The 70,019-nt window shown below is 39.4% G+C and overlaps 7 protein-coding genes across 22 annotated transcripts in view; 3 read left to right on the top strand and 4 right to left on the bottom strand.

Annotated features, from left to right (window-relative positions):
* The window catches only part of LOC103709588 (Alkaline phytoceramidase (aPHC)), a 10,237-nt gene extending 6,109 nt beyond the window's left edge, over positions 1-4,128 (bottom strand). For 3 of the 6 annotated variants that reach the window (XR_015971644.2, XR_015971646.2, XR_015971645.2), the window contains exons 1-6: positions 3,826-3,954; positions 3,396-3,661; positions 3,173-3,272; positions 2,963-3,083; positions 1,859-1,980; positions 1,681-1,747 (exon numbers count right to left, since the gene is read on the bottom strand). Coding sequence is in view for 1 of the 6 variants with exons in the window: in XM_088707997.2 (XP_088564123.1) it covers positions 1,626-1,747; positions 1,859-1,980; positions 2,963-3,083; positions 3,173-3,272; positions 3,396-3,543 (613 nt within the window). In the remaining 5 variants the exon portion in view is untranslated. Of the gene's footprint in view, positions 1-1,625; positions 1,748-1,858; positions 1,981-2,962; positions 3,084-3,172; positions 3,273-3,395; positions 3,662-3,825 lie in introns of all 6 variants that reach the window. The other 3 variants (XR_003386165.4, XR_003386164.4, XM_088707997.2) reach the window with 3 other exon arrangements.
* Positions 4,129-8,843: 4,715 nt separating this feature from the next.
* Positions 8,844-10,635, bottom strand: TET2 (tetraspanin2). Its single transcript, XM_008795022.6, has 2 exons — positions 9,944-10,635; positions 8,844-9,458 (listed from the first exon to the last, which is right to left on the bottom strand). The coding sequence occupies exons 1-2, from the start codon at positions 10,445-10,447 to the stop codon at positions 9,147-9,149; spliced, it is 816 nt and encodes a 271-aa protein (XP_008793244.3). The 5' UTR covers positions 10,448-10,635; the 3' UTR covers positions 8,844-9,146.
* A 4,410-nt stretch (positions 10,636-15,045) lies between these two features.
* Positions 15,046-32,474, top strand: LOC103709585 (Peptidase C13 family). Of its 7 annotated transcripts, XR_016397984.1 has the most exons (13): positions 15,046-15,372; positions 17,748-17,789; positions 17,905-18,049; positions 20,880-21,109; positions 21,294-21,351; positions 24,500-24,577; positions 24,730-24,818; positions 26,460-26,541; positions 26,708-26,887; positions 26,956-27,196; positions 27,338-27,564; positions 31,434-31,514; positions 31,604-32,474. XR_016397984.1 is itself a non-coding variant. In XM_008795021.6 (10 exons), the coding sequence occupies exons 1-10, from the start codon at positions 15,188-15,190 to the stop codon at positions 27,091-27,093; spliced, it is 1,227 nt and encodes a 408-aa protein (XP_008793243.4). In that variant the 5' UTR covers positions 15,046-15,187; the 3' UTR covers positions 27,094-27,369. The 7 variants fall into 7 exon arrangements, 1 of the variants encoding a protein (XP_008793243.4); XR_016397983.1 differs by lacking the exon at positions 27,338-27,564; XR_016397982.1 differs by having other exon boundaries at positions 31,434-32,474.
* An 8,446-nt stretch (positions 32,475-40,920) lies between these two features.
* Positions 40,921-47,316, top strand: LOC103709584 (beta-galactosidase). The gene is made up of 19 exons (XM_008795020.6): positions 40,921-41,461; positions 41,607-41,702; positions 41,839-41,951; positions 42,082-42,148; positions 42,248-42,340; positions 42,467-42,610; positions 42,980-43,068; positions 43,240-43,345; positions 43,426-43,513; positions 44,047-44,165; positions 44,308-44,472; positions 44,741-44,910; positions 45,035-45,144; positions 45,262-45,371; positions 45,467-45,577; positions 45,648-45,749; positions 45,904-46,109; positions 46,204-46,522; positions 46,672-47,316. Exons 1-19 carry the CDS (start codon positions 41,258-41,260, stop codon positions 46,780-46,782), a joined length of 2,523 nt encoding a protein of 840 aa, XP_008793242.3. The 5' UTR covers positions 40,921-41,257; the 3' UTR covers positions 46,783-47,316.
* A 641-nt stretch (positions 47,317-47,957) lies between these two features.
* Positions 47,958-54,119, top strand: LOC103709583 (fanconi anemia group E protein FANCE protein). 2 transcript variants are annotated; one of them, XM_008795019.5, is made up of 2 exons: positions 47,958-49,967; positions 53,918-54,119. In XM_008795019.5, the coding sequence occupies exons 1-2, from the start codon at positions 48,419-48,421 to the stop codon at positions 53,995-53,997; spliced, it is 1,629 nt and encodes a 542-aa protein (XP_008793241.5). In that variant the 5' UTR covers positions 47,958-48,418; the 3' UTR covers positions 53,998-54,119. The 2 variants fall into 2 exon arrangements, with proteins under 2 accessions (XP_008793241.5, XP_088564121.2); XM_088707995.2 differs by having other exon boundaries at positions 52,968-54,119.
* Positions 51,997-53,474, bottom strand: LOC103709582 (1-aminocyclopropane-1-carboxylate oxidase 1). Its single transcript, XM_008795018.6, has 3 exons — positions 53,339-53,474; positions 53,034-53,248; positions 51,997-52,815 (listed from the first exon to the last, which is right to left on the bottom strand). The coding sequence occupies exons 1-3, from the start codon at positions 53,438-53,440 to the stop codon at positions 52,248-52,250; spliced, it is 885 nt and encodes a 294-aa protein (XP_008793240.4). The 5' UTR covers positions 53,441-53,474; the 3' UTR covers positions 51,997-52,247.
* Positions 54,002-60,444, bottom strand: LOC103709625 (nucleotide pyrophosphatase/phosphodiesterase 1-like). 4 transcript variants are annotated; one of them, XR_016398137.1, is made up of 3 exons: positions 55,722-55,860; positions 55,548-55,611; positions 54,002-54,124 (listed from the first exon to the last, which is right to left on the bottom strand). XR_016398137.1 is itself a non-coding variant. In XM_088707996.2 (2 exons), the coding sequence occupies exon 1, from the start codon at positions 60,309-60,311 to the stop codon at positions 58,806-58,808; it is 1,506 nt and encodes a 501-aa protein (XP_088564122.2). In that variant the 5' UTR covers positions 60,312-60,444; the 3' UTR covers positions 55,473-55,611; position 58,805. The 4 variants fall into 4 exon arrangements, 1 of the variants encoding a protein (XP_088564122.2); XR_015971642.2 differs by lacking the exon at positions 54,002-54,124 and adding an exon at positions 58,805-60,444 and having other exon boundaries at positions 55,231-55,611; positions 55,722-56,368; XR_015971643.2 differs by lacking the exon at positions 54,002-54,124 and adding an exon at positions 58,805-60,444 and having other exon boundaries at positions 55,231-55,611; positions 55,722-55,885.
* Positions 60,445-70,019: the final 9,575 nt, after the last annotated feature.

Here is a 70,019-nt window from a genome sequence, read left to right as displayed (position 1 = left end):
ACTTCATTTACTTTGACTCTTGTATGAACTAATAATAGCTGTTTGCCTATTTTATGGAGTGTTCAAGAATCTAATACCTCATATCTGCAAGTTACCAACATTCAAGCAACATATCATCAAAGGTAGATTGCTTTTCAAGTATAGTATTCCCTTCCCTCTCCTATACTGGAATCCAATTTCCTCCTCTTACTTAGCTTACCCAGGTTCAGTTGTCACATTGTTTGATGTTCACAAAATTTCATGACCAGTTGGCCTATTCCAACACAGTCATCAAAATCAAATCTAGAATTGGAGACTATCAATCAAGAGAAGTATTGTTAAGCCTCACAATGCATTGTTACATACAAGCTTCTTAGGTGTTCTCACTTTTCAAATTTCACAAGACCTCCCACCTTCAAACTGCTCTCCATTTCATGTATTAGTTGACTTATTCCAACATAACCATCAAAATTAAATCTAGAATGAGAAACAAACAATCAAGAGAGGTAATCATCAATATGCCTAACAATTCATTATGACTTACACACAGTCTTCTTAGGTGCTCTCACTTTCCAAATTTTGTAAGACCACACTATCCCATCTCACACACTGCTTTCCATAGCACTCCTTCACAGTAGAATGTATGCAGCACCTAGTACAGAGGATTCAGCATACTGCAGAAACAATAAAACCACATGGAGATTTTAATTTTGGTCCTTACAGTACAACAACATCCTTCTCTAGCGATACTAAACTATGTATAGTCTCGTCTTTCTTATTATGATCCCTTGAGAAGCATGGTAATCTCCTAAAAAAATTCATCAGATACCTACTATATGTTCTCTCAATCTTATCAGAGCTTTTCTCCAAAAATCATTTAAAAGATTCATTCTGAACTTTAACGTTAGTTTTCGGAGAAGTTAATTTGGTTGCTAGCTCCTGCACCGGGCAATAGCAACTCAACATGGTGAACAAGTAAAAAGGCACAGATACAAAATACGTTCTAATTTACCAAGCATGGGGAAATTTCCTAACGAAGCCAAGTCAATGAAAATAAAATAACCAATGCACATTTTTAGGTCTATAAAGCGCAGCACTGATTTACAGAGGCAAAACCATGTTCAGCATTAGAAGATGGCGAAGGAAATTGGCATTTCAAAATTTTCAATAAAATAAGAATATTTATTAATTTAATGAAACTAATATTGGACAGATTTACTTGATTGTGAAAACACAAACATATCTCGAGTTGATTGATAGGTTAATTTGTAAATCTTAGTTGTAAAAAATCCAAATATGACAATTTTGTACTGAGAGAGATCAGCAATTTCAAGCTTCACCCCCAAGCTCAGTAATTTCACCTCTTTTGGTGAACGACGAAACTAATGCTCTCTAACTAAATATGATTTTGTTACTAAATGATTCTTCCTTCTTTAGCATTAGAGTCTTGTGGGTGAAAATCATGGTGTCTTCAGTAAGGCTGGATTACCAGAGCACCACACTATTAAATGTAGAAGGAAAGCGAGGATTTTTTTTCTTTATTTTTTTATGCGGCAAACAAATTTCTTTTTTGATGTATATGATTTATACAAACTTTATGGAAGAAAAGATAAACCAGCAATGCAGTTAAAGATATAAAATTCAACCTGTTGCCCAGAACCAATATTTTGAATGGGTATACTTTGGTGGGAACAAGAATACCATTGCAGGAATTGCAACGCATGGAATAAAATGGAACATCATGCAGAGACGAAGATCATCAAAGGTCCTGCAACCAGCTAAGATAGCACATCCAATAGAAATCTTTGTTAGATATTCTTTGAGCATTTTTGAATTCACTCAAGAACTAGAATTCAAACTGAGAGTAAAATTTAATCACCTTTCGCATGCAATGCTAACCAGAACAAGCATTAGGAGGGAAAACAAACATGTTATCCCCGTCCGCTCATCATATCTCTCTATGAGTAAGTTAGATAGGATTGAAGAGGCTGAAATCATCACCTGCATCACATAAGTTCAAACAGGATAGCCAGTTAAAATGTCTTGAACTCATAATCATGAATTTATAAAATTTGTTAATTTTTACTTTTATTAATGAATTGTTTTTAACTTTAACAATCTTAATCTTGCTAGCATTGCATGGCATGCGTTACCAAAAAAATAAAAGCAAAGGCATAGAGAATAAGAGTTATCTTAACATGTTTTAAGAAAGAAATAATAGAAATAAAAATCTGTGTCTAAAGGGCATGAAGAGATGCAGGGTTTGGGACATATTGAAACATAGGAGGAATATAAGATAGGATACACGTACAGAAGGTGGGCTCTCAACAATAATCAGTATGATACATCTTTAAAGAGATTGAATCATTAAGAATTAAGGAACACAGCAATAGGTATGCAAACCCACATCACATGTATTCAAACTGAATGACCTGAGAGCCTAAAAGATCTAGATACTCAAGATGCAGATCACGAAGCCACCAAAATTTGAAATTTTCAGCACAAAATCTAATAAAGAAACGGGAAGTCAGCATATCATGAGATATGTACAAGAAAAGGTGGGATCTTTATGATGATAAATATGATACCCTGTTAAGAGGACGGAATGATTTAGAATGGAGCAAGTTGGTGAAAGCCGTCTACACCAAATCAGATGAAACTTAAACAGTTGGCGTTGGCACAATCCAAAAGCTAAAAAGATCCGGAGATGAAGACTTAAGATATACATAAGAAGTATGAGGGGTATGATTCCGCGACTTGTGTTCTTTTGCTTGACATTCCAAATGCATTAGGTCAAATTTCCCCGACCAATTGGCTAAAACACTGACAATCCCAAACACAAATTCGATTCCTTAAATCATCTCATAAACAGACACAAGATAAACAGCAATGAATCCAGGTTTCAATCCATAATCTCACAATCCAACTGAAGAAAAAGGAAACATATGATGCAGAGCAGAGAAAGCAATGAAAGAATAAATACCGGCAATCGGTCCCAAATAACCCGTTCGTCGTCCGGCTTCAGATGATAATAAGCAGATCCAAAAGCCGCCGCCGCTGCCCCGGCATAATATAACGCCCAGCCCCAGACCTCCCCTTTTAAACTACCAACTCAAAGCCCCCATCCATCAAAAAATGTGTGCGTGTATATATATAAATATAAATCTATGTAGGAAAGAAGAAAAGAACAAACCTGATTCCGAAACAGCTGCCGGAGAGGCAGAGGACGAGGCCGGGCACGCCGACCAGCAAGAAGGGGAAGCTCGTCAGCACGTTCAGAGTATTGGGAACTCCTGATTCAATAATAGAAACAAAAAGAGAGAGAGAGGGAGAGAAATTAAGAATCAAGAAATCACGAAAGAAAGAAAGAGACGTATAGAAGGGAGGTACGGGGAAGTGGGGGAAGGAGAGCAGACCCAAGAAGTTGCGCATATCGGCGAAGAGGTGGAAGGAGGGGGAGTGGGGGATTCTCGGGGTGGCGACCATGACGAAGACGAACAGCAAGAGGGCGCCGCCCCACACCCGGACCCGGTTCTCTCTCTTCACCAACTCGAACTGCACCATTGCCCTCCTCCGCCTTCCTCTCCGATCTTCCTTCCGTCCTCCTTGTTTCAGGGCTCGAGCGAAGACTAAAGGGCAAATCGGGACAGAGCTCTAGCTTCAGGTAAAGACGGCAAACAATCTGCCGTCATAACATGAAAGGAAATATATCATGTGGGTATGTGCGCACATCTTACCAAATAAATGAAGAATTTGCGTGCTCATATTTGGAAGCGCAACAAAACAAAATAAAGGAAGAAGGGTGAATAACTTTCTTCCTCCATATCCTTAGTCCGAGAATAATACCCAAAAAAATCTCCTCCATATAATTCTGAAGATGAGATTCCATATAGCCTCCCCATGATCTTGAAGTCAAAAAAGGGTACTAGAATGCTAAGAACTTGGCATTGTGCCATACATATGAGAAAACTAGGCAATTGGAACACCAATTCAAATCACCCAAAATTCAATGTGGAATATGCTTGAGGTGCATTAGTTCTAACACAAAATCGTCTATCTTGGCTAACCTAAATCACAAACATCAAGATTTTTTAAGGCCCAAATAACTACTTTTGGGGCTCCGAGTGGGCAATCATGGAATCTTTCTCCATGTTCCTTGTAATTGCAGTAATGAATATATATAGATATATAGCCTAATGGCAATGATGTGAAGGGTGGCCTAAGATGGGATGGAGATCTAAAAATGTTTTACCATGCCTGATATAAATTATTGCGCTTATCCATGTCCAAACAAAATCCTGTCATCATTTCTTTTATATTCAAAAATCCAAACCGTTCAACCTACAGCTCCTAGTGCCAGAAACAACATATTGAAATTTTAGCCAACTCTAAATAAAATCAATCATATGATCATCCGATAAAGTAGCACCCTTTGCTTTCTCTTTTTCTTCCCTGTTTCCTTTATATCCATTACTCCGTTTTCCATGATTACTATACCACCAGGCCAAGTTATTTTTGAAAACCAAAATACTGCCACGCTATCTTGCCCTTTTTTAAAAAAATTTAATGTGTGGGTCCCACATGAGGAGGGACTATACCAACAAATCCCCCCCTCGTGACTCATGTGAGGGGTTCCACCAAGCCCGTGTTCTCTCTATAAGCAATATTTTTTTTTATAGGCAAGGTTTTACTCATCATATCTGACCCGTTATCATTAATATAGATTTTTTCAAGACACCGTAACTTTATCTCCATAGCATTTCGAACCTAATGATATTTCGCATCAATGTGCTTGGATCTTGAATAAAATGTTGGATTCTTTGAAAGATGGATGGCACTTTGAATGTCACAATAAAATATATAGTTCTCTTATTCTTTGCCAACTCTTATAGAAAAATTTTTATCCATAAAAGTTCTTTACAAGCTTCTGTAACTGCAATATACTCAGTTTCCGTAGTAGATAAAGCAACACATTTTTGTAACTTAGATTGTCATGACACTACTCCTCCGAAAAAATCAAGTACAGTAATGTGAATTTTCTAAAATCTATATCACCATCCATGTTTGCATTTGTGTACTTATCTAACATAGGTTTACTATTACTAAAATATAAAGCGACTCTAGAAGTATCTCTGAGATACCTGAGCATCTATTTAACAATTGTTCAATGTTCCTTTTTTTTTTTTTTTTTTTTTTGCTGAAAACGGGTATTTCATACAATACGTGTACGAATACATCCAAGAAAATCAAAATAAAGCAACTCGCGGAGCGCTTGTGGCAGCTCCTCCTCCCCCGACCAAAGGGTATACCCTGAGTGATGAGCCGCATGGGCCGCCACCCAGTCGGCTGCCCCATTAGCTTCTCTAAATACATGTTGAGCGTGGAAGGCTCGCACATCTCCCATCATGCTCCCTATGTCGCGGATCAAAGGGTGGTCTGTACCATCACCCGTCGCCCCCCTCCGAATCCATCCGATGACCGTGGTGGAGTCGCCCTCCAAAATGATCGAGCTGGCTCGCAGGATCATCCTCGCATGGCGCACGCCCGCCCAGGCTGCTCGAAGCTCTGCCTCCGGAACCGACGTATCGAACAGCTGGCAGCCACCTGCTGTAACTACCCTGGAGTGCGGGCCTCGTATAACAAAGCCCGCACCACCCCGCGCACCGCCGTCCAACACCGACCCATCAAAATTGACCTTGAGGAAACTCGGGGGTGGGGGCTCCCAGGTGAAAAACACCATGTGGTGGGCTGCCGAAGCAGAGGGGGGGCCCCAGGTGTCCCGAGCTGTCAAAGGTCTGTCTGAAGAGGTGGTGGGTACAAACTCAAGGGCCTGAACACGAGCAAGCTCCGCAGCAAACCTCGGTGACACCCTGCGATCGCCAAGAGTACGAGCATTTCTTGCCAGCCAAATCTGGTGCGCTGTGCAAGTCGCTCTAATAGCCTCCTGACACGTCCCGGAACTGGGTAGCCCCTGTCGTATCATGTGGAGGAACTGTGGCCTGTCACTCCGGGCCTCCTGCGGGATCCCTGCCCACTGCCATGTCAATCTCGCCCATACACACTGAAAGAGCACATGGTCTACCGACTCCACAGCCCCACACGCTCCACACTCTGCAGGGATCCCCCAACCACGCCTACTCAGCGCAGCTCTCGTCGGAAGGCGATCCCAGAACACCTTCCATAAGAAGAGGGCTACCCGCGGGTGGAGACCGTGCCTCCAGATCCATGTGCAATCCGGCCCCCTCTCCCGCTCTGACTGGATGACACGGGAGAGGTCTCCTAGCCTGACACTGGCCTGGCTCGATGTGCCCCATACCCTGACATCCCGCCCCCCACATCCTGGTAACGGAAGAGACCGGATCCTCGCTGCGAGGTGTACCCCAAATAGCTGTCGAAGTCTAGTATCATCCCACCCTGCTCCACCTCCTGCCAAAAGGTCGCTAACCCGTAGTCCCTCTACTGCCTCTACATCGACTAAAAAGAAACCAATTTGTAACACCAACTGCATAAGCAATATCCGACCTTGTGTAAACGATGGCGTACATCAAACTACCAATTACAAATGCATAAAAAATCTTCTTCGTTTCTTCTTTATCTTTCTGACTTGTAAGACGCTGCTTGAAACTTAACTTGAAGTGACCTATAAGTGGAGAATAATTCTCATGCCAAGAATTTTTTTAACCATCCCCAAATCCTTCATGGCAAAGAACTTGCTTAATTCTCCTTTCAAGCTTTCAATCTTCTTAACATCATGGCTAACGGTCAATATGCCATCCATATAGATCAAGAGAATAATAAAATCTCCATTAGAAAATCTTTTCATAAATATACAATGATCAGAAGCGGTTTTACTATTCCCATAGTCCATCATAAATAAATCAAACCATTTATACTATTGCCTAGGTACCTGCTTGAGCCCATACGAGTTCTTTTTTAATTTGCACATGAGATGCTCTTTGCCTTTTTATTATGAACCCTTCTTGCTGCTCTATATAAATTTTCTCCTTTAAGTCACCATGAAGGAAGTCAGTTTTCACATCAAGTTGTTCAATCTCCAAATTCGTGCTTGTAGATAAATCAAGGATAACTCAGATTAAAGATATATTAACCACATATAAGAAATTTTTTTCAAAGTCAACACTCTTTCTCTGACCAAAACTTTTCACAACCAACTATTTCGTTTACCTTGGTTGTGAATTCTTCTCTTCAGTTTTCAACCTGAACGCCCACTTATTCTTGAGTCTTTCTCTTTAAGGCACCTCTAAATGTGATAATGATTATAAGCGCAAAGAATGAGAGAGAGTTATCATCAACAACCGGAGTAGAGATCGATCAAACTATAACTTATCCTACAGCCCCACGGTATACCTCTACAATGTCATTTATGGTGGAAGAGCCTCACCTTCCTCTCCAGTGCTCTCTCTCTCTTTTCCTCGTGCTGTAATTAAGTCATTAGCATATTGTTCGTATCAGACTATATATTAGCCTCGTATGACTGGTGAACCACTTCTATACATTTGTTCTTCCTTCAGGTAAAATTTGATGAGGAAGGACCGCAAAGAGTGATGAAAGCCTTCACGATACAATTCCTGCTGCAATTTATTTTTCGCTTCACAATTAGACATTTATATCAGGCAATCATAGCTCTGCAATAGGGATTGTTAAAAAAAAAATCCTTTTACCTTTTTGTTTGCCATGTAGCTCATTGCGGCATTGCAATACTTAACAAGCACAATAATAAGAACTCAATTTTATGTATCAGTAGATAGTTCATTTCTTAGGCTCTGATACTGCCTAAAGCAGTAGCAATACAAGTTTAGTAAAATGAGTCAGCATATTATCCTATCCACAATTATATGGTTTATGGCAAAGAAAGATCCAAATATGCAAATCTTTGGGTTAAGATAGTTCGGCTGACTTTGAATATTTTGGGTGCAAACTCCCTGAAACAAAATGCTTCTCGGATTTGGATATAACTTGCGAAACATTAGAAGCGAAATTAATGGATTGGGTATAAAAGTATAGTATTTCTTAGCCAGTAGGGGAGGGACTGAGGGAGGCCCACATGCAATTATGAATCTTCCATTCTGCAGTTTGCTAAAGTTAATATAGCTCTATTACTTGCAGCTGTTAGTCAGAAAAAACATTTGTGGCCCTTTGTGTCATTTAGTACGACATGACAGTAATAGATGTGACCGTAGTGAGCGGAAAACTGAAGATTTCCACGAAGAGAAGAAAAGTGCCTAGTGGTACTGGGAATTAATTCTAACCACAAGATTCCAAGTTCGAATTGCTGCGGCGACGATTAAATTGTGGACCGGAGGGATGGTGCCTGGTGTGACATACTCACACGTGGGACTCGAGCCAGAGCTCAGAGAAGTAGCTGAGCCGGACCTACGGATGGAGAGGGTATGAGTAAAACCGGTCGGAGTGCCCAACACACGGCCATTTCTGCCCGCATCGAACATTCTCCCGGCAGGGCGGAGGCCCAATGGGAGCTGCTACGCGGAGGTGGGCTTATCCCTTCCTCCCTCCTACCCCTTTTTTTTTTTTAGCAAAAAAAAGAAAAAAAAAAAGAAAAGTGCAAATGTTCACAAATCAATGAAAGTTTAATTTCTCGGACTTCCATCCTGGATTCGAAGATCTAAATTATTGTTCCCTTATTGCTGCTGGTTCCTCTCAATTCAGATCTCTTATTTTTTGACGAGAACAGTCATGCTATATGTAGAAAGGCATCTGGGACGTGGATGCAAGTGCAGCTGCGAATGATTCCAGGACATGTTCTTCTTTATCTTAGCACAAGTTCTCCTCTATCTTGGAACAGCACTATAAGAGCACCATGATTGAAGTCATGAATTCTTGAATTAAAAAGAAAAAAAATGGAATCCTTCCACTCAAATCGATTCTTATTAAGTTCTTAAATGAAAACCAGAAGGCCTTCATTCATGTTCATGCTGGCTTTCTATTCTCTGCGTCAATAATTTTTATTCCTTTTGCTACTGCAACTGAAAAAGTACGAAGGAAACAGAGAACCACAGGACATCTTTACAGACCACATAAGTAGATGCAGGGCAAGGCTATATAGTTCACAAACAGAGCAAGAGGAAATTCTAGTGCTAGAGATCGAAAAGAGCGATCGTGATGGCGCATGGAATCGGATGATCGGACTAGACGAAGCCCTCCTTGTAGCGGCGGAAGAGCTCCTCGGTCTGGGCGTTCTTGTAGGCGCTGCAGCCGATGATGTAGACCCAGATGAGAGCCACGGCGGCGACAATGAGGGCGATGTTGGCCTTCCTCCACTCCTGCCGGAGGTTGCCAAGCAAGCCGGCCTTGCAGGAGGTGCAGCCGTAGCACAGCTGGCTCTGGTCGTTGCTCCAGGCCGAGCAATCCGCGTCCGCCATGGGGTTGCTCGGGTTTATCCACATCGTCGGGTTCACATAGCCGTACCCGCACACCGTCGGCGGCTTACAGCACCCGGACTAACCAAAAAAATATATATAATCAGAAATACCCTCATAAATACCGAATTTTGCATGAACATCCTCTGTATCCCTTAAAAAAAAGGGAACAGTTTCAAAATAAATTAACTAATATATTTATAAAACAATCGTAATGAAAAAAATAATTTCAAAATTTTATTTTATTTCTTAATTAAAATAAATATAATTTTTATTAAAAATCGTTATATCAGAAGCATTTATTGAGAAACAGTAAAAAATAAATATAAATTTTTTAAAAAATATTTATATAAATTTAAATTTTTAGAAGAATATTTATGAAAAAACAATAAAAAATAAAAATAAAAAGGTGACGGCGAAAGCTATGCAAGAAGGAACCGAACAACTGCCAGCTAACGAGCACCAACCATGGCAATCCATGTAATTTACTCGAAGAGCGGGGGCGTTTTTGGTGGTGACGCTGCTTGGAAAGGGAAAGGGGGATCTAGGTCAGGATTGGTCCTTGCCTGGAGAGGGGAGAGATGGGTCTGGAAGTACTGATCGGCGGTGAGGTAGGGTTGGTCGCGGCCGAGCTTCTGGCAGACGTCGGAGGCGGTGAGGCAGGAGCGGATGTGGTCCCAGCGGTCGGAATCGGTGACGTAGTGGCGGAGCCAGGAGGAGAAGCCGTAGAGGCGGTACTCGCTGTAGGCGCGGCCGGGGATGGGGTAGGAGCCGTCGGGGCGGGTGACGACGAAGGCGAAGACGAGGAAGATGAGGAGGAGGACGATGAGGACGGCCATGCAGAAGAGGTAGGCGGCGAGGAGACCCTGGCGGTTCCAGTAGGCCCCCACGAACCCGGCGAGGGAGACGAGGAGGATGAGGACCCCCAGGATGATCACCGGCCACCGTGCCAGCTCGACGCACTCGTTGTCCTGCTTCGACGCCAGCCAGATCCCCGCCCCGATGATCGGCACCGAGCATAGCAGCCCCACGAAGTTGAGCACCGCCGTTATCTTGTTGCTCACCCCCATCTCCGCTACCTGTCGCAAGGCTGGTTTGGAGTTCTATGGTGAAGAACCGAATTCGCGATGCACTCGGTCACTCGCAGAGGAGCCTTGGGCGGGGGGGCTATATGTGGGAATCTGGGACTCGCTTGGAGGGGGTCATCTTTCTCCATTCTTCTATTCTTTTGTTCCGTCGAGGACTTGTTTAATTATTTATTTAATTTTATTTTTATTTTTTTGTTAAGTGGGGAGGGGGAGTGGTGGTTAAGAAAACCTGCATATCAACCTCAACCCCTACTAGACCCTTTTCTGCTGGAAAGTATTTAATACGGATAAAATATTTTTTATTCATATTCTTTTCATTCATGGTAAAGCTTTATCAGCATGGTAGTTATATTTCTGTGTGAATACATCACACCAGCACCATCTAAGTAACGGCGGATCAGATAGCGACTTCACTGGACAAACCAAGCGGGGGCATCCGGTTCCGCATTTAATCGACGCCCGTACGTTTAATTTTCAAATATATATATATAATATACAAAAAATTAAAAATATAGAATAATTTTGTTATTAAAAATATAATAAATATTTTATATTTTTTAAAAAAAATAGATGTTTTTTATAAATTTTTTATAGATTTTTAGATTTCATCAAATATTTTATAGATTTTTTTTTAAGTATGAACTAAATCAGTGCAGTGATTTCTGGTTTTCCACGGAGGCGGTTTTTTTTTTTTTTTGAGCTCGAAGATGGGGAAATACAAAAAGTGAGGACGTCGCGGATTTCCCTAGTTTTTTTTTCCGTTTACTTGTTGGCCTGGTGAAATTAGATGAGGTACTTCTTGTATGACACCTTCGTTGAGCCGCGGATCGGTTCTGTCAGATCTGGGTCCAGCCCGTTCAATTAAATCTCGATCAGATCTGGTCCAACTTGGACACGCTTCAGAAGACTGCCTAGAATTTAGAAGTACTGGGTTTAGTCCGAAGAAGGTGTTAGCTGCGGCGCTGACAGCATCATAATTGATAGTCCTCGTTCTGTCCTTCCTGACTCCAAACTACTACCTCCGGCGGCATTTCTCACGAAATCTGCTTCGTGGTCACTGATTTCTTATGCTTACGTGCAGTGGCGGGACCGGGTGGCTTTGTTTATATTTGATTGAACGGCGGTGGTTGAGATGCTCAAATACTTTGCCAATTGCACGGCCTCGTGGGGGGGGTCGCGATTCCAACCACCGCTGGTGGAAACTTGTGGAATGACGTTTTGGATTGCTTTGGTTGGGATATGTTTGGTTATCCTCTGACAATTCAAATTATTTATAGTTAAGAAAAAAATATCACCATATTTTTACCAATGTAATTAATTTTCCCTCAATTCATTTATTGCCCATTTATAACCTACTTAGAATATTAGCTATTTTGAATATTAAAATATATTTACATAACTTAATAAATATTTTTAAAATAATTATATAATAATATATATTTTATAATAGATAAATTTTAGTATATTTTGGTATACAAATAAATATATCAATTATTAATAAATAAATTAATATATTGAATATAGTACTATCTATAGTTTTTTATCAAAATATTAATATATTTATAATACACAGATAAAATATTAATATAATATATTTTAATTGTATAATATAATTTATATAATATTAATATAATATAAATGAAGGTATTTTCACTGAGAATTGATAATTTTAGATTACATCCACAAATACTTTTTTTTTTGCGACATTTGGTTTACCTTATTTCTTAAAAAATTAACTATAGGACCCGTCATTTATTTTACGGTCTATCTCGTCCATTTTTTGTTTCGAACATGATAATTTGATGTAGAATTTATTTTTTCATACCAAATTACCTCCAATACGAACTTTTTTTTGCCTTCGGCATCCGGCCGTGCAGCTTGCCCTGCCATGCTGAGGCAACTATTTGTCTACCAGAGATGCAACAATAACCAACTACTATTGAGCTCACATAACATCACGATTTTAACATGATGAAAATACTAGAGGCTGGATATTATATAACCCCTATAACCTATTGCAAGGCATTTGTACGGCTTTCCTATGTGGTTCATGTTGTTAAAGAGATCTCTAACTAGCATGTTAGGCCGTTTTTGTGTAGATATATGAAAGAGCAATGTGATGATTGTTTAGCTTTTTTCAAAGTGCAAGTGGGAGGAGGGAGGTACTTGGTAAAATCTAAGCCATGTTATGAGGTGCATTCACTTGTTACATGATGCTTCTATTGCATAAACTATAGTATTATAAAATTAAGTGTCATATAACTGTGATCTTAAGAATTTCTATCTCCTAAGGCACTTTTAAAATATACATAAAGAGAAAGAGATTAACTTGGCTATGCTCGAGTGAATCTTCATTCAAATTCAATCAAGTCTAGCTTGAACCATATCGACGATTTGAACCATTGATGTGATTTACTATTTATAAATTACTTACACATACAACAAAAAAAAATCATGCAAAAGACCGCTAATAAATGTATCAAATTGTCCAAAAATTTGTATTATTTTGAGTTATTTGAACTATCTAATTTTTTAACCACTTGATCCATAGTGTGAGGCTCCTTAATCTCACATCGGCTAGAGAGTTTTTTTAGCCTAAGCATATGAGGCAGGTGTCTCTAAATCCTGTAGACGTATTTTGGGTGAAAGCAAAACCGAAAAGGGGTTAAGCTCGGCACGTGCGGACTTTAGAACCGAACAATATCTAGTAGGGGAGCTCCGTGTTCTCCCCTCATGCCGTGCCACGTGGCGGCGCGCTTGATGGCCACGTGTTCTGCACAGGCAGGTCGTGACATTTAGTATCAGAGCCGAGGACGCCTCTGGTCCGATGGTGGGTGGAATGTGAGACTCCTTAATCCCAAATCGGCTAGAGAGTTCTTTGAGTCTGGGCATATGAGGTGGGCGTCTCCAAATCCTGTAGACACGTTTTGGGGGAAAGCAAAATCGGGGAGGAGTTAAGCTCGGCATGCATGTGTAGACCCCAGAATCGAACAATATCTAGCAGGGGAGCCCTGCGTTCTTCCTTCATGTGGCGCCACATGCGGCGTGTTCGATGGCCACGTGTCGTGCGCAGGTAGGTCGTGACACACAGACTAGGATATCCAAATTGCATAATTTTGGTGTGTAAGTAGTTTAAAAATAGTAGATTGCGTCTAATGGCTCAAATAATAGACCTATCTTCCGATCTATATTTGGTCGAATCTAAATGAAAACCACTCGTATATAGCCTGAGAGATTTTTTTTTTGAAAAAAAGGATCGACCGCTGATCCACGAGATTCATAGATTACTGGAAGAGTGCGCCTCCCACTAGGCCATGCAAGTCTACAGGAAGGCAAACTATGCTACTGACTGGGTTGTTTCTTTTGCGGTTCCCCCACTCTGGAGGCTTCGTCTAGGTGGACAGTGGATTTGTGCCAGGACCTTTATGTAGTTTTCTGTTTTCTAATTTTGTTGGCTGCATCCATACTCATTGTGTGTGAGCCGCCGTTGTACAAAAAAAAAAACATGAAACACTTTTCAATAATATATGGCTATCATGAATCTATATCTCTACAAGACCAAGAAAATGAGGCAAAATAAAGCATAGATGGAAAGGAAGATATCATTTCCAATTCTAATGGGGCGTGCAAAAATGAAAGAGATAGGAAGATATCAAGACGTTTTGGGATTTTAAAGGGATGCCATAAGGAGGAAAAAAGTGTGTGATAGAATTGGTGCTCTGAGTTTCTCTCGTATGCCGGGTTTCTCTCAACTCTCTTCTACTGCACACATGACCGTTGCATAAGATGGTTGACTGAACCAACAACGATTGTTTCTAGGGTTTAGGATATATATATGCGTCCATACGGAAGGGTTTGTTTCCATGGCAGGTTTAATCACAAAGCCACCTGCTCCGATGGCTTTTAGAGATCTATGCCGCTTGTTCATTTCTTTGAGCTACCCATTGCCTACGAGCTTGCGCTTGGCCTTGAGATCCCAAAATTGATACCCCGTGACTCAAAACCCAAATTAAAAGTTCACAGAAAACAAAACGTCCCTATGTCTTTATAATCTTAGTCATTAAAGTTTTTTTTAAACTAAAACAAATATTTCATACATTATAAGTACAGATATATTCAGTATAACTAGCAAACAATAAATCACACAATGCCCTAAAAAACTCTCCTTCTCCAACCCACACAAAATGGTTTCCGAGTGGCTCGCCACATACGTCGTCATCCAGTCCGCTGCTTCATCGGCCTTTCGGTACACATGCTTAGCCTAAAAGACTACTTGATCGCTCACTATCGTCCAGATGTCTCGAAGCAAGGAGTGTACTCCTCCACCTCCGCATGGGCTATTAAGGCTATTTTTGAAAATAAAATAAATTAGCATTTAGTAAAAGGGTTAATTACTTTTATTCTCTCCGGAATAAATTATTTAATGCTACATGGCAGGGTAATCTATTCTTAAATTAAGTTAAATAAAAAAATTTAAAAAATTAAAAAAATATGAACTTTGTTTGGGAATTATATTATCTATTTCATCTTTTTTTAAAAAATTAACTTAAATATCTTAAATAACTTTTTTCCGCCCTCTCGTACCCTTTTTAAGACGATGCCAAATTTAACCCCGATTGTCACGAAGGAGAGGTGTTCTTGGAATCACCGAGCCCCCGTACTCCGCATCTCATCTCTTATCACCCATCCAAGAGTCTCTTCTGGAGCAAGAAGAGAGAAACCATGATGGCGTTCGAGGTCCGCAGGCCGCCGTTCGGGCGGCGGAATCCGGCGGCATTCCATCGGATCCTCCTTCTGCTGCTATTCTTCTCGCTCTTGCTTTCGGCTCCGGATCCCGTCCGCTGCTCTTCTTCCTCCACGATGCACAACAACAACTGGGCCGTCTTGGTTTGCACCTCCCGTTTCTGGTAACCTACTTCCATCTCTATTGTGTTTCTTGATTCTTTTCTCTTTTTTCGCTTCTTTCCCCTTTTTTTCTTGATCGTTGTGTAGTTTTAGATGCGTGGTCTTTTAAATGCTGCCTTTGTACTAATGTAGAATTATTTGGCATGGGGCCGGTTACCAAGAAAGGGGCGAGTCTTGATTTCAATGGGTAGCCTTCTTAGATTTGGATTTCAATTCCGTCTTTCAAGTCTATACTAGTGAATTACAAGAGAGGGCACAGGTTGCATCTTGATTTCAGCGCCGTCTTTGGAGATGCTCCATACTTGGCAGCTGAGAAGAGGTGGAATCTTGATCTCCGTAACGGGCAATCTCATTAGGTATCGATTCCAGTGGAGGCGGTCTTTTCATCTCCCTTCTTCATCTAGACAACTGTCAGATGTAGGGAAGTTCTGGCAGATTACTCCTTCGTTCAATGAGTTCACTGTGGAAAGTAAGATATGTTTGCCTGTTGCCAGCCATTATACTAGATTTGTGGCAGGTCGGTTCTTGCTCGAAATTTCCTTGGCCATCAATGCGTTGCAAATTCTTAGAGGGTTGACGTTAGGTAGACAGCTGGTTGTTAAAATATGCTCAATCTATCCGTGGAACCTCTTTGATTTAGAGTTACGCTCCCTAATCACCCCATTTTAAATGAAAGAATCTGGAAAAATTGCAGTAACAAAGCTTTTTAGGGTTCAAAGGATATTAGCGGTTTTCACTTAACTGATAGGACATATATTTCGTCGATGTTGTTTAATCTTCATTGTAACAACAAAGAACAGGAGGAATTTGTGGAAAGAGATGTGAGACAGTAGAGGAGATGATGGCAAAAGATAAACTTGGGACCACTGCTTTCCTGAGGGAGATATAACCTATTTACGAAATTGCTGGCTGCTGCACATTAAGAAAGGATATAATATTCCTAAGGTGTTAATTTTTTATTAATCTTTTATCTGCAAACAATGCGTAATAAGGAGGCGAGGGAGGCTTGTGGGGCCAGAATCAATAAGGGATCACGTAGAACTCAGCAATTTATTCGAATGCAAAGGACAGCCATAATGTGAATGATTTAGGGTGGAATAATATGATTTCAGCAATCTAATTCTTTCTATTATTGGAATTTGAGTTCCACTCAAGCCTCACTCTGGGAGTTGATCTTTATTGCTGTTCTATTTGTTTTCTCAGTTTTTGTCTATATGTCACCATGTATTTATATATTTTTCTGCTAGTCTTCAAACATTTCAATCTTTAATTAATTCTCTGTTAGGTAATCTTGACTTGGAAGACAAAGGATCATGTATACAATGCTCCTACTCTATCTGTTCCTGCAAGTGGTTTGTCTATAATTGACATCCATCAGCCCCTGCCTATTGATTATTCACTGGCGAATTCATGACTTTACATCATGTCGTGCTGTAACATAATAAAGAAAATAAGAATAAAAATAAAAACCCTACTATCATTATTACTCTCTACCAGAGACTAAAGTCATATATAAACATTGCCTACTTTGAATTATCTGACTTTGTGGTTGGTGCCATTATTTGTGTTTTCCATTCTGTTCTTATTGCTTTATTATTTGGTATATGTTGCCTTCAATTTTGATGGTTACACCTGGTTTTCATGTATCGCCTCGTCAATTTTGCTCAAACATCCTGCCCCTGTCATGTAAGTTTAAAAGGTGTGCAGACAATAGAACAATATTTAGTTGTTTGAGTCAATGTTTCAGATAGTTGGACTGCATTCTCACATTGGATATCTGTGCTGCTCATGCTCCACTCCTTACCATGTCATGTTCATGGCACACTCTTTTTGCTTTTGCACTATCAGTTTTCTGTATAAATTTTTCTCATGAGGGGATGTGCAGTTATTACTGTTCTATCACACCTTTGCTACACAACCATGCCATCTGAACTACCAAATTGGGTATATTTAAAGTAGGCATGCATGGGCATCAGCCCTCATTTTTTCAATTGTAGATGTGTATAGAAAATTCATTTTATTTTTATATTCCTCATCAACTTTGTATTGTTGCCTTGATCAATATATTTGAACATTTTATGTTTTCAATCTAATCAGAATATGTATGCAGAATTTATTACAGCTTCACAGAAGTTATACAGGTTTCCTTGAAGTTTATCAAGTTTATTACTGATAGGCACCAGCTACTTGTTAAGAAATAAGATTATTTTTGGCATCAATATTTCAATTTCTCACATACATCACCTTACCTCAATTTCCACCGTTCAGTTTTTTTTTTTTTTGATATAAATTCTTCTTATTCAACAAATTTTGTTGTTTTTTCAGAATAATACCTTTTGCATGAGTTTGTTGATTAGTTTGTTGCATTCTTAACCAGGTTTAATTACAGACACATGGCCAATACTCTATCATTGTATAGGTAAAGGGGGAGGATATCTTCTCTTGAACTTCTCTTATCTTCTCTTTTCGACTTCTCTATTTCTTGATGTTTTATAGCTTCTACAATTGAAGAAATATTTTCCCCCTTCCTTCAGGACAGTGAAACGACTTGGAATCCCTGATGAGCGGATACTACTTATGTTGGCAGATGATATGGCCTGCAATGCGAGGAACAACTACCCTGCCCAAGTTTTCAACAATGAGAACCATCAACTTAATTTATATGGTGATAATGTTGAAGTAAGTTTCTTAAATATGTGGGTCATGTAGAAGGTCTTAGCTTTGTACTCAGAGGAATATATGTGAATAATGCTTTTGGAAAAACCTGTCAACACAAAATCTACTTGTATTATGACTAATTAACAATAAATTTCAAAAGCACTTGCTAACAATGAAACCATAAACAAGATTTAAATTCTTTTATGCTCTGTAAATTATATAAAGAACTCATTTGCCTGTCAAGACTAATAAAGGCAAGCATGTTCCCCTTGCTCACTACTTTAATACATGATTTTCTATGGCAATCAAGTTCTAAGTGACAGTGGGATGCTCTAAAATGCAGTTGGGGAATAGTCAAGATATTGTTCAGGGTGAATTCATAAGGCTTCAGTTGCAAATATTTATGATTAGATGATAGATATTGGATAGCACTCATGCTCAATGATATTATTATCAGATCATCTGTTAAGTTACATAATGAATGAATCTTTAATCTTTCCCATGGAAATATTTAGACCTAAAAATGCTCACTTTTGAATCTCCAGAGATGCACAAAAATTGAAAGCAATGGAATAGTAGAATTACTCTGACAAGTATGTCTGCAGACTAGTTAAAGAGGTAACTGACTGATATAATCAGGAAAACTTCCATTGGATGCTTCTGACAGAAATTGCTGTATACCATAGGCTATTTGCAAATGTCAAATTACTTAACTATATCCCTCTGTTCTTTGAGACAGGTGAAATACTGAATTCACTGTACTCAGTATATTTAGCCCAATTTCCAAGTATTTTTTCCTCATCCATATATGAAATATTCCATGTATAATGTAGCTGGCTGAAAAAATTCCCTAAAGATATCATGTACTTAAACTTCGTTATTTATAGATGAAATTCATCATCATCCTTTTCTAGAGGTAGAAAGACCTCTAGATTGTTGTACAAAGAAACTTACTTAGAGCATTATATAGTCTTGCAAGTTGCATTTAGTTGACAAGTTTTCTTGCTTTGTAAGAAAGGATTTGAATCACAAACTGATCTTGCCTGCTTGTACAACTAATGCTTTAATTTCCTCTACCTTGTATTTTTCGCACATGTATTATCATAGGATCATGGTTTCTAGTGTTGCTGTGTTTTAGCCAGTACCCGGCATTAGTCTGTACGACATTATTAATTCTTTTTTATGGAAAAGCTAGGCAGCCACAGTAGTTTCCCATGCTGCACTTACCAGCTACGTGAAGCCGGTGCATCCAGTTTTATTTGTAAAAACTCGACTTCCAAGAATTCTCTAATGCAGCTCCATGCTCTATCTTGCCTCCGGTCCTCTTTTTCTTATCTAGACTCCCTGTGGCTCCAGCTGGGCATGGCAAGAACCAAATCCTGTCCCTTAAAGTACTTATATCCCAACCCTCCTAGTCACCTGAATCACTTCTACCCACCTGTCTCTTCTCCTTTACCCAGATAGGCATGGAAAAACCACTCTTCTTTGCTCTATCTAATTTTGATGCTATTCTGTTTGGCTTCATGCTTATTTCGAATTGTCTTTTTCTTCAATTCATTTTAGTTTTGAAAATGATGCAAGGACCCATCCAGGCATGGGGCTTTGCTTCAATAAGGTAATGAAAGTGATAGAAGGACCCATCCAGATCCACTAAAACTTGAACTATACGTTGTCATCACCCGGGGGCATCACAATCGTGATGTTTCGGTAGTTAATTTTTGTGTTTCTGGGATCTCCAAAGAAGGCCAAGAAGCAAGTGATCACCTTTTCTTTTTTCCCTGTAAACTTCTTCTACTCTGTTTGATGAACTCATGACATTGGTTGCATCACCTCTTTTTTTTTTTTTCTAAGAATAGAATAGAAAAATGCTCATGATAGTGGCAGTCTTTTTTGCTATATGATATTCATCTATTAGCCTTGTGAAAGAGACAGAAAAGCAGGAAGAAGATGATAAGAAAAAGGGAAGAGGAGGGGTTGTGCTTTGATTGGTGCTGGTTGCAGGGAGGGTAATTGAGGGGTGGGGTGTTTGGGTTAGTAGAGGAAAAATGAGAAGGAAAGAATAGAATGTTGGTTTAAAAAGGCATTTTGGAATAGTATATCTTTTTACTCGACTCATTGGATAAACCTGATTTTCAGGGACTTAGCAACCAATCCTTGATTGTGGGAATCAGGCATGGAAAGCCTAGGCATGGGCTTTGATCTTCCCTCTCTCTCTTTTTTTAAATTATTTATTTATTTGGCTTAGAGTGGCACTTCTATTGGCAATGCACATGGCATGTACTGTGCCGGCCAGTCCTATGCAACTGTCTCTGGAATCCTGGCATACCATAACATTGCACATAGCACTAGTAAGATCTATTAGTTTTGCAACCATAGTTTGTCTGCTCTTGGGACGTTATGCAAGTTGTTACTTCCCTTTCATGCTATGATACTTTAATCAACAAGCATTATCTCATTTATTTTGAGTTTTGTTTTGTTGGTCCAGATATGATCTAGCAAAACCTATGGTGACATTTTATGACTGAATCTCCATCTGAAATCCATCTTTATGTTGGTTTCTAATTCTTAACTTTGAACAGAAGGTGCCTACCATTGGAACATAGAAGCCTAATTAACAAGAAGGGAGGACTATCTTTTTCATACTGTTTAAGCTCATGCACCAGCTTCACATGATTTGAAATAATGTGGGACTACATTATTCTTGATGAGTGTTGATATTAAAGATAAGACCGAATAATAGTGCAGCAATTATAATATGATTAGTAGAAAATAAAAAGAAAACACATGAGAAACTTTTTTTTCTTTTTTGAAAATTACTTAAGACTTTTCATTCTTTTCCCTGAACCTGCAGGTTGATTATCGAGGTTATGAAGTGACTGTTGAAAATTTTTTGCGAGTTTTGACTGGGAGACATGAGAGTGCTGTCCCAAGATCAAAGCGTCTTTTAAGTGATGAAGGAAGCCATGTTCTTTTGTACATGACTGGGCATGGGGGAGATGAATTTTTGAAATTTCAAGATTCAGAAGAACTTCAGAGCCATGATTTAGCTGATGCAGTGAAGCAAATGAAAGAGAAGCATAGGTGGGACATTTGACATGTGGTTTTACCTTTTTGTTTGTATTCATTTGTTCTCTCAACTCCAGTTGAGGTACTTGTAGCTATGGTAACTTCAGTTTCTTTTGAAAAATCAGAGGCCCATCTTAAGTATTTAAAGATGGTATAGTGTTCATTGTCATTAATTTATTTTTTTAAAATTTATTTCCAGATTCAAGGAGCTGCTGATAATGGTTGACACTTGCCAAGCTGCCACTCTCTTTTCCCAGGTCTGTGTTACATTTCTAATAATGTGTTCATTTATTATTGCATTACGTGATTTGTTGAAATAAATACTGAAGAGAACTCCATCTTTGTCAAATTGCAAGAACTTCATTTTTTGACCTTTGTGTAACATAAAGGAGAGGCTGACACAATTCGGTGACTCTCAGAGAATAGATATTTTCCTGTGAAAGGCCAAGGAGTAGTGTAGTCTAGGAACTTAAATAATCCATTCCTTGATAGCGAATGGAGAAATATGATAACAAAAAGATTATAAACACTTTTGTACACTATATACACAAGACATTGATATGGGAGAGCCGTTGCTTATGAAATAACAAAAATAAAAGGAGTCCGGCCTTTTTCTTTTAATCTTATTTAGAAAAAAAAGTTATAATGGCATTTCATATGTTTACTCCTAAACTTCATTTAATTATTTAATATCACTAATGATAGATGGGGCCAACAAAGTTACTGTAAAATATAGAAGATGTAGGGATGATATTTTTGACATGGTCTCAAAGATATGAATGACTTGAAAAGCCTTTCATCGATTAATGATGTGGAACCTACTTGATTTAGAAGTCTTTGGGATTCTCTATGCCATCTAAGGTCAATATATGATCCAAAGTGTGCATCAATATGAATTTGCATATAACATTTGTAGTTAGGTAGCAAGAGCAAAAGGTTTGGAGTTATAAAGAATATAAGAGAAGTGAATTTACACAAAGGCAACTGATACTACCATATACTTTTACAGGCTCAAATGGATTTTACTAGTAACCAAGGATTTAAATTTTAAACCAAGAATTTTAAGTGGAACCAATATGAGCTGGTATACCCTGGGCTGTGCCGTGTTATACTGAAATGGAAAATATTAAAATTAGAATTAAAATTTAAATAAACCTTTTCAGTTAAAAAGCCAGAAAAGGGATGTAATATATGCCATGCTGACCTTGTGCTAATGCCAATGTGGCATGTGCATTGGAATGCCTCCCAAGTTGCTAGTTTGGTGAAGTTTTTTGCTGAAGTCAAAGAACTCATGCTTCTATCACATGTCCACTTATCAGACTAAAGGTGCACAAGATTGGATCTAAAATCATTTTGAATGACTAATGAGGAAGGCCAAGAGAACAAACTAACTGATCTCAACTGCTTCATGGTTAAAGATCAGGAAACCATCCCTTGTCCAAGGGAATTGTCAACTTGCCATGACAGCCATTTGTCCATGGGGAGGACATGGATCTATTTCAGACAATAATTTAAAAGAATTTCTTCATTTTTAGGAGTCCTATTTTGCATAAGATTAGGAAATTAGCATCTAATGGTTTTATTTTTGGCACATTTATGCAAGTTTACCTGTCACTTGAATTGTGTTTTGACAGTGCTAGCTGTCTTATACATGGAGTTTCATCAGGATCGAAATTTTGTCAGTCCTATTTTTGTTATCTTTTTGATCTCTTGGACTGTTTCCTTGTTACTTTCCGAATCTTGGAGATGACAGGAATTACCTATGTCAAACTTTGTCATCTGCTCTCTTTATTTAGACTTCTTCTAAAAGTCCTACAGAAATTTTGGAGCGGTGATCCCTGGTTGCATGACCTTAAATTGTGACAAATATGGTAGCCTTCATATTCACAAACTAGTCTTCTAAGTTTCATGTCACTGTTATCCTTCTTTCTTATTTTGCTAGGAGTTTGTATTAATTTGTTGAAAGTTGACATTACATTGACAGTTGCAAAATTATGGTCATTCGTTCCGTGAATCCCTACTCGACCTATAAGTTTTGCTTGAAAGCAGAGCACATTTTAATGGCATAATGGCGGAAGGCTTTAATGATGGTCTGTTTAGGAAAATTCTTATTAGACTTTCCGACTCCAGGAGGACCCCTTAGTTGTGTACTTAGAAGATCAATGTTCTTTCCTTTTTTGTCTGTGCCTTTTTTTGCAAAATGTGTCAAGAAACTCATGAGGGCTTAAACAAGAGATACTCTCTATTATAAAGAACCTCAGTTTATTTAATAAAGTGAATAGCTTTTTACTCATCTTCTGTTTCTTCAACCGAACTATTAATTGAACCTTCTCGCTATGAAACCTTAATCTATTTCTCTATTATAAAATAAGAGAAGTGATCATGAGTGATTCTCTTTCTCTCTCCATTCCTTCTCTTAAGCTTTCCTTTTTTTTCATATTTGTTTCATATATGCTGTATGTTTTGTTCCCACTCCTGTTCCTTCCTACCCATATTCTAAGTTGATATGGCGAGGGGCATTTTTGTCAAGACAAGTTCAGAACGACTTGTTGCATAATTGGTAAAGGGGCCATTCCTGCAAAAAATGAAAATGGAATGGCCATTTCTGCAAAATGCCCTGACAAGATTCTCAAAATACTGGGGTGTAAGTACCATTGATAAAGACAAGGGTTGGATGGCATTGTGTACAAAATTTTAATGCTGGGAGCTCGACTGGTTGTTGGTGGGATAATACCTTATAATTGTCCCTTGATTGGCAAGTCTTGTAGGATTTTTTTCTAGAACTAAGGCACATGAGAATGGGTATATTAACCCTCAAATGTTAAGTGGACGTCAGAAGAAACTTCAAACTATTTATTGCATAATTTAATCTGTCTCAATTAAGTTGAGGTGAATCCATCCCATGGAAGGAATCACACTTGCTGACAATCACGGTAAAATTCCACTAAAAAAACCCAGCATCGATAAGACGAAAGCATGCAATACATCATGGAAAAGTGGGACCAAGACATGCAATTGTAGCTCACAATGGAGATTTTACATGCTCATTATGATTATATTGGTCCTATGAGTACAATCATTTAGAAACATATACTCATTTTTCCGAGACAATTATGGAGTTCCATGCTAAAATTGTGGCTGAATTGTCCTTACAATTGTTGAGTTGCTGGTTTGATTAATATTTGTGATTGAAAAAGGCTAGGGACTTAGTTGAACATCATTGGTTTTCCTCTGACAATTAAATGCATCAACATTTCTATCATCTATAAAAGTTAGGTTTCTTCTGTTAATATGTTAAATGCGAATTAAGTCATCTCAGATTGCATTTTGGAAAATGTAATCTTGTCAGTTGTATTTGCATCAGGTAGTTTTAAGATTTTCTGACACCACCCTTGGAATCTGCAGCTTCAATCTCCTGGTGTTTTGGCAATTGGAAGCAGCATGAAAGGGGAAAATTCCTATTCTCACCATCTTGACTCAGATGTAAGAATAGGTCTTCTAATGCCATTTATCTTTGCACGAGGATGCTATGCTGCTCTCATTACAGACCTTAGTTTGCTCTAGCATCTAGTGTATACCATTTATACCCTTGCCATGATTAACTTAGGTTATGAATATTTCCTTTATATATGTAGATTGGTGTTTCTGTTGTGGATAGGTTCACATTCTACACCCTTGCCTTTTTTGAGAAGCTAAACATGTACAGCAATGCCTCATTGAACAGGTAAAACAGAATTCTTTATTTTTTAAGCTTTTCAAAATATATAATTCTGATTTTATTCTACATGTGGCAGAATGATCTACCCACTCGCTACTTAAGATATTTATAATTTGCTGGCCTGTACTGTGGGTTGGAAAGATGTCAAGGTGTCTACAATTTCTTTTATAATCTTTAAAGAGAGAATGCTACCTCTGGAGACTAGATCAGTGATGTTAGCTCAGATTACATAATCCCATAATATTACATAATGCCTGTTATTTTTCTTCACCCCTGGTCCATTATGGATGGGTTGTTCAAAATCTGAAAGCTCTACATAAGCCTGTTTTTGCATTAATAATTAATCTTGAGTCCTTGATACCACCAATTGGCATTTGGCTTTATCATTCACTACCTTATGAGTGATGTTGATGTGAAACAATGAGAAAACCCATGCCTGTTATTTGTGTTGGTTTGTTCACACTTAATGGTGTGCAGAAATCTGTTTGTAGTTAGAATGTGAATTCTCTGTTTTAGCTCATAAGTTAGACCTTTTATGCTTTTGAATAGATAAATCACCTTGCAGTTAGAATGTGAATGAGAAATTAAGCAGTAATAAAACCCTTTTAGGACTATGTGGTCAAAGTTACAAGGAAGAACATAACTGAAGAGAGTAAACAATAGAAGTAGAGGAAGAAGAATAGGAAGAGAAGAATGTAAAGAGAAGTTGCAAGAAGGGGCAAACACAATGTCCAGTTTTCTGTACATCCCCTATTCTTTATCATGAAAGTGGGAAAACCTCTAAGAGCCCATGTCATGTTTGTGTGGCATCATGCAAATGGGCCAAAGGTGCAGAAACAGATAGAGGAAAATGGTGTGCAGGGAAGACGGCTTTTGCACAATCAGCCCCCAAAAAATAGGGGATGTTGGGAATCGCTTTTTAGAAGGAATCTGATGGCCCCATTCCTAGCAGGATTGTGTGGTTCTGGCATGCATGATCTAAAAATTTTACCCACCTCTGGCCCTCTACACTGACCTTTGATTGATGTGGGGAGTATCCCATGGACATGATATGTGGGTATTCAAACAGGTGCTAATGGATGCCCATATGACCCCAAACCCTTTTACTTAAAGCACCAGCTGCTAAGTGCCACTTACCACAATAATTGGCTAAAAAGTCGACCTGTAATCATAACTAGAGCCCTATTACTTTTGATTTCATGAATGAATTTCACTGACATATAAGTTGGTAGTAAATGTTCAAGAACTTTTTAATACGAGTATAATTGGAAGGATAACAATGTAGAGCCTTATATTTTGCCCATTTTTTGTTCCTGGATTTACTAGAAATGTAAAGCCTTTTCTTTATAGAGATACCAATACTTCTCAATGAACATGTTAATCTGAATATGCATATCCCTGTTAAATTTTATCGAACTTGAACTTGCTCTCTTCCACTGTTTCTTCCCTTTAAATTTCTAAATCAAGAAATGTAGCACCTAATCAACTATGTATATCTAATAGTGTTTGACTTTGATATGCTTATTTTTTTGCTTTGATCTTACTAATCAGCCCCACTAAATAATTCTCTACTTATTTGAACTCAACATCATCTGTTATTAAATTTCTCATTTCTTTACTCATTAAATAACATCTTAATATTTGCAGTCTGTTTAATTCATACAATCCAAGTCTGCTGATGTCTACTGCATATTACCGAATGGATCTCTATCAGCGGCCCCTGATTGAGGTATTAGCTGGCATGACAAGATACATGCATCCGATTTTAGTTTTTTCTAAAATAGAAAAATAAACATGTAATGGGCTAGCTGAATGAGGGCATAATTTGGGGTTTCACTACCTATATTTTAGTTCATCAGGTTAATCCATTCTTTGGATGTCATCACTGTGAACAGGTGCCCGTAACAAATTTTTTTGGGTCAGTCATGAAAACAATTCACACAGACTCTGCATACACTGGCTCCGCAGCTGAACCGAAAATTAAAGTACCATATGTCTTGGAAGATAATGAGGCAGACCGTCTAATGTTAGAAAGAGAGCCTGAGGAGGACAAAATATATAGTCAGGACAAGAAGGTGAGTTTCCAAATGTTCTATTGATGGGGAAATTTTAAAGTAGCTAATAGTTTGACATATATGTGTAGGAGGGGAGCTGTAGTTTCCATGCATGGTTGAGATATTTTCAAGAAAGACTGGAGGATGAGAATGCTGACACTTTAGTGAAATATGGCTTTGGAACCATGATTCTATTGCTGGCGGCTTCCACTTGGCTATCAACATAGGCATTCCAAATGACATGCATTTGTCATCATCTTTTGTGCCATAGCTATATATCTTCATGATATCAAGGGTTTGACATCGTGTCCATTCCATGATATTTCAGAGGTACACTTCTAGAATATGCCTAAGATTTGGTGATATTTACTTGAATTCATTTTTTGATTTTGTGAACAAGTGATGTATGTTCCTCTTTCGAGATGATTCTTCCTGACCTTTCCAGAATAATTATTCCTCTTGTTCTTTAAGGGATATTTAAACTAGGGTATGAGGTTTGTCAAGGAAGTCATGTATATGGCTGCAAATGGTCCAAGATGTTCATCAACAGCTAGTGCCCGGCTTGGTAATAGGCTCATTTGCTCTCTCAGCTCAACTAGGAAATGAGCCAAGCTCAAACAAGTTCTAAGCTCATAAGTGAGTGGAGCCTGGACGAAGGATGCTTGCAAAATTTAACAGAACCTCAGCCCATAGCTCATGTGAGTCTAGCTTGATCGTGCCCGTTATATCATAAGCAAGCTTGAGCGCCTAATACTTGGCTTGGCTTTTTTGCATCCCTTATATATGTGACAGTTTTGACATACTAATTTGTAGTAAGATTTGCCGTCTCGGTACCGAATCCTGTACCGGTACCATTCTATTACACTGTCCATATACGGTACAATACGAGACAGCAAGGCGTACCGAGTGTCGGTATAGTATGAGACTATGTACCGGTTCAATACACCCGGTATGATACGGTACCCATCGGTAGGGCAAACCTTGATGTCATTGCTTGCATCAAATATAGGATAATACTTGTCTTTGTTTGTAAACAAAAATGGTTAAAATAACTCATCGAGGAACTCTTTTGTTTTACGTTTCATTATTGTTTGATAATGAAGATATTATTATTTTATTCATGTTAATATCTGTTATAAGCATCATCAATATGTCAACATTTGAAGCTTATTAGAGAGACAAGTCATTGATTAACTTGGTTAAAGAAATTGTCTCTGTTCCGCCCATAATTTTCTGATAATGATAGTTCTAGTAATCAAACGGTTCTTTTTTGCTTTTCTCGTTTTATTTGATGCTTTTAGATAGAAAATAAATAGAAGAGGCATAAAATGGCTGTTCTTGATCTTACACAATGCAAATTACTTCCATATTGGCAAAAATGTTAAATTGTTCTAAACCAGGGACACCTATCTATAATTACTAATAATGTATTGTACTAGAAGAAAATTCTAAATATTGGACACCTAGCTGAAGTAAATTTATGTAGTGGAAGAATCAAAAAAAAAATAAAATATTCTTCTTCTATGAATCTTTTTGTCAGGTAATGTCGAGTAAAATGAGAAAAGAAGCATAAAAATCTATTTCATCGGTAGGACAACTGACATATTGAAAAAATAAGGGGCACAATGATGTCATTTGCTTTGACCAAGTAAGACAGTGATGTATCTATGGAATAATTGTGATTATGCAATTGGTGGCATTTGCAGAAGCTTTTAGAAGATATAAATATGAAGCAAAAATAACATCTAAATGTCAAACAATTCCATTATTATACAAAACATAAAGAGTTTCGTAATGGATTATTTTACCTCTGTAGGTTTACAAACAAGTATGGTTATGTTCTTATGTCAGATGCAAGCAGCGGCATTGCTGTTACTGATGATGAGTGCTTCAGAACGATCACATATATCTTTCTCAAGAAACTCTCTCAATGTCCATCTGTGAATTTTTTTCCAAGCTTATTTGGGATGATCTCCTCCCAAAGAAAAACTTCGATTGCACGCTCTCATTTGATTGGTAGCACACTAAGATGTCTAGGTAGATTCTCCATAGCTATCCAGTGGTTAAATCCTGAAGATACTCATTTTGTTACTGTGGCTAACTTCCTAACCTGTAGCCACTTCCATAGTCATGGCTGGCTTCTGCATATTAAATCAAGCCATTTTGTCACTATAAGGGTTTAATTATAAAATTAAAGCAACAATAGGAAGGCTGGTGCAACACTTTTAAGGCATTATAGTCAGGAGAGGAAGGTTAAATATGGAAAGTATGTTACCAAATGGAAAGAGCTAATATCATAAAAATATCAATGTGTAAAGATCAAAGTTCATGTGCAGATATTTCATATCGGGAGTATGGATGTCTCCAAATGAAAAAAAATAATTCCAGACTTCAAGATGATAAACTTGAACAAGAGAGAAAGTCACAGGATTTTGTTTTACATTGTTATCAGGTATCCTGGTATTCTTAATATTTTCATGAGATCTACATGCAAAATTTCTACTCTGAAACTCCTATTTTACAAGGTTAAAGTTTGTATAGCAATAAAATAGGTTTAAACGATCTTAATTTCAAAAAAGGATTTGAATTTCCAATTGGGGTGCTTTTAGATTCTGCACCTTAATCGTTTCTAAGTCATCGATTGCTTGTATTTTCTTGGTCTATCCTATGTGGGATTCACCTATTATTGAGGGTAAGCAGAGAAGTGCCACATCAAATGGTCACATATATTATGAGATTCCTGCTTTTGAGTCCTTCCGGCTATGGCTCTTTCATTAATTGCAGGAAGTTTAGCGATGGTGAAATGGAAGACCTCAAGAAAATTTTTAGAGGAAGATTTTTGGACAGGGAATTTTTTATTTATCATAGCTTAATGCTTAAGTATGTTAATTTTGTAGGTTTTTTGTTTGATATTTTATGCTTGTTTATGTTAAAAGGAGTAGTTGTATTTACTATTTAAAGTTGCCTTTATCTTGATTACCTTAGGAGTTTAACGTCGTTATCTTATTTGCTGGTTAATTTGTTTAGATTTTGATCAACAACCCTTAATTCACTTTTTCCAAGTCAATTTGGTTCTTGGACGGCAGGTCCTAGTAATTGTTTGTGAATTGAATACCTTAAAGTACAACACCGTACATGTTTGGTTCATGATAATCAGAAAATTTTCAAGTTATGAATAACTGCTAAAGTTAAATTGAAGGTTATGGCTGGAGGAAATTTAGGAGAAACATCTCTGGAGAATGATTAAGAAAAAAATTGCTATTTTCATTCGTAATAGACATTGGAAAACTATCTTCATTCTTATTCATGATGTGAGATCCTATCAGCGAATCTGATTAGCACATTTCAAACATTTTTGGACTGCTAGTTAGATTTCTGCATTGGATTCTTAGGCGTCTATTAGGAAGATGTTCTTCAAATGTGGCTGAATAGCTATCTTTGCAATTTTTGTTAATTTTTAGGTTTTTATAATCTATAATTTAGTCCTTGTCAAACATCTATAATTTTTATTTAGTCCTTGTCAAACGTCTATAATTTTTATTTAGTCCATGAGATTGTAGGAATTTGTGTGAAAGGGAGAGCCTAGAATGAGTTAGATACCTGTGCACTTGATGCTGATGGCTGAGTTTCTGACTATCACTCACGTGTCTCAGCTTGATCTGCAAAATATGAGGGGGGAAATCCTTATCATTGAAATAGAAACCCTGCACTAAATGGTCCTTCATGAGTTGTGGATAACTGAGCCGGCAAGATGGACCTCAAACATGCATATGGACTGGATTGTTCTATTGAAGCTGCACATCTTTCTGTCACTGTGATGTGGACGTCAAGATTTTGTATGGACTCACTACTGGAAAAAAAAAACTGTATCCAGTTAAAATATATACATCAAATCCTTAGCTTGTTGACACTAGTTCCTAGGGAAAAACTTTATCCAGTCAAAACCTATTCATTGGTTCCTTAGCTTGTTGACACTAATTCCTAGTGAAAAATCAAGAACTAGTGATTGCTGCCCAAGGAAAATTCTGAGTATTATGACATGGCAATGTGCTTAACTGATCTGCGCGGATGTATGCCAACAGCAATGGATATATGACCTAGAAATTGGATTACATTGAAGCTTTCCTAGAAATTCACTAGGTTTTGACTGGATACAGTCATTATTAAAGTTTATTGTCTCACGTACAATAGAAATTTAGATATTGAAGTCTTATATTTATTATAATTTGTTACGTTGTTATATTGCATTTTAAAACATATCTCGTGCATCGCACAGGGTTGGTTTTAATGATAGGAGTTTTTATACGGACGCTTAGCTAGTGTTTCACCATATGGAAGCCAGTACCAATGATGCCAGTGCTAATGATGGGACTTTATATTCGGCCATTATTAAAATTTATTGTCTAATATGCAACAAAAATTTGGCCATTGAATCATTCTATTTATTATAATTTATTATATTGATATATTGCATTTCAAGAATAGTTAGAAAGAAAAAAAGAAAATTTTTTTTACCACACGCATCATATGCTAGTTTATGCATCAACTTGACCTTTGTTATTTTCAGTTGTGTTGCTCTGTCACAGGAGCTCAAGTTTTTATGCTTGGAAAGCAAATGCAGCGTTTTCTCTGAAAGTAAACTAACATCGTAGGATATCTTTGTACTCTATGATAACTTTGTATGCTAGTTTATGCATCTATCGACAAGTATATAAACTTGAACTTTTTTATTTTCAGTTGTGTCGCTTTTTCTCACAGGAGCTCAAATTTTATGCTTAGAAAGCAAATGCAGTGTTTTCTCTAAAAGTAAACTAACGTCGTCGGATATCTTTGTACTCTATGATAACATCATCTTCTTATCTACTGAGAATTTATTCAGACAAGCATTTTTCTATTTTGGTCTTATGGGAACATACGTCTTCAACTGTCTGGAATATCTGTCGTTCTTATCGCTTAAGCGGCTGCTGATGTTTATGTTCAGCTTCTTTCACAACCTGATCTATAATTGTTGCACAACCCAATCAAGAGTAAGGAGAAAACTATCAAAATGTAGCTTCACAATCACACATCAATTTGAATAAAATATTTATGGACTTGAATTAGCTGACTCATGTCTTGATAACGACTCACATTTAAGTTCCCTACATGCGTGATGTGTTGGGAGTTTTAATTTGAGAAAGATTTAAATTTTTAGTCCCTAAATTTTAGTTAGTTTAAATGCTTTAAAACATCTTTTTGTCGGACAGTCTTTTTCTGAAGAGTTACCACTCTCTGGAAGAGAATGTTGGTTTTCTAAGAGATCTAGTATCTTCAAAATATCACGTATTTTTAGAACTACCGCATCTTCTCGATCATTCTGATAGAGTCTATAAATAGACTTTTTTTTCTCTGATACTCTATCTTTCGAGACCGAGATACTGCTTTTCTAAGGTACTTTTTATTTATTCCTGCTTTCTTCTTCTTTTTGGGGAACTAAAGCAAGTTATTGTGGTCATGCCTTCTTGGGATTGTGCTTGTTAGAAGAGAATCGGCTTAGTCGAGTTGTTGTACTTTGGAGATGAGATCGTTGTAGACTTGAAAACATCATATCCATTTCCTCTTCCTCTGATACTCTATCTTTCGAGACGGAGACACTGCTTTTCTAAAGTATTTTTTTTTTGTTCCTAGTTTCTTTTTCCTTTTTGGGGATCGAAAGCAAGTTATTGTTGTCAAGCCTTCCGGGAATTGTGCTTGTTAGAGGAGAATCAGTTGAGTCGGGTTGTTATACTTTGGGGATGAGATCGCTGTAGACTCACATGCAGGGAGCGCGAATTATATTGATAGGGCAGTGTATATCATACGCTTTGGTTTAGGTAAGATTTTTTTCAATCTTCTGAATTTATTTTAGTAGATTATTATTTCATAATACTGTTTTAAAATAATAAAAATAGCAATATAGCAATTTTTAGACCATATTCTTCTAACATGGTGGACACTCGAAAGACCCTATTCTCTCGGATAAGATGAAGTTGATTCCATGAAACTTTGGATATGGTTGTCATCGACAACCAAGTTGCATGTGTGGCTTACTCTTCTGCAGCAAAGGGATACAGGAGAAAGGCCTCTCTCTTGCATGACTAAGACGATAGGATGTATATCTTCTGATAAAACAAAAAAAAATGAAAATTGAGGAAAAAAAAGAAATAAAAGAACCACTCTCGTTCATAAAATCCCTATCTTCTTGGGGCCTCACGTTGGGATGTGGATTTGGTACGGCACTCGGCGGCTATCAGTACTTATCAAGGGCCCTCCTTATGTAGTGGCTTCCGCCATTTTCCTTGTCAAACTGTGTGAGATGGGACCACGATATCAATCCTGTTGTAGGTTCAGCTTGATTGGCATGCTCATCCACACAGTGTTCATCCTTAGAGGCATGATTATGGCATGAAAATATGAAAAAAGAAGAGGAAGGAAAAACCAAAGGGAGAGCTTGGCAATCCAGATGCCATTAGGCCCAATTTGTAATGATCTGGGCTGGCGTGGCTGACTGCTGGCTAATAAAGGCACGAAGGCTAGCTAGTACCCTTTTCTTCCATTAAGATTTTTGAGGATTCTAATGTCATCCCATCTTGAAAGTAGTCCTTTAAAAAGATCTTAATCTTAATCTTAATCTAAATCTTACCAAAGTAGAGAAACGAACTTATCAGGATGCTGCTTTCCAATTACCCATGGATCTTGTTCTTTGCATGCGAAAAATCGCTATACCAGCCCTCGTATTTAAAGCCACATAGGTCCATGTCATTCAGTTACTGGTCCCTGAATGCGGCGGCGACTGCCTGTACTTATCGCCGTAGTCCAAATTGTTGAAATGGAGGCGGGACCCATGTCTTTGGGACCACCGACAACCATATGATTCTGGCGACCCATTCATCTTATCCTAACAAATCCTATGGTGAGTTTTCTTCCTACGTAACGCATGAGTTTGGGCCCACGGTTGATGTAGGCCTTGTTGGTATGGAAGCAAGCTCAGCTAACCCTTTTGACAAAAAAAAGGAGCTCCAGGTTTAATAGCAGACAACTGCAAATAGTGGGACTCTTGAAGGACACATCTTACCGGCTTTCTCCATTGGCGGGTCGTAGGATCCCGGCCACCTACTCTGCTGTGGTGTTGGTGTGAAGTCGGAGCGCACCAAGACCAAGAGGGCCTAACTTCTTTTGACGAATCCATTGGAGGGCCGTCTTTAATTGGTTCGGTTGTTGCTCTGGTTTCCTGACCGAACTTATTTAGTGCATGAGAAGACGAGTCGATCGTATACCAAGAAACCAAGAGCCGTCGTCTCTTGACCTCCATACGTGAGATTTAGATAACTATGAGTGACGAGGTGACATGGATTCCAAAGAAATGTAGAAGAGTGCAAGGATCTCTTTGCGTGTGAGACATGGGTTAGGCAAGCGTCTCATTTTATAACAGGAATGAAAGAAACCATTTATTTGTTTTCTTTTCTTTTTCTTTTGTTTCCCGATGTATTGGGATATAGCCAGAAGAGACAGAAGATTAACTGAAGACATGGAAGAGGCCTATCTTCCAGCACTTCGTGCGGGATCCACGCATCTCGTCCCTAAAGCAAAGAATCAGATATTCTCTGAGATGGAGCAATGCTACTCAACGAGGGTGGAATGAAAATGGAATGGGTAAGGTTATGGATAGGAAAATAAAATACCAGCATTCCTATTATATGCAAACAAATAGTTCTCTTGACATGTAACAAGAGAGAGCCAACTATTGAGACTTTAGGCTATCCAGACGCATATTTTCATGCAACAGGGTTCAGTTGGTAAGGAAGAAGATATCGCTTCGTATTGATCTCTACAATCTACAATAATAGAAGGCTATATAGATGGGGTAGAGAGGTGTATCAAATTTTTCTTCATCTATTTGAACCCAATTCTTCAATGCAGAGTCCAACGGTCACATTAATTGGTGCAACTAGTGGTATTTGTTGTCATACATGAGAAGTCGGTTGAATATGAAATTGCCAAATCGGCAGCTAAGGATACAATGAACTCGCCATGTGGGCATAATTGGCAAGCCAAACATATTTTCCTAAAAGACATGATTGCTATGATAGGCTTTGTAATGATTAAAATTTTTCTAAATGATAAGATTAATGATGGATGTCAATGGATAGTGCAGTCAAATTAAGTTTCCCCCACCTTTGTAAATGCTCCTATTTTTCACTCTTCTTCTTCTTCTTCTTCAATTCTCTCTCTCTAAAGGACCAAACGACGAAATGCATCAGCTAAAAATGCAAGTGCTTTGTTAGGCAACATGTATGGTAGAAAATGTCTCTAATTAATTAGATGGGTTTCATAATTATTCTCTCACATGAATCCTCAAAGCTAGTAAAAAATTTAGTTGTGAGTACGACCGCCAGTGTGCCGAGCGCACACTTCCGTCTTCGAAGCATCAATTGAGTTCCCTTCTCAACAAAACAAAAAGGATTAGGCGTCAGGCCGGTGAGAAACATTTGGACCCAGGAATCCATGGAGACAATGGAGTTGGGTGGAGGGAGAGCATCGGTCCACGCTCTTATTTAGAAAAGTAAGCCCCTCTTTATTCCCATTGCTCTGCCTAACAAATCCTTGCGTCCAGTACCAGCAGCTTATGATAGCTTGAGATGCAAACTTAGCACGGTCGAATCAGCTTGGGCCTGATTGAAGTCATCTAAGTGTCATGCTTAGGAGTATTACAAATAGCCATCTACAATTAAACTCTTAGATCGGTGCATATGTGATTATGATGTTCTGCAACTCAGGGCAGCTAAATTGTAATTTAGCTATAAATACATCTACTAGAGTCGGAGTATTAAAAACAATCCTGCAACAGCTGCGGAATCCCCAAAGATTACCGAATCTTTGTGGTGAAACACTAATCTAGATTGTAATTTAGCTATAAATACATCCACTAGAGTCAGAGTATAAAAACAATCCTGGTGGCGGAATTCCGAAAAATTACTAAACCATTGTGGTTGGCAACATACGAAGCAGCCATGGAAACACCAATCACTGCTAAAGATGAAGATATTTGTAGAATAATGAATGGGCAAGGAATAAAAGAAGAAAAATGTAAAGGAAAGAGAATTGTTCTGTTCCACGTATTTCTTAGATTATCCTCTTTGAAGCAACCTCAACCCCATTTGGGCTGTTATTGAAAGTGATGCATGCAGAAAGATGCACCACTTGAGCGACGTTTTTTTTGAATGTGTGAGTTGCTAAATGATTGCTCAGTTTTGAAGCTTTGAAGAACTATTACAAACCATCTTTTCAGTAGTTATGGAGCGTCTTCCCATGCTTTTCTTCTGTCCTTGTCTTGCACACGTTGAATACCTTATCAAAATCTAAAAAGAATTATTTAAGATGCTTGCTTCGTGCGCTTGTTTCGTCTGTCATTTGCCAACCTTTTCTTATAAATTGATACTTGTATCAAACGTTTTAAAAAAATATAATGTATTTTTTTTATATAATCATAGTAATAATGTTTGCATATCATATTTGGTAGAATATATAGGTTGAGAAATTAATTTTCATTTTTCTTATTTTTATTAATATACTTGTGCGGTTTGCTTGGATTCAGCATGCATGATAGCTACTGGCTTCTAATTAACAACTCATCCTCTAGCTCGAAGGTGGACTTGGAGAAGAAAGCGTAGTATATATCCAGAGATGATGGCTGTGATATTAAAATAAATATGAAAGGCTTATCACTAAAAACAGGAGTACGAGACTCTAATATTGTTTAATAAGTGATACGGTTCGGATTTGCTATTTCTAAAATTTTATCTGACAGCTTAGTTTGCTAATTAGATGAGGACAGATGTCTGGCGAAATCAACGGCCAATCAACATGCAAGCGATTCCCAAAACCATCTTCATCATATAGATAAACAAAAGTACTAATGGAAGGTTTATGGGAGAATTTCGTTACGAAAGTTTAAAAATGGGGACAAAAATGTGTCAGCGTTCGGAGTTGGTATTCGTTGCAACCTGCTGCCGTTGATAAATGGTCCGATGTCTTTGAAATAAGGCTAGCGATCCTCGTAAAAGGTGGTGGAAATAATGGATCAGCTGGATTAGCAGCTATGGTGCAAATCAGCAAGAACACAGTACTCATGCATTGGTCAGCTGACACGTACGCTCTTTCTTATGGAGCCATATTGTCAGGGGGAAGGACCTTCACTAGATGACTCTATCATTTGGAGTATATTTATGTACTTTTCTTAAGGGATTTATACCCTTCTCTCTTTATTTTGATCATTTATTAGAGTGAATACAAATGTGTGTGCTTACTGAAAATAGCATATCTGTAGCAGTATTTATGGATAAACAATTTAGGGGCAGATAAAGTAAAATGAGGCTCGCAAAATTTGGTGTTATTGCAATGGATAACTTAGAGTCTTCTTCATTTTACAATTTATTTATTTCTTATCTCTGTTTTTTTATCTCCATTTTTTTTCACCCCATGTTGACTTTAATTCTCCCTATATGAACCTAAAATGGTGTATCAACAATTTATTTAATGAAGGTTATAAGATAAATAGCATGCTTATCCATATCAATCGTATGAGTTTTCAACTTGTTTGTATGCGTCTCTTATAATAATTTGTTGCCACTGGGAATTGATCTGATTTAGGCGCAAGGTTAGTGATATTCATTGGAGTTTCCGGCTCGTTTGCCGTCCAGATCGAAAATATTGAATATGATCTCTACACGCCTCCATGACAATGTTCTGGTTGAGTTGGACGATAAATGAATGGCTTCAGACGGCGTTCCGACGCTGGCTCAGACCTAAAACAGCAAAATTAAAGAAGTTCACCTGTCGGAGGACATAATTCTCAAGGAACAGGAGGAGTCTTAAAAGAACAGAGAGGCAGCACAAGAAAATCAAAGGAGAACTTACCTGAAGAGCCTTCGAGAATGCAATATATAGACGACGGCCGGAATCCGTCGCCGAGTAGTTCGGAGGCTATATGCTAGTTGATAAGGCAACAAACCGCTTAACTCACTTGTAAATCTTCGAATGGTCAACTTATAGCTAGGTGGTGAGTTTTTATTGGTCGGTTCGTCTCGTCGGTGTAGGTGGGTTTTGGGGTGTACCAAATACCATATTAGCTACACTAGTATCGGATAAAAATAATGCACTTCATGCGCCAAGGTTGTCATGTGAACTCATATCATTTCAACGGCTCCTCTCTCAGTCAATATCAAAATCTAGTCGTTATATATTTTATGTCTTCCTCCAGTAGATTTATTGGGAAGCATGGCCCTCAAAAACCAGTAGAAAAGATAGTGTGGGGATGGAGAAGGTTTCCAATCAAAACCTTTCCTTGGAAGAGGGGCACCGGAGGCAACGAAAATGGATGCTTGCCTTTCTTGTGGATCAAAGCAAATACCAAAGTGATGTATATCCAATTATGCTATCCCTCCCTTTCTTTCTCCCACGCAACGGGTATCCATCAATCCCTTTCTTTTAATATCCATAATTATCACCCTCCAAGGCCCTTTCCTCAAGCCATGCAATGGCGTAAACATGGCGTCGATGCCTCGATGCAAAGAGGGGGCCCAAATAGCCTAATCTCAAGGTTAAATCAACATTAACAAAAACCTCCATCTTTCTTCGAGAGCATTAATGAAAACCTAGAGATGAAGCTAAAGAAACACTCCAATCTGTCAAGATTTTTAGCAGTGAGGTGGGAAATTAAACATGATTATTTACATCGTAGGAAGCTTCCACAACAAGCATCGGTTCCAATGTCATGTCAATTGCTATAGCACATTTATGGACGTTGCATTGCTTCCTTCAAAAATAAGATGAACTGTGAGTAAGATGACTTGTTACGCTACGATTTAGTTAGAGGATCTTTCCATTATATTGCTTAAAGCCTTCAAGAACAAGCTATCTCAGAATCTAGTTGTTCGAGTTTATGATGGTTGATGCAGCAAACTTATAAGTGGAGACATATGATTTCCATAAACAAAGGAGACTTGGTGATATGAATAACAAGGCTTATCGTCATAAAATTAGGTGGAGAGATTAAATTAAATGGATGAACATGAGGCCAAAAACTAGCAACATGGAGTTGTTAGGACACCTCCTCATCGAGAAGGCCACGAGGCCACAAGTCTTGCAAGTCTGTGCTGTGATGGGACCTCTGGTTTATAGTAAACTACTCTACTTCCGAATCGATAGGGACCATAGGAAGAAAAAAAAGTCAAGAGCAAGTATTCTTGAATTCATTACATGCGGTTTAGGTGCAATTGTCTAATTTTAACATTATTTCGCAAGCTTGATCATTTTTAACTTGCTTGCATTTAAGTTCAAGCGAAAATCTCACTAACAGCTTAATTTTCTAGCCAGCATTTAAAAAACAAGAAGAAGCAGAAGAAGAAGAAAGAAAGCATCTCATGCTGATGATTTGGGGCATCTAAAGGTCGAGGAAAGGATCATGGTTTGACATTGCTATATTTTTTTTCATTTTTTGAAGGATAATATTCTTTTATAATTTCACCTACTCATAATTGTAATTGGATAAGCAACTAATTCGCAAGGTAAAAATTCAGCGCAATGGAAGCTTCATTTTTGCAATAAGGTTGCCTTAGATGCATGGCAAAATTTGATAAACTTGTTTAAAAGCATGATGCAAGTTTAGATGCTTTTAACAATGCATTAAAAGTATCATTATATATGAAACACAAATCTCAGATATTTGTGTAATGCCCAATACAGTGGACCTAACCTAATCTCACGACCACTAAATTTAGTTGATTGGCATTTGTCTTCTTGGATCAATAAGGAATCATTCTGAGTGTATTTAATGAATCATCATTGAACCAACTTGATTCTTTAAAGGAAAGAAAATATATTTTATATAACATTTTATAGTTTTACTCCAAAAAAAAACATACCATTCATGTTGTGAAGGAAATTTACAGACCCTACTAAATAAATTGATTAATCAACTCAAGATTTTGGTTGGTTCTAAAAGTAGCTGTATTCGTCCCATTTGCTTAACAATACATATATTATAAAACTATTACATAAATCCATTGAAATGGTCCTGCTGAGCATCTTGAAAACCAACGAAGCTCTCCAATTATTAAGCCATGGCATTCGCTATGGAAGCCACCGTTCAGATTGTAGCCATCCATTACGCAGTCAATCACGGTATATGAAGGCCATCCAAAAGGATGGCACCTGCTGCATTCCGAATTACAGGCTGAAAACCTATAACAAATTTTTAGTATTTCTGTTCATATAACATCTAATTTGCTGCCAATCACCTTCTACAGTAAAACTATTGAAGTAGTAGAATTGCTCGCTCTTAGCATAACGAGAATAATATATCAGAAGTATATATTCTTATAATGTGCATGCGGCACCGCAGAGGCGCAGAGTGTTATGCAGTACAGCTGTGGATGGTCGCAGCCACCAAATAAGATAGTTATAAATGAGGTATGTTGTTTGATGGTCATTTATTTTTTAATAATAGTCGTATAAAAATAAGGTAGCCCATTTCCATTTACCAACAATTTTTTTAGCCATTTCAGCGTCTCATTATGGTTAGAGAAACAAATATAGGCATAGGAGGTAACTTTTCATTCAAAAATTTGAAATTTTCCAAACCTCAGCAACATGAGGGACTGTGAATCCCCTGATTCATTGACCTCGTTGGTCGTGACTTCTTTTTTTTTTAACCTTTTCCATTTACCAATGTCACACGACTCGTGACACGTACGACCCTGTCACGAGTCTGCTTCGTGGTCTCGTAGATACTGTGCGTTTGTACCAAAACCGATTGGATCGCAGGCTTGGATGCCGGTTTGGAATTATCCCCCGAATAATTATAAACTTTGGGAAAAAAAAACCCCGGCCCAAAAAAAAAACCCAAGAAAAACGCGAATGGTTGGATTGGGTCTCCACGTAAGGATGAGGAGTTGGGCCCATGGATGGTGGGCCCCAACATCCGAAATTCGGTTTCGTCCCTCGCGTATTAAACTGCCCTGCGGACCTGCTCCCGCTCCACACCTCCCCATTCCTCCGCTCCTCCTCTCTCTCTCTCTCTTTCTCGCTCTCTCGCCGGCTCCTTCCTTTCTTGCTATCATTCAAGTTTATCGACTCTTCTCCCGCGGAAGAGAGAAAAAGACAGTAGATAATTAGGAAGAAAAGGATAACAGAGCTATAAAATCATTGTATAAACTGTCTGAGCTGTGTTTCTTTGTCCTCCTTCTCTCCTCTTCTCTCTCTTATCCCTCTTCCTGCTCTCGATCTCTGGCTCTTTGTTCCTTTTGAAGTATATAGGTATATACTGCATATAGAGGGGAAAAGGGGAGGAAGAAGGAAACAGTTGGGTGGGATATGGGCTCCGAGAGAGTAATGAGCGGCGGCGGCGGCAGGCTGGCGGTGGCGCTGGTGGTGGCGCTGGTGGTGGCGCTGTTGCTGTCGGGGCTTCTCTTGACAGCGGATGCTGCCGTGTCCTACGACCATAAGGCCGTCATCATCGGCGGGCAGCGGAGGATTCTCATCTCCGGCTCCATTCACTATCCCAGGAGCACTCCCGAGGTGGGGCCTGTTTCGGGTTTTTGCGCCTTTGGGAAATGTGGCTCCTTCGCGCCTGCCATTTTGGCGGTTCTGCTGCTTTTTCTGCTCTTTTTCTTTCGTTTCTGATGGACAAAATTTAATCTTTTTCCCCTTGGGTGGTGCTCAGATGTGGCCGGATCTTATCCAGAAGGCCAAAGATGGAGGCTTGGATGTCATACAGACGTATGTGTTCTGGAACGGGCACGAGCCGTCCCCTGGCCAGGTTTGGAACTCAGAAAATCTTTGCTCCCCTTCTTCTATAAATTCTTTAAAATCGTCTTTTTTATTGTTTTGGTTGAGAGTGTTACTTGTTGGTTCTGTTTCTCAAAAAAAAAAAAAAAATGTTGAAATCTTGGCAGTATTACTTTGGGGGGAGGTATGACCTTGTTCGCTTCATCAAACTGGTGAAGCAAGCCGGCCTCTACGTTCATCTTCGCATTGGCCCCTATGTTTGTGCTGAATGGAATTTCGGGTAATCCATCTTTGTTGCACAAAACAAGCTTCTTTTTCTCTCTATTAAAAAAACTGCAGAACAGAACTTGTATGAAATATATTTGAATATAATTTGATCTCATACTTATGATCTTCTCTCTATGTGACAGGGGATTTCCTATTTGGCTCAAATATGTCCCTGGTATCAGCTTCAGGACCAACAATGGACCTTTCAAGGTAGGGATTTCATAGGAAAAAAAAAAATCATGTATCCATTCTGTTTTCACTTGGTTGCTTACCATGGAACGATCGATTTGGTCATGACTCATGGCAAAGGCGGCGATGGAGAAATTCACAGAGAAGATTGTCTCCATGATGAAGGCTGAAGGGCTATTTGAGTGGCAGGGTGGTCCAATTATCCTCTCCCAGGTCTCTCCAATCTCGCCTTGATTGGTCTTGCATTGTTTTATTTTCCTAGTTGCAGGACGTACAAGAAAAGTGATGAATTTATTCTTTTTCTGCTGAGTTTTCTCTATTCTTTTCTGCTTCGTGTAGATTGAGAATGAGTTTGGGCCATTGGAATATGATGGGGGAGCTCCTGCAAAGTCTTATGCGAACTGGGCTGCTCAAATGGCTGTTGGTCTCAAAACAGGCGTGCCATGGGTCATGTGCAAACAAGATGATGCCCCTGATCCAGTTGTAAGCTCTCGTCCATCGTTTCTTCCTCAATTTTGGATTATTTTGGCTTCGCTTTCATGCACTGCAATTTTTCCTACTTTTATTCCATTGCATATGACTCCAATTTCGGAGTTCCCTCCATTACCCAGTTTTATATGCACATCACATTCTCTGGTTTATATTGACCATCATACCAGCTGAAGTGATGTTATTGGATTTCTATGGTGTCGTATCGGTAACTCTGACAACCAAATATGAGGCTGAGACTCTGAATTTTAGTGGATATCATTTTATATCTTCTAATTTACAAGCCAATGTTTCGTGATTTCTTAACGCTCTTCCCCCGCCTTATATCTGACTTTAACCACTTGTTGGAACTTGTCTTGGCAGATAAATACTTGCAATGGCTTTTATTGCGATTACTTTTCTCCAAACAAGCCCTATAAACCCACGATGTGGACCGAAGCTTGGACTGGCTGGTATTTCCTCTTGATGCTAATAAATTCTACTCAACTCTTTTTTAAGGGAATTTTCTCCTTGCTGTGCAATCTTTCGAGTTTTTGCTTCATCTGTAATTTTTATAGAATCAGTCATTCAGAATCCTTGCTTAATCTAGTTGCACTTTTTCAAATTTGTTTGTGAGATTGCAGGTTCACAGCTTTTGGAGGTCCAGTTCCCCACCGACCTGCCGAGGACATGGCCTTTGCTGTTGCACGATTTATACAGAAAGGGGGATCTTTCATCAACTACTATATGGTAATGGTTAATGAGTTCAATCAAATGGGAGCACCTTACGCTCTGAAACAAAATAATTTATATGTTTCCATCATCTCCAGTATCATGGAGGAACAAACTTTGGCCGGACAGCTGGTGGCCCATTCATCGCAACTAGCTATGACTATGATGCTCCAATTGATGAATATGGTATGCAGAACTTGCTTTCCTATTCTATGTGCACATTCATGATTTTTTTTTCTTTTTCAAAATCATCTTTCTGCAGTATGGATTAAATCATCATATGATATATAGGAGACCTTTGTTTTTCTAGATGCATTAGGTGGAATATAAATATGAATTGCAAGCTGTTATTGATTATATTTTTTTTATTTACTTTCCACTGAAACTTTCTGGTTAAGTGCACAACCTCTTACTTCAATAAGATGCGACGCTTACAACCCTTGAATTGGTCCTTGTTGAGAAATAGCAATATATTTCTATACTTCCTGCGCAACTCTATCTGCATAAAGCTAGTGTATCTAATTAATCTGACAGACATTTCATTTATATCCATAGACAAGCTTCCTTGAAGTTACCTGAAGACTCTATCAATGTCTCAATCAATCAAGATTAATCTGAGGGTGTCTTTCACACTGCATATGTTCACTTATGCTCTGGTTCAAGTCCAATTACACAGATTCTCTTCCTTGGCTGGTATTTACTTCACCTCTCTTTCTCAGGTCTTTTAAGAGAGCCAAAATGGGGCCATCTGAGGGACTTGCATAAAGCTATCAAATTGTGCGAACCGGCTTTGGTTTCGGGTGATCCCACAGTGATGTCACTTGGAAGTAATCAAGAGGTTTCTCTCCTACGTCCTTCTGCACCAACTCACAAATTTATTTCCGTCCTGCACGAACTCTTTTTTTGATATAACTGTCCTGCACGAGCTCACAGAACTATTCAAGTGGTTTGGAGCCAACTCCATTATTGTTTTTCTCCAGGCACATGTTTTCCGGTCAAAATCTGGAGCTTGTGCTGCATTCCTTGCCAATTACAACCCAAGTTCATATGGAAGGATAACTTTCAATGGAATGCACTATGATCTTCCCCCTTGGTCCATCAGCATACTCCCTAACTGCAAAACCACAGTTTTCAACACTGCAAGGGTGAGAAAGACTTACAATGATTCAGTCATCGTGCTTATATTCAAATACTTCTTACTGCACATTGGGCATTCACATCTCTTTCATAAAGTTCTCCACCGTTATTTTGTCCTGAGAGCATTCACATTATGCAGCATTAGTTTGGCTGTAAAGTATTTTGGTCTGCCGCTTGTCAATTTTTCTTGGAAAACTGGTTCTAGATTCTGCTCACGGATTCAGTTAGAATTTGGACTTGTGATTTACAACATGATTCTACGTGATCATTATGCAGGTTGGAGCTCAATCCTCGCAGATGAAAATGGAAAGGGTGGGAGGGTTTTCCTGGAATTCATACAATGAAGATACCAACTCTCTTGATGCAGATGCATTCACAAAAGATGGATTGGTTGAGCAGATAAGTATGACATGGGATCGTTCAGACTATCTGTGGTACACGACATAGTGAGTAGCTAATTTGTCGTTGTCTTCTCTGATACCTTCATGAATAGCTCTCATTCTGTTAATACTAGAGTAGATGTTTTTTTTTTTTTTTTTTTTGCTTACCTTAACTGTCTTCTTATTTCAGCGTCAACATAGGGCAGAATGAACAATTTCTGAAAAATGGCAAGTATCCAGTCCTTACTGTGCTATCGGCGGGTCATGCTATGCATGTTTTCATCAATGGACAACTGGCAGGTAGATAGCTCTGATCTATAGAGAATATTCATACAACTACAGGTCCTTGAAAAAAAAAACCTATTCTTTGCTGAAGTCCATTTGTGTTACTTAGAAAGAAACCTTTTCTTTTGGCAGGGAATGTTTTTGGTGGTCTAGACAATCCAAAACTAACATATAGCGGAAATGTTAAGTTGTGGGCAGGCAGCAACAAGATCTCCATTTTAAGTGTGGCTGTTGGGCTCCCTGTAAGTTGTTACATTTTATCTGAATCTATCTAAAACGAACGAAGAATTGCAAGGAATTTGGTGACTTTATTTATTCCTTACTTGATTCATTTTAGAATGTCGGGAACCATTTTGAGACGTGGAATGCTGGTGTTCTTGGTCCGGTGACCCTGGATGGGCTTAATCAGGGAAAGAGAGATCTTTCAAGGCAGAAATGGACTTACCAGGTTAGCCAACTTACTTTGGCTCCTTCGATGGTGCCATGTATTCAACACTAAATTTCATAATTTTGTGCAGATTGGTTTGAAAGGAGAAGCTCTGAGCCTTCACTCTCTCAGTGGAAGTTCTTCTGTTGAATGGGGACAGGCATCTAAAAAGCAGCCCTTAACATGGTACAAGGTTAGGGCTGCAGTTGCTTCAACTGTTATTTATTTCAGATAAATTTTATCTTTTTTTTGTTAGCAAGAAAAAGAAGAAAGAAATTTATCTTTTGTTCGTGTCAAAGGCTGATAAAAATCTCGGGTTGACATTGTTGCAATGTTTTTACCTTCAGACTGTCTTCAGTGCACCTGCTGGGAATGAGCCATTGGCTTTAGATATGAGCAGCATGGGAAAAGGTCAAATATGGATTAATGGAGAGAGCATCGGTCGATACTGGCCAGGCTACAAGGCATATGGTTCTTGTGGTGGTTGTGATTACCGAGGAACATACAGCGAGAAAAAATGTCAAACCAACTGTGGGGAGTCCTCTCAAACATGGTAAGCGACCAGTCCCCCACCAATACCACAATAGGTAGGCAAAAGTTGCTGCGTTTATGAAATAAAACTGAAAGACTGCCCTTATGAATCTCAGGTATCATGTCCCTCGCTCCTGGCTGAACCCAACTGGAAACCTGTTGGTTGTGTTTGAAGAGTGGGGTGGTGATCCGACTGGAATTTCGATGGTAAAAAGAATAGTTGGAAGTGTTGGTGCAGAAATTTCTGAATTGCAGCCTTCTGTTGATAACTGGAATGCCAAAGTCTATGGTAGACCGAAAGCACATTTATCTTGTCCTCCTGGACAGAAGATGACGAACATAAAATTTGCTAGCTTTGGCACTCCACAAGGAGTGCATGGAAATTTCTCAGAAGGTGCCTGTCATGCCTTCCATTCATATGATGCTTTCGACAAGGTGAATCTCTCTGTTCTCCTATGCAGTCTGCACCCCCACAAATTCAATGTTGTACTGCTTTTGAATTCTGCACTTTGATGCATCTACATGATTTATTCTCGCATTTGTTATCTGATCTTCCAGTGCTAACAAAAGAGTGTCTATTGCAGAACTGTGTTGGCCAGCAACACTGCTCAGTCAGTGTTTCTCCTGAAATGTTTGGAGGAGACCCATGCCCCGGAACTATGAAGAAGCTTGCAGTCGAGGCTGTCTGTGAATGATTGCCCACAAAATATCGATTAAGTTAAAACAAAGAAGAAGAGGCCATATTCTTCTTTGTTATATATATACCCTACATACAGAATTAATAGAGTTTCATTGCAATCGTAGACAGTCAAGATCTGGAGGCTATTTACCTTTGGCTATTGGCGGAGTTGCAGGAACTGCGACACTGGCCAGTAAGGGACTGCCTAATTAAGTTGGAGCAGAAGAAAATATTAATGTACATAGGCCAGATGTTTGAGATGGCTTGTCGACTATATAGAAGAAGATTGGAGGGGCTAAAGCTTAGAGTGCACATGTGATTCTGCATATATTTTGAGTTCATCTGCATACTGAAGCAATTAAAGCTAAGGGCCGGACTGCTGTTTGCAAGCAATTAGATCATCATTATCTGAGCAATAAGCCAGTTCAAAGTGCTTGGCTGGACTGGTGTCTTTCATTCATCTAAGAGCAAAGGATTGTGTTATACTTCAAACTATTGAAGTCTGTAAGCATATATGTTGATCCCTAATAAATTGTGGTTGTTCCATTTCCTTTTCCGTTTCACTATTTCGATTAACACTATTGGGTCCGTAAGTGCTCCTGCAAAAGGTCAAAGAGGATCTCAATCCAGACATGAATTGATTAATTGCAAAATTTTTCGTAACATGTCAAGTTTTCATGCTTGAAATAAAGGGGCAACGGGGCATGCTGAAAATTACAAAGGTCTGGGTTGTATTTTTTTGTGTGAAAGAATGATTGATCTTCTTTCATGACGTCAACTATTAGATCATGCCTTACACAGATCTCAAAGCACTTCGAACTCTCGTTTTCATCTGCTTGCACAGATATCGTACCAGCTATTGCGCGATCCAATGGTGCACATCACAAAAAATGTTGACTCATTATTTCGTGCGAAAGATATGGGTGAACCCAAATTTCAAATTAGCAATGAATAATTAGGTGATATCTAAGCGAAGTCTGCTATTTTAGGATTTAATATAAAGGCTGCTAGATTCATATTTACTGTGAAATTTAGAAGGTAAAGCTTGTTGAAGAATGACTGGCTGCTGAAAATGTAGCTGTTCTGGCGGGCATAATATGTAGAAAGGAAGGTACCTGTGGTGGATCTACTAGAAACAATTGAAAGGATCAAGGTAAATTGTAGCCAAGGAAGAGAGGGTGCTCGTTATCACAAAACTTTAAATAATTCCATTGTGGTAGGTTAGATGACACTGTTCGTGACCTAGCGCTCGAACCATTTCAAACTCAAGTATAGCGCCCCTGCGGTAGTTGAACTAGTCCCGGCATTCTAGATGCCGAGACTAGTTGCCAGGAACGTTCGTCCCGGCGATTGGGTTGCCGGAGCTTAATTCAAACTAGTTGCAAATATAGTCCCAGCCGTCCTTGAGCTAGTCACGGATCGGCAACTGCCAACTGAAGAGTAAAGTACCGAGACTAGTCGACTCAAATATTTCGGTACTTGGATTGCCGGAACCTGTTTAAACTGCCACCACAGTTGAACTAGTTCCGGCATCCAGGTTGCCGAGAATAGTTGACTCGAAACAACCCTTTGGGCACAGCAATCGTTTCTTGCTCCTTTTTAACGGGCTTCTTGCTCCTTTTAACGGGCTCAGGGCCTCCCACGGTTGGAGAATGGAGCGGTGGGTTCCCCTTCTCCAAATCTTCCTCCGCTCTCCCTCCCCCGAGGGAGAAGCCTCTCTTTGGTTCCAGAACCAAAACCACCGCCGCCGCCACCACCGCTCCCAGCCGCACGCTCCGCCACTTCCTCCTTCCACCTCCTCATTCCTCTCTCTTCTACTCGCTCCCACTTCCGCTCTCCAACTCAAAGCACCTACGGCCTCTTCCTCCCCAGAACGCCACGAACTCATCTGGATCCAAATCCTTCCTCCCACCCTCCAATCCCGCATCCTCTCTTTCCTGGCCGTCGAGAACCACCGCTTCTGCCGCCGCCGCCTCCGCTCCCTCGCCGCCCACATTCTCGGTTCCAACACCCCCGCCTCCCCTGACTTCTGGGTCCGAAAGGCCGCCCTTAACCTGCTCGACGCCGTGTCCTCTTCCGATCCGACTCCCTTGGAACCACTGCTCCCGGAGCAGCATCTGCAACAGGCCTCAGAAGAAGAAGAAGATTTTTATGCTCTGCCACAATGGCTAAAGGATTCCGCCTCCGCCGCCAATCCTCTCCTTCCTTGGCTTCCTCTTCCCGTCGGCCCATCGCCGAAGACTGCTCGTCGGGCTTTTGGGCTCTTTTCTGACGACAAAAAAGAAACCATAGACTTAGTTACCGAGCAAGAGGAAGAACAAGAACAAGTTCGACAAAATCGCGAACCCGAGTCATCTTCATCGTCAGCTTCTCCTCTTCCTCCTCTTGATCCTCAGATTCACAACCGGGCATCCGCTTTAAAATCCGACCTTTTAGCGTCGGATTCCGCGTCAGAAGCCATACGACTGGCCCGCGAAATCCGGCAGCTCTGCTTGGACTCCGGAGCCGGGAATCAGCTTACTGTTCTGGGCCTGACCGAACCATGGGAAGCTGATGATTTAACTGTATCGCTCCTCCTATCACATCTTGCGGGCGAAGACGGCTTAAACTTTGTTGGATGGCCAAGCCATGTTCTATGCTCCGTTTCCCTTCCCAAGCTGCTGGTCCTCCGGAGCACAGCTTCCCGTGTTCTGCTATCGGCAACAATTGGCTTCTGCAAGCTCCATCCAACAGCTGCCGTGGAGGCTCTTCTCCTCCCGCTGGCCCTTCGCAAGGAAGGAATCAATGTCATGATCTGTGATGCAATGACTAGAATTCTGAGAGAATGCTTGCATCCGTCTCATGTTTCAGCCTTCTGCCAGAGGCTGCTCTGTGGAGAATCTAAGGATAGGAGGCCGGTCTGCCTGCCCTGCCACCGGGAGTTGATATTTGATGAGTTGGTATGGACGGAGCCGCTGTTTATGCTGTTCCAGCATATACTGAATTGGGACGTTCCCTTGACGCCAGATACTACCGACCGGCTCGTGTCCCTGATTGATGAAGTGGCTGGCAAATTCTCGACATCGCTGAAGTTTGGGAACTTCATGTTAGGTCTTGTGACCAAGTGTGGACGTGCATCGAGCATTCACAGGGTTTTGTTGGAGAGAGCGGCTGGGAAGACTGACACCTTCGTGACCAAATCTATATTATCAAAATTGGCTGGTCAGTAAATTTGCCAACTCTGTTGAGTTATATCTCAATTTTGATTGCCTGCTGTTCTTTCAAAGAGGTGAAGAGTATTTGTTGGGCCTTGATGTGAGGCTTAATTTTGTCCTGGCTGTTGTGTTAGCACATATTAACAGTCCTCCCTATTGGAGAACATAATGATAGATTGGTTTTTCAGTAAAATCTAAGAGTGTTGCAAACAATGACATGACGATATTGGCATATATATCTTGTGATCCCTCCAATGACTCTCTTAACTATTGTTTCGAATACACATGTTCTCATATATTGACTTGGAACACAGTAGATTAGAAGATTTTAAAAGTACACCCTGTATCAAGTGGTTAAGGAGCACTAATAGCTGGACAAGCCTGCTGATAAATGAATTGTGGAAACATACCTTAGATTAAACAACATTTTGATTAAAATGGCTCAAAATAAAGCTTTTTGAGGATGTTATTTGATGTCTGAGCATGGTGGATTGCGTAGCATTTTCTTCTGTTCTCCAAAAGGAAAAATAATTAAGATGTATTTTTCATGCCAAGGACATACCTATTTAACTTAATATGTATTGTTGACACCACATACTAACAAACAGGCAATGGGTTGGAAAATATTTGACATCTCCAGAGCTTTTAGGTTAATTGCTTGATTAACGAATGCCAAAAGAAAAAAAAATGTTGAACTACTATTTCTAATCAAAATCTTGGAATGAATCTTCCATTAAGAATATTGATTTTGATTAATAGGATGATTTTATGGAAGCCCTCTATTATTGACCGAGCAATGATCCAATTTGCTTAGCCTAATATTATTGATGCGAAAATCCAGGCAAGCAGTATATTAATTACTTACTGCCACAGATCTAAAAGAGATCTGATACAGAATATTGAACCGCAAATGATGCAAATTCTTGTGCATTTGCTAACAATCTAAATATATCCTCACATGACGACACTATTAAAACAGGCTTCCCAAGTCCTATACATTATCTTTTATTTTTTTTCCCTTTTGTTTTTTCTGTTACCTGGTATGGTCTCAGCTATCACTGTATCTGAATCAATCTCTTGGTTGTAGAAACTGATTTTGCAACATGGATAATGACTACACAACATGAACAATGAAGGCATGGTCTGATCTTTTATTCATACATCCAGTTAATAACAATATACGTTCTTTTAACCCAAATAGAATGTCCTTAGAACAAATGCATGAACCACTAAGTATTTGACATTGCAATGGCTTGAGGCAAGGTTCAAGCCTTGGGCTTTTTTATTTGTTACTGCAGTATGTATGCTGTGTTTGGGAAAGACTATATCTGTTTAAGACTTCAGAACTTTGAAGGATGGTCCCTTTTTTGCCATGTTTCCCTTTTTCTTTGGCAGTCTAGATGAAAGGTCTGTGGGGCATATTTTTGTTTCATTATTAAATGGGGAATAGAAGAGATCACTCTGGCCAGATAAAAATTTGTTACCTCAGTCATCAACTTTTTGGTGGGCCAGCATGATTGAGGTCTCATCCTGGTTTCTAATTTAGAATCTCATGGAGAATCTGAGATTTGGATCAAGTACAGGTAATGTGTTCAAGTAGGAATGTTTAATAGAAGTTGGGTTTGGGTTCATCTTGAATTAATTCGTGAGATGAGTTTTACTTTTGCTTGACCTAGATTCACCGATTATTCCAGTAAAAAGCACAACTGAGTGGGTCCTTGGACTGGCAACCCATTAGCACTCCGCTTCACACTCTCTAATCTCTTCACCGATGAAGTATTAGGATCTGTCCTTTGATTGTAAGATTTGAACATTCTCATTAAGTCCGTAGATCAAATCAATCTAAATTTCTAGGTCAAAGAAAAGTGATTCGTCATGTTAGATTATGACTGTTGAGAAGTTTGGCAGAGTCGGCTAATGCTGCTAGTGATGACCATAGAACTGTTCATCCTTGGGCAGTCGACCTGATTTGTATACACCAGTAAATTTGGAGTATTTGATTTCTTAATGTTCGATTTATTAATTGAAAAGCAGCAGACAGACAAACATAGGATTTATATAATCACTCGGTAAAGTACAAAAGACAACATAAAATAAGATGTTGTCCATGGATTGTTGACTCAAAAGACAACATAAAAGCAGAATCCACACTATATATAGCACTCTGGCATATTAAAGACACTGGATCACAAACCTTTACAAATATCCTTCAGCAGTTACATATCACCACAAACTTTTTAGGAGGAAGCTTCATGTTCAGTAGTGATAGCAAGCAGTCCTGCTACTGTCATGGCACCAGCATTTCCTTTATGGTTTGGAACCTAGCAAGCTTGTCTGAAAACTTAGTGGTGGAATAGTAATTGAGGTAGTCTTGGAAACGGTAGCAACCTGGATAAACGAGTTTTGGAGCTGGGGAAATGATAGCATTAGCCCCTGGATTATAGAATGTAACAATAGATAATCGGCTCCCATTTCTGTCAGCAAGGACATGGTGCTGAACACTCTTGTAAATCCCATTGCTCATCACTTCCACTTGATCACCTAGGTTCACAAAGATTCTGTAACCTTTTGTTGGAGGTACTGGCACCCACTCCCCATCCTTTAAGAACTCAAGACCTGGGACCTTGTCATCCTGGAGCAATAGGATGATTCCACCAGCATCAGTATGGCCTCGGAGGCCCATCACCAGCTCTGGCTGAGAGCATTCTGGGTATTTTGCCACCTTTGTCCCAACAAAAGGCTCTGAGAATGCCTTCTTCATGTAATCTTTTTCCAATCCAAGGTTCTCACTCAGAAGTCCCGCAAGCCTTTCAGCCAACTTGATCGATTGTGCAACATATTCCTGCATTACTTCACTGCATGATAAATTGCATCATTAAACAGAAAGTTCTAGTATGACAGCCAATAAGAATAAGCTTGCTTTTTTCCCGTAAGATGAATTTATAGTTGATTAATATACTTTTTATTTTTGATCCTGACTTCTTTTTGAGTTGCAATCTTGTGTTAGGTTGTGAACTTGTCTTCTGTGTTTTACGGAGGAAGTCCAGCTCTGACTACTATATCAGAGACTCACCAAAGTAGTTCAGGAATGTCGTTGATGTTCGAGTCCGGCTGATGGTGATAGAAGAAGCTGCTCTCCCAGTCGACATCAGAGGCTTTGATATTACATCCCAATTCTTTTGCCAGATCTGAGCTGTAGAAGCTCTCCTTCATGCTCTCCTCGTAGTGCTGGTTCACCAGTCCCTTGATCTTATCCATCAGGCCCTCATCAATCCCATGGTTCTCGAGCTGCCACAGAGTCATCCATGCAAAATTATCCTCAAATGACTCTGCAAACATAAAGTATAAAACAAAAACACCCATTTCTATTCTACTTACCCAAAAGAACCCCCACTTCTCGCATGCCTCATGGAGAAGTGACATTGTTTTGCTCTTCCTTTCTCCCTCTATCTCTCCAAGGTTGATCACTGGGATCTCCATTTTCTCCAAACAGTACTTGGTTGCTACAGAGATATTGCAACTCACTGCCCACTCCTCTCAAGCCACCTTCATACTTAGCAGACACCCCAAAGCCATATTTATAGTAGCCCATGAAGCATCCTAGCGCAATAAAATTTATTAGAGTAGGAATGAAACACTAGAGGGGACAAGCACCTTGGTTTTATCAGGGTAACATGGCATGGTAATGCTGTCCAAATACATCTCATCATTGACATGACATGTGATCTGGAATTGTTTTTTTACTTTCCACCAGCTTCTTTGAAGTCGATCTCGTTCTTCGCCTCTGCTTACTCTTTTGATCTGGGCTGTTCTCTGTCTAGAATCATAGGTAAATGGATGGGTGGCTGCCATTTGAATGGACATATGGTAAACGTGATCCATGTACTGCTCTTTTCCTCCACTTGTACTGCTCAATAATTCACCTCTCTCATGCTCGGTGTCCTATTTCCAAACCAGGGAAAGACCAAGAAGCTGCTTCCTGCTTTCCAGTGGGCGGCACACAAATCCACTGTGGAGTGCACCCACGGGAATTCTGATGCCAAGATGCAGAGGCCGGTGGCGCGTTCTGCTGCTCTTTTTCTGTTTGTTTTCGCATAAGATTGTGCTTTTGTCATTGGATTTTGTTAAGCCGTGCAAATCTTAAGGTTTCCTTAGATTCTGAAGCTGCAGGCATCCCGATAAATCTTATATTATTATTGCTACTTATCTACCTGTTCGACGCATATTGGCTGAAAGTCATGCAGATACGATGAATAGATTAAACTTCAAGTTACCCTTGTTCTTTTAGCAGTATGTTCAGAGCCTGCCCCTCTTGGTATTGCTGGGTGGTGCTTGTCAGCAACTGAAACTATCATAGATCTAGCTTATGTCCTCTAGATTTTCTATGAAATTTTCTTTTTTCTGCTTTTAGCACAAAGGAATCCTAGTTTCAATGTTTCAGCATCAGCAATACTCTGCAACAGTGTACTTATTGACATTGATATAAGATGCTCCCTTTAACCTCTCGTATGCAGGCAACTGAATGCCATTGAATCAGGTGGACAACAAACTTGCTGCCAATTTGCTCTTTGAGAGCTCATAGCTAGCAGCCAATACTAGATAGCGCATTTTCTTAACAATTTTTTGTTTTTTTGTTTTGATGAAGGAATATTCTTGGAAGCAAAGTTGTGAGGGAAGTCCTTCAACTTAGTCGTTTATTGTTAATTTGTGGTTATAGCTTGATGAAATTCAGTATGATTGAGGAACAGGATAATATTTGTAAGACTCGGTCCCCCCCCCCAAGCCTGGCTTCTTGTCGGTGCATAGCGACAGCTTAGCTCCGTTGATACAAGTGGTCTAATTAGGTACAAGTACAAAAAAGCAAGAGTTAAGATTTAACTGATCTAAATCCAGATCCAAGCTCAGCCAAATGAGCACTAGAAAAATCGAATGCAATGTATGGCAGGAGCCCTTATGAAACGTTGGAATTAGTTGGCACACATTATAAGCCTATGTTGCTGCCCTGCGCATGCATCTCTAACATTCCTCATGGAGAATAACCAAGTTTGAATTTTTGCATATTGCTGATAATCATAGCAATAGGGTGAAACATGCATGGTAAAACAACCAGAGGTACATTTTATGTATCCTAAAGTAAGCATACCTCAATCACCTTACGACATTTGAGCTAAATGATATGTGCAGATGAACTGAACCATTATATCCTAAATTTCAACATATATTTTTGTATGCTCTTTTTTCTCACAGAGCATCTTCTTGATGACTCAGTATTATGTTTTCTTGGCTGATATCAATTCAGCCGTATTCTTCATTGCACTTTGAGCATGAAACACAGCTCCAGTCATGCATTTTTTAAAATAAAAAATAAGTATTTTTCCTCACAAAATACACTCTTGGACCATCTTAAATTATCAAACATGCTAAAAGATACATATGGTGACCCTCAAGGAGCCTTGTATCGCATTAGTTATAGCAGCACCTGACAAACAACTACTAAATTATGCTTGGTTTCACCAGCTCCATGTGACTTGCCAACACAATCCACTATTTATTTGCATTGGGTGAATGGATGGATGCGAGTCTATACCTTTTTGAGATGGCCGAAGTCTTGTAAAACTCTCAACATAGAAAACTCTCAACATTTAGTGCCCCTGCAATCATGACAACAATAATAATCTCATGACATATGACAACAAAGAAAGATTGTCCCACAAGCCTACAAAAAGATCAGAAAAAAAAAAAACAATGCAATTAGAGCTACCTCAAGTGATAGATGGGTCGGGCATAGAATGGAGAGGATCTTAGCTCGTTCCTTCAAGCTCATAATTGTATCATGCCCAATCGCTGTCTCCAACTCGTGTCGACAAATCTCGGGGCCACTATTAGTTTTAGAGCCCTCCTGGTTTTTTACTTTGTGACTTTGTACTGAAAAGGTGCCAGTATTTCTGAAGGTCTTAAGATAATTGCTCAAAGTCCATTAAGTTGGGTTAAACCAAATTTTCATACTAATATTTGTATGCCCCAGAAGAAGGGGGAAAAGGAGGTATAATGGATAGTGAATAGGGCCCAATCCACCCTCTCTACTTAGCAACCAAAGTTTCTATGTTAACTCTAAGATGGTGCATTTAGAAAATCTGAATTTGGATAATTACAGCATACGCAAATCTCCTTCCCTCCGCAAAAAATGAAAAATTGAGGGAAAAAATACAAAAATTTCATCGAAAATCCGAAACAATTACTTGGATAATTATAGTGCAGGTCTTCTCTCCCTAATAGAACTGAGAAAAAAATTACACAAATCACCAAAAATCTTTGAAAATTTTAGTAGGACCAAGACAAAGCATACAAAAATAACCATGATCAAATAAGAAAGCTAGTCGCTTATATTTTTCGTCGTGTACACTGCACCTGTAATAATAAGAATATGAAGAAAATAAAATGATAACAAATAGCCAAAGCATGAGCATGTTATGGATATTCATAAATAAATCATAGCATTTATGAGTAATTGGATAATTCTTGGTTAGCTTAATTGTCCAAGAAGAAACCGGAAATTATTTGACAAAGGAAAACATTGAGAATAATTCAAGGTATTTTCGAGAATATTGAAACTATGACTGGATCAATCTATTCATATACAAAAAATTATAATCGTTTAGGTAGATTTTTTTAGAGAAGTGGTGGCCTCTGCTCGTTGCATTCTGACCAAATCATATTGTCAGCATTCAAGTTGTCCAAAAATACTAAGCCCACATGGCACCCCATTGACATCCAACTGCAGGCCTGAAGCAGATGGGAGAACCATATGGGCCAAGCCAAGCCAAATCTGCACTGCAAGAGACTATTTTTTTCATAAAACAAGAAGTTGCCAAATAAAACCAGATGAGATATCCACAATGAGGGTAGGCAAACAATCATTTGCCGTTTTCAACTGTCTTGCATGAAGTTACTCCAGAAAATGAATAGCAGCTGATTTTTCATATCCATTAGAAGGATCAATAGTATCAAAGTGGTCAAATAGGTAATCTGATTTAAACCAAAGTTAAAAATTTCCATAGGATCTTATTTTACTTTTCGAGTAATACATTGATTTGAAACCTGGACCTCTTCCAAGGGCAAGCCTTTAGGAGAAAGATGCCGATCGACTAAGCTAATAGTTGCTGGCAGAATGTCTTATTATGCAAGCATTAGAAAATTTCATTACTTCTTTTCAAAGAAACATTTCTCATGAACTAAGTTTTGTGCATTTGATATTTTCTGAACAGAAAAGGAATCTATCCATGGAACTCCAAAATCATTAATAGAAAGCATTCTTCGGTTCTTATTGAACATGCATCATAGCAGAAACTTTTGAGGAGTATACATGCAAAAAAACAAATAGATAGGATTTTTCGCAAGAACAACATCAACCTGGGATTTAGCAAGAAAGATTGATGAACAAGGATTCAAAAAAGCGATAGTCAGAACAAGCATGGTACGCCGTATCGGCCCGAATTGGATGGTATGGGGCATACCATACCAGTTCAGTACCAATACTGGATACGGGTAGCGTACCGACACTCGGTACACAAAAAAAATTTTGTACCGTACCGTACTGATACTATATTAATGTGGCACCGTTACGAAATCCGATACCAAAATGGAGAACCTTGAGAACAAAGCTTAGTCATTATGGTTATGCACTAATAAGCAAGTAATAATATTTCAGCAATTCTCCCTAATTAAATGTTTTACAAGAAAAAGTTTAGAACTTCATATGATAATCCATAGAAATTCAACTTCTATGCTAGTCTGAACAATGCAGGAGGATGCACAATTTCATGATATTCTTAGAATACATGAACCCAACAATGCAAGGGGTTAGCTAGCAAATATAATAGAAAGTAAAGATATCAAGAAACAAGTAAAGAAACTCATCCTTATAGGAGCATGCTAATTAATACATAGATTTTCACAAAGAAAGCTAATCTCAGTCCCACAGAAAAAGAGAAATGCACATCTAAGCTTTTCCAGGACTGTAAAATGTAACCGTAAAATAAAGCGGGACTCCAGTCATTGCATCAAAAATCATAAGAGATATAAAAAAGCAGATAAAATTGCTTTGATGAAGACCCTGTGAGCACAAGCATATATGTTGTTAATTGTAACAGACAAAACAAACACATGATTGAAGACAATCTAAAAACTCTTTGTTATGTACTCATTGCTCCATGAAAATACACAGCTCTGTCACTTCTTATTATTGTTACTTGCTGTTATAAAAATCATCCCTTGCATTTGAATTTGTATTTTAGGTGGTGAAAACATTGTAAAGGCAATATCTGGCAGACTCTCTTGTGCAAGCATTTTCAATCAGATATGCTTGTCTTGAAATGAGTTCGCATGTTATTAAACATTATCTGGATCTAGAACAGGATGAGTCAAATAAATTATAATCCAACATCAGAACCAAATATAGTATCACTGTCTCAATTCTTTCAATCATTCAATGGTCCCACTGAAGTATTCCAAGACATACAGGAAATAGCAATGCAAATAATTTTTCCGTATGACAAGTAATGAAGCATTTCATGAACTATCCTGTAAACCATAAATTTCATGAACTATTCTGCAGAGACACATAAAATTTCTACCAGATGAGAGAAGATTAAGATCAGGAAGAACAAAGCCAAGTGCCAACATGGTGGACCAACCCCCTGCTGGAATGCTCTAAGCCAGAGGGTGGAAGAAATAAGGTTATCAAAATATATGGCCAAAGAAATGCTGGCAGCCCTATCAATGAAGTCGAATTACCAACATTATTCAAAACGATCTACAATTACTATGGCATAAGTCGAACATCACCTCAAGCACTTGATAGAAGAATGGTACTTGGAAATGAAGCCGATCCGTTGTTTGGAGCTCCCTTCAACTTAAGAATGGAAGCGATCACATTGTATATTTCAACATTCTCGAAAGATGGCACCTTCCTGCCCCTCTCAAACTGAGGTCCGTGGGATATAAAGATGGTCCTCATCGAAAAGAAAGCATTGTCATAGCCATGGCTTCCTCCGCACTCGTTCCTCTTCGGCCTCTTCAGTTCGATCTTGTACCCTTCTTCCAGCAGCCCAATGATTGGTGGAATCCTGTAACTCGCTGAATAGTGAAGCCGACTGGGTAAATCCTCTTTAAGGAACATTTTCAGGTAATTTCCATGCTCGACCTTCCCCGATCTCAATCCTGCATTCATTTTGGCTACCACATCTGATGGAGAAACATCAGGAGGAGGTCGAATTGCCAGCACTGGACTGGTGGAATGGATCCAGTCAGGCGGAATAGGGATCCATGGAGACAAATCATCGAGAAAAATTAGCTTTTGATCGCAATTACCTACCATTCCATGATCCCCCAACAAAATGATCGTGACATCCTCGAAAATTCCTCTCTTTTCGAGCCCTGCGATCAATCTCCCGATCATTTGATCGATCCGAGCTACTGCAGCAGTGATCTCCGGGTCGTCGGGACCGACCTCATGGCCCTGATGATCCGGGTCCTCAAAGTATAGTGTAATGAAAACAGGGATCTCACTGCCGGGGAGATCAAAATAGCTCAAGACAGTGTCCACCCGCCGCTCAAACGGCACCGAGCCATCATATTTCCGGCAGAACTTAGCAGGGCAGGTCCAAGATCCTTTCTTTACCTCGGAACCGGGCCAGAAGTAGGTGGCGGCATTGAACCCCTGGTTGACGGCGGTCTCCCAGAGCGGCTCCCCGAGCCACCACTTAGGCTCGTGGCTGTTCATGGAGAAGACATCCCCCGACGCCGGATCGACGAAGTGGTTATTGATGATGCCGTGGTACGGCGGGTAGAGCCCTGTGACAATGGAGTAGTGGTTGGGGAAAGTCAGCGTCGGGAAGACGGGGATCAGACCGGTCGCGGCCTCCGTTCCATTGGCGATCAGGCGGTGGATGTTAGGGGCGGCGGTCTTGAACTGGTAGCCGAAGCGGAACCCATCGGAGGAGATGAGAATGACGACGGGGCGTGGGAGTTTGGCGAGAGGGCGGGCGAGGGGTGCTCGCTGAAACGAAGGTGGGATTTTTGGATCGGAGATGGAAGAATGGTGGGCAGAGGCGGACGAGGAGGAAGAGTAGAAGAGGAAGGCGAAGGCGAAGGCGGTGGCGACGGCGAGGCAGGTGATGAGAACCAAAAAGGAGAAGAGGGGGGCAGTTGGAGATATACGAGAAGAGCAGGTGGACGACTGATTCGAGAGGAGAGCGGTGGCGGCGTTTGCGCGTTCTTCATCTAGTTCTTCGGACGGAGGAGGAGGAGGAGGAAGGGGGGATGATGATATGGAGAAGGGAACGGAACCCATCAAAGTTCCCTTCTTCTCTTTCAATTTTTTTGTTTTTTTTCCGCTCGTCTTCTGAATCCTCGTAGTGTACTGTGTACAGCCAAAAGGAAGGAATAGAGAAGGCGGAGAGAATATCGGGATCTGGTTTGCAGGATTTCGGTTTGTATGGACCAGGAATGAAGGTGTTTGACCGGGAGTGGTGTTATTGGGTGGGAGATGGCGAGAGAGAAGGAAATTGGGTCCCGATTTTTTTTCGGCTGACAAAAGAAGATTCACGTGCGAAATGATGTGGTGCGAATTCATACGTAGTGGGGACTCTACGTTTTTTTGTGCAGTCTCGAGCTCGACATCTCCTACTTCGTTAATGTCGGCACCGGGTACTGTCACTTGGTTGCAGGAATTGGTACGCTGATGGAGGTGGGTTGGGTGCAATTTGGATTTTTTGAACCTTGTTGACCTTTTGACCCGTTTTGGCGTGGTTTTTGGTGAAATTAAAACTACTGCTGTTCCATGCTGGCAAATGCTATCCCACCAGTATCCGGCTGACCACGCGGGGTTAAGCTTGCACACTGCCAGATATCCAGGAACAGGGTAGTTTATGCATGGACGCAAACTGTTTATGGATCTTTCCAATCATGATGGCCGAGTCACTCTCGAATGCCTCTGGCCGTAAAGCCAATTTCTTTTTTCCCGCCGCCATCACTAATGCTGCCATCGAAGTTTTTCTTGAAAAGATTTTGGGGTCAAAGCTTCCAAATGATGAAAATCATCCTAGTCGCTATTGGAGCTTAAGGAACGTCCCAAATATCCGAAGCTGCCGTAGGTTGTCCAAATGGATGGTAGAATCTTTTTTTAAGTGTTATATATCTATGTAGCATTCGTTGCTTCCGCTTCCATGCAGATTTACAAGTTGAATATTTGAACAACTCCAAAGTTTTACCTTCTATTTAATTTGATGTTCGGCACTTTACACATCCGAAGGCACCTACATTGCTGATACTCTTCTATTCTGCAAAGATAGGTGAAAATTTTTTGAAGTGGAAATCCTGCATTTGAGGCTCAAACCAGTCTAACCATATATGGGTGGGGATTCCCAAGCCTAGCCTCCAAAATAATAATAATAATAATAATAAATAGTTTAAACAAGATTTTGTTAGATGCAATTTCTTGTTCAACAAGAAGATCTAGATTAGAGTTGATTATAAGCCTGGCCACGAGCCTAAATTATATTCATTTTTAGTAGAACTCCGTGCCAGATCTATTTAAATTTTGATATTTTTTTATGCTCAGATCTGACCCATAATCAGCTCTAGCCTAGATGTATGGATGATAGCTCCTACGATCCAATACTTCTGGATTCAACACCATATATCCTGGGAATCTTGTTTTATAAATAATTAGATAACTATTTAAATAATAATTATTTTTACTCGAGTACATGATTGGGTCCTTTGTACCATGGGATCTGAAAACTCATATAATTGGGTCAAATGAAGAAGTTTTGTTAGTCATGGAACACAGGCCCTCAATCAATTCATCAATGGCTCCCCGTTTTTAATGGAGAAAAGAAACTAGCTGTTTGACATAATCCATCTTTCCAGCTCAATTTGTTCGCTCCTTTGGCGACATGCCCGTTTAGCCTGGTACAGCTAGCCTTGCCAATTATTGGCATGTGGACTGTTCTCGTACAATGGGCGATCGCAATGTCATCCTGCAAGCTTCCACACGATAACTAACACTAATAGAGAGGATCAAACTGATTCTCTAAATCTCCATCACCTTGGTAAAAAGTCAGCTAAATTCTCTATGATTATAGAGAATCAAAATGATACTTCAAACCTTTTTTTTTTTTTTTTTTTTGTTGTTGTTGTGGGTAAACCAGCCGCTCATACTAATCTCTCGTGAGCATCGCCAACAGAGTCAAAAATTAAAATACTCTACAACGGTGGAGTAATAGGTACATAGTGGGTCCACAAAATCTCTCCAAAATGATGAGCAGCAAAGGAGGCGACTCAGTCAGCAGCTTTATTCATCTTCCGGAATACATGGCCAACCTGGAACACTGCACACTCCTCTAATAACCATCTGACGTCCTCTAGAAGCGACTGGTTGAAGACCCGCAGCCTCTCCTGTAGAATCCACTCTACCACCTCTACTGAGTCCCCCTCTAGGATGACACACTGGTCTCTAGAACTCGCCTCTCATAGGAGACACTTTCTCATGTTGCCCTGAGCTCCACCCTCAGGACAGATGACTCAAAGGTGCGTGCCTAATTAGGAGGAGCCACAATCAGTCTGGACTTATGATCCCTAATCACAAAGGCAGCACCCGTGCCTCCTCCACTAGCGGACAGATTGCCATCAAAGTTCACCTTAAGATAGCCGGGGGTAGGGGCTCCTATGATATAAGTACATACCTAGGCGTTAAAGCAGCACAAGGAGAATTCCAGATGTCCCTAGCTATCCCAGATGAAGGAGTCATAATAGCCTCGGATACCTCACTAGCTTGATAGATAGCTCTATCCATCATAACCTTCGGATGGGCCCTTCTGCCCTCGAAGACTCTGCCGTAAACTTAGAAATGATTCTCTAAATTTTCATCAAGTTAACAAAAAAATTAAATTTTATCAGTTTGATCCACTGTATCTTGTGATATCGTGTCATCAGCGGGCGCACAAGCGCCAGGAGCCGGACCTCCGTTTATTTCTATGGACCACGCAGAGTCCTAGGACTGACTCACCCCTCGGAGTCCTCCTGTAGTTAGTATACATTGCGTCCATTTCACGAATAATTTAGGATTATTATTTTTAGCAATTGACACCAGTCTTTTGCTTGCATGGATCTTGTGCATCACGTTTTCTTTTGGCTTAGGTATGATGTAATATAGAAGCAAAGGAGATAGTTTTGGAGGGACAATATAGGTGACACGGATCGATTGATTGCACAAAATTGAGCTCATAAAATTTCTTGTTTCTATGTAAGGCTTGTTTGAATATTCCTATATGATTGAATTGAATATTCTATAGAATTCATGAATTGGACCGTTCATTAAAGTATCCTTCTGTATCAATTTGTGATTGATTGTACAAAATTATCCGACGGACCGACCGATAACCTCTTTGTGGATCTTTTTCTCCTTGCAGAACAACCACCTGCACCGCCGATGCCGGCTTGCCGCTGCACGTGCCACGCATGCTTGTAGCAATGTCATCATTAATTTAAAATAGAGCGGGACCCAAGTCTTGCATCTTTGTACGGGGAAGATGCTTTGGTGAAAACGTGCCATCATAAAGGTTTGCTCTAGTGTGGTTTTAGATCAAGGTTTTCAAAGGCCAGTTTCTGAATTATTTTATCAGGTGACACCAAGATTGAACTCAGAGACTGATAGCTTGATGCCAAACAATCAGTATGCTAAAATAGCAATCAATTTTGTAAATCAGATTAACTACAGTTTTTCTTTTTTCTTTTTTGATGAAAACAGAATAACTACAGTTCGAGCAATTAATTAATATCTGATACCCAAAAAATTCATTATAAGTAGCAACAAAAAAAAAAAAAGGAAAGACGTTTTCTTTTAATGCATCCATGATGGGCCACTATTAAGTATATATCGTCTTCCTTAGCAAAGATGTAAATTGTGTTCGATGATAGTTCATTACAAAGATATGCAAAAAATGCTTAAAAGATATTCATGTGGACATGGCTTATTTACCTAAGGAATGAAACAACGTCATTTCAAAAGCCCACTAAAGCATCTGTTTCTATGGGCTATCAATCTATAATTCGCATCAATGCCTTTGCAAGGTAGCGGAATCATGCAAGGGATGATATTGTTAGTTTCGTTTTTTATTTTTTATTTTTTGGACGGCTGGATTACACAACTCTAGTATAGATACATGAATCAACATTGAAGTGCAAAATGTCATGAAGCTAAAAAAGCATGGATGTGGTAGATCTCCAAAGCACCGATCCCTGTCCTATGCGGTGATCCATGTCCTACCTTTGATTTTTGATTTTTGATTTTTTTTTTTTTTTGCCTTCTCTATTGTTGGATGGACAATACATTCCCCTCTTTTGGCAGGTGTGCCCTAATTGTGCCTATGAGGTGTCATGCGACGGAGACATGGCAAAAAATGTGAAATTTGTGGTGTCTATGAAGCACTGAAAATTGGCTCTTTCCTTACATGATAAAATGTTTTGGAAGGGTAGAGATTTTGAATCATGGGGATAGAAAGCCCACTAAGAATTGGATGGCCATTTGGGATGCAAAACTTGAAGCTAAAAAAAAAATTATTAGAGACCACGACGCCAGACTGATAGCGGCAAAGAGTCGGCAGATTTTCGACACGTCTGTCGTCAGTGCGGAGCTCAGAGTCGCATGAGAGGATATCAACTATGGGAGGCATATGCTGGGTTTAGACCGCATCCTCCTTGAGGAAGACTCGGCTACGGTTATCAAGTGGGTTCAGGGTCGGGGATGCGGTACTGATAGTAGATCGTTGCTCCACGACATCTGTAGACTTTTAGATGAGTGTGGTTCCTATCAGGCCATACATGTCTCCATGGAGGCGAATAGTGCTGCTTACTAGGTTGTTTCCTTCGCAGCTCACCACTCTCGAGGTTTTATTTGGGAAGACCACATGTCTGCGTATTAATTACCCCCCGCGTTTTCTTCTTTTTTCTGATATTGTTGGCTGCACCCACACCCATCGCATGTGAGCCGCCATTATGCCAAAAAAAAAAAAAAAAAATCCTCAAGGTTTCTTCTATCTTATAATATTTCATGTTATCCCGCTTGACTCCCCATCCCCATTTTCTTATACGTTATCTAGGTCCTCATGTCTGTGCATTTGGGTTTCAATCCAAGTATGCTTACCACTCTCTCCTCCCTCCGTCCATCATATTCTCGGCTGAACTACCGCTCTACTACCCACCATTCCAACTTGTCCTCTTCCTCTCTTTTGACGTTACCGCTTGAGGACCACCACCATTAGGCCCCTCTACCTTTCCTTCTTTGTTCCCACTATGGCCATTGCTTGATTACCACCATCACCGCATAGCCCTTCAAACCCAATCCCGCCCCCTAACCAATGGTTGCCATCCGACAACCACCATCGACCCCTCTCGCGTACGTTGACATGGCCATCACTTGACACTACCACCATACCTAAACCTCCACCTCCTCATATCCTTATCCTACCTCTACCTCCACCCGAACACCACTGTCTATCACCTCTCCTTACCTCTGTTGGTTATTAAACTTGTTTTTTAATATTAGTAACTTATGGTTTTATTTTGTAATTGCATATTAGTATGGTGAGGAGTTACATGTCTTTTGGGTTTTTGGTCATGTGGGAGTTACATGTCTTTTGAGTTTTTAGTCATGTGGGAGTTACATGGAGTTATAAGGGATTTATTTAGAGGAAGTTATTTGAGATTTATTTGGGATTATGAATGGTGTAATGACCAATTCAATTAGGAAGGTTAAAAGACCATCTAATGATGCCTATAAATATTCATGTACTCTAGTTGTTTTAAAAATAAGTGGAATACAAGTTATTCATGTGTGCCCAAAATCCTCTCCACTTTTCTTCCATAGAATAATTTGTGAGTGTGAATCCTCTTGATTTCCAACAAACTGGTATCAGAGCCAAGACTTTTCTTGTGAGAAAGAGTGATGGCAAATGGAATGCTTCCGTTTCTTATGCCGCGGTTCACCAAGGATAACTATGAAAATTGGTGTATCCGTATGAAGGCAATCTTGGGATCTCAAGATTTGTGGGAGATCGTTGACAAAGGCTACACGGAATCGGAGAGTGAAGATTTCTTGACTCCAGCTCAAAAGGAGTCCTTACAAGCCACAAGAAAGAAGGATCGGAAGGCCATCATGATCATCCATCAATGTTTGGATGATGGCATGCTACAACGAGTTGCTAATGCAACTTCTTCGAAGCAAACTTGGGAGATTCTCCAAAACTCCTATCAAGGAGTTGACAAAGTCAAGAAGATTCGTCTTCAATCTTTGCGTGGTGAATTTGAAGCCTTACATATGAAAGAATCCGAATCAATCTCGGATTACTCTTCAAGGGTGTTGACCGTCGTAAATCAACTAAGGAGGTACGGCGAAAATGTGAGTGATACAAGGGTTATTGAAAAAATCCTTCGTTCACTGGATCCCAAGTTCAATTTTATTGTTGTAGCCATTGAAGAGTCCAAAGATCTAGACTCCATGACAATCGATCAACTCATGGGGTCACTACAAGCTCATGAAGAGAAGGTTGTCAAGAAGCAAGAGACTTTAGAGCAAATGTTACAAACAAAAGTCTCTTTGAAAGAAAAAGAAGATCGTAGTTGGAAAGGCGAAAGAGGTCGTGGACGTGGAAATGGACGTGGTAGAGGAAGAGGTGGTCGTGGATCATCCAACAAAGAAGAAAAGAAGCAAGAATGGTATCAATCAAGAGGACGTGGAAGAGGAAACAATTCGAGATCAAATGGAGGGAAGTATGATAAATCTCGAATTCGTTGCTATAATTGTCAAAAATATGGTCATTTTGCTTCGGAGTGTAGAAGTTCTTCTCAAAATATCGAAGAAGAAGCTAACTATGCTGAAAATGAAGAGACGGAGCAAACTTTGTTATTGGCATGCAAAGGAGAAGAAAATGGAGATCATGATTTATGGTATCTTGACAATGCGGCTAGCAACCACATGTGCGGTGACAAAAGCAAATTTGTGGAGTTGGATGAAACTGCAAGTGGTAATGTGATTTTTGGAGATTCTTCCAAAGTATCGATCAAGGGAAAAGGTACAATTTTGATTCGCTTGAAAAATGGTGATCATCAATTTATTGCTAATGTTTTCTATATCCCAAGCATGAAAAATAATATTTTGAGCTTAGGACAACTCTTAGAGAAAGGCTATGATATTCAAATGAAAGATCTTAGTCTTTCGATAAGAGATCAAAAGGGAAGTTTGGTGGCCAAAGTTAAAATGACAAGAAACCGCATGTTTTTGCTCAACCTTCAAACCGATGTTGCTAAATGCTTGAAAGCTTGTGTTGAAGATCCAAATTGGCTTTGGCACTTGAGGCTTGGGCACTTGAATTTTGATGGGCTAGAATTATTGGCCAAGAAGGATATAGTGAATGGGTTGCCCTTTATTGACCACCCAAATCAACTTTGTGAAGGATATCTCTTTGGCAAGCAATCAAGAAAAAGCTTTCCAAAAGAAGCCAGCACAAGAGCAAGGGAACCACTACAACTTGTTCATTCAGATGTTTGTGGTCCATTCAATCCACCATCTTTTGGTAAGAACAAGTACTTTCTCTTATTTATTGATGACTTTAGCCGGAAAACTTGGGTGTATTTTCTTAAAGAAAAATCGGAGGTGTTTGAAGCATTTAAAAGATTCAAGGCACTTGTTGAGAAACAAAGTGGTTTTGATATAAAGGCTATACGATCCGATAGAGGAGGTGAGTTCACATCAAATGCTTTCAAAAAATTTTGTGAAGAAAATGGAATTCACCATCCTTTAACGGTTCCAAGATCCCCGCAACAAAATGGGGTTGCGGAGAGAAAAAATAGAACCATCCTTAATATGGTTCGGAGTATGTTAAAAAGCAAGAATATGCCTAAAGATTTTTGGGCCGAAGCCGTTAATTGTGCAGTGTACTTATCCAACCGATGTCCTACTAAAAGTGTGCCAAATCAAACACCACAAGAAGTATGGAGTGGAAGAAGACCAAGTGTCTATCATTTGCGTGTTTTTGGAAGCATAGCCTATGCACATGTGCCGGATGAAAAGCGCTCCAAGCTAGATGTCAAGAGTGAAAAATTGGTCTTCATCGGTTATGATGCAAGGTCCAAGGGCTACAAGTTGTACAATCCAAGAAGTCACAAGATCATCACTAGTAGAAATGTTGAATTTGATGAAGCAAGTTCATGGAATTGGAATTCTCCAAAAGAAGAGTATGACTTTTTTCCTTTCTTTGAAGAGGCGGAGCCCCCTTCTCCACCTTCAACACCTCCATCATCTGCTCAAGTGCAATCATCTCCATCATCAAGTGAGGCAAGCTCAAGTGAAGGACCAAGAGGCACAAGGAGTCTTCAAGACATATATGATGCCACGGATGAGGTAACGGAAAGATTAAGTGATTTAACACTTTTTTGTCTTTTTGCCGGTAGTGAACCTCTAAGCTTTGAAGAAGCAACTCAAGACAAGAAGTGGAGAGATGCTATGAATGAAGAAATCAAAGCCATAGAGAAGAATGAAACTTGGGAGCTCACTACTCTTCCAGAAGGGCAAAAGGCAATCGGAATCAAATGGGTGTACAAGGCAAAGAAGAATTCAAGAGGAGAAGTCGAGAGGCACAAGGCAAGACTTGTTGTCAAGGGATACAACCAAAGGCCTGGGATCGACTATGATGAGGTATTTGCACCCGTTGCTCGTTTGGAAACTACTAGATTAATTATTTCTTTGGCGGCACAAAATAATTGGAGAATCCATCAAATGGATGTGAAGTCCGCTTTTTTGAATGGTTTTCTTGAAGAAGAGGTTTATGTGAAACAACCTTTGGGATATATTGTGAAAGGGCAAGAAGACAAAGTTTTGAAATTAAAAAAAGCCTTGTATGGCTTGAAGCAAGCACCAAGAGCTTGGAATACCAAAATTGACAAGTATTTCCAAGACAACAAGTTCACCAAATGTCCTTATGAGCATGCCCTTTATACAAAGGTCAATGATAATGGAGATATATTTGTGGTTTGCTTGTATGTAGATGACTTGATTTTTACCGGCAACAATTCTATTATGTTTGAAGAATTCAAGCAAGCTATGTCTCAAGAGTTTGAGATGACGGACATTGGCCTTATGGCTTACTACCTTGGCATTGAAGTGAAGCAAATGGAAGATGGAATGTTCATCTCTCAAGAAGGTTATGCTAAAGAAGTTCTCAAAAAGTTCAAGATGGATGATAGCAACCCGGTGAGCACCCCCGTGGAATGTGGAGTCAAATTATCAAGATATGAAGATGGAGAAAAGGTAGATCCTACATTCTTCAAAAGTCTTGTTGGAAGTTTAAGATATTTAACTTGCACAAGGCCGGATATTCTATTTGGGGTTGGACTTGTTAGTCGGTATATGGAAGCTCCTACTTCATCCCATTTGAAGGTCGCCAAGAGAATTCTCCGCTACATCAAAGGTACCCTTAATTATGGCCTATTCTATTCATTTGTTGATAACTTCACACTTGTTGGATATAGTGATAGTGATTGGGCCGGAGATGTGGATGAAAGAAAAAGTACGACGGGATATGTTTTCTTTATGGGAAGTGCGGCTTTTACATGGTCTTCAAAAAAGCAACCTATTGTGACACTTTCTACTTGTGAAGCGGAGTATGTTGCCATCTCAAGTTGTGTTTGTCAAGCTATTTGGCTAAGGTATTTATTGAAGGAGCTTCATATGTTACAAGAAGAGCCAACGGAGATTTTTGTGGACAACAAATCAGCAATAGCATTAGCCAAGAATCCGGTGTTTCATGAGCGAAGCAAGCATATCGATACAAAGTATCATTTCATTAGAGAATGTATGGCTAAGAAGGAAGTGAAGCTCAAGTACATGAAGTCTCAAGATCAAATTGCCGATATTTTCACTAAGCCCCTCAAGAGTGAAACATTTTGCAAGTTAAGGAGTTTGCTTGGAGTTGCAAAACCAAGTTTAAGGGAGGGTGTTGGT

This window comes from Phoenix dactylifera, chromosome 12 (assembly GCF_051530095.1).
Source record: "Phoenix dactylifera cultivar Ajwa chromosome 12, Ajwa_hap1_PhDact_Kaust_v1.1, whole genome shotgun sequence".
Lineage (NCBI taxonomy): Eukaryota > Viridiplantae > Streptophyta > Magnoliopsida > Arecales > Arecaceae > Phoenix > Phoenix dactylifera.
This window is presented reverse-complemented; position numbering and strand designations above follow the sequence as displayed.

Coding starts and splice junctions, on each gene's coding strand:
- TET2 (XM_008795022.6), bottom strand. CDS start 10,447: ATGGGGGTGAGCAACAAGATAACGGCGGTGCTCAACTTCGTGGGGCTG. Junction 9,459..9,943: donor CCCATCTCTCCCCTCTCCAG/GCAAGGACCAAT, acceptor TTTTTTGGTTAG/TCCGGGTGCTGTAAGCCGCC.
- LOC103709585 (XM_008795021.6), top strand. CDS start 15,188: ATGATGGCGTTCGAGGTCCGCAGGCCGCCGTTCGGGCGGCGGAATCCG. Junction 21,352..24,499: donor CTGCCACTCTCTTTTCCCAG/GTCTGTGTTACA, acceptor TGGAATCTGCAG/CTTCAATCTCCTGGTGTTTT. Junction 26,888..26,955: donor TATATAGTCAGGACAAGAAG/GTGAGTTTCCAA, acceptor ATATATGTGTAG/GAGGGGAGCTGTAGTTTCCA.
- LOC103709584 (XM_008795020.6), top strand. CDS start 41,258: ATGGGCTCCGAGAGAGTAATGAGCGGCGGCGGCGGCAGGCTGGCGGTG. Junction 43,346..43,425: donor CTTTCATCAACTACTATATG/GTAATGGTTAAT, acceptor CATCATCTCCAG/TATCATGGAGGAACAAACTT. Junction 44,166..44,307: donor CACTTGGAAGTAATCAAGAG/GTTTCTCTCCTA, acceptor GTTTTTCTCCAG/GCACATGTTTTCCGGTCAAA.
- LOC103709583 (XM_008795019.5), top strand. CDS start 48,419: ATGGAGCGGTGGGTTCCCCTTCTCCAAATCTTCCTCCGCTCTCCCTCC. Junction 49,968..53,917: donor TATATTATCAAAATTGGCTG/GTCAGTAAATTT, acceptor TTTCCAAACCAG/GGAAAGACCAAGAAGCTGCT.
- LOC103709582 (XM_008795018.6), bottom strand. CDS start 53,440: ATGGAGATCCCAGTGATCAACCTTGGAGAGATAGAGGGAGAAAGGAAG. Junction 53,249..53,338: donor AGAAGTGGGGGTTCTTTTGG/GTAAGTAGAATA, acceptor ACTCTGTGGCAG/CTCGAGAACCATGGGATTGA. Junction 52,816..53,033: donor GACATTCCTGAACTACTTTG/GTGAGTCTCTGA, acceptor TTTATCATGCAG/TGAAGTAATGCAGGAATATG.
- LOC103709625 (XM_088707996.2), bottom strand. CDS start 60,311: ATGGGTTCCGTTCCCTTCTCCATATCATCATCCCCCCTTCCTCCTCCT.